The following is a 71,381-nucleotide window of genomic DNA, read 5'->3' as shown; positions in this document are numbered from 1 at the left end:
TTAGTTAGCCTTTTAGAGCACATTAACTTAGTGTAGTGTCATAGCTTTTGTGTGGATAGAAACTATACAAACTAGAATTGTGGTAGGTGGCTTGCTATTTTAGAAGGCTAGCGCAACACTTGCTTCGTCTCATAATTATCTAACCAATTTATTAAGTGTTATTGTAGAAATTTTTAATAGGCTATTCACCCCCTCTAGCCATTAGGACATTTCAAGGGGTATCAGAGCCGAGGTCACCGTGATTTGAGGCTTAACAACCTTCGGTGTAAAAATGGCTCAAATCAACAATACCAAGAAGCCACCCCAATTTGATGGCACAAATTATCCGTATTGGAAAACAAAGATGACCACACACATCAAGTCAATCAATAGAAAAGTGTGAAAGGTGGTAGAAACCAAAATTGAGATTGGTGATCCGGAGAATCCCACCGCGGGCGAAGAAGTGCTTCTCCAAAACAATGACATTGCTCTAATTGCCATTCATGATGCAATTGATGAGAGAACATTTGAGCAAATCAAGAATATTGAGATGGCACATGAGGCTTGGAAAAAGTTGGAAGAATCATTTGAGGGTACTCAAGCCATGAAGGGTGCAAAGGCATACATTCTCAAAGAGAAGTTTGTAAGCTTCAAGATGAAGGAGGATGAGAGTGTGCCGGAGATGTTCCATAGGTTTCAAGTGCTTGTCAATGATCTCAAAGCACTTAGAGAAGAGGTGAAGGACAAGGACTTCTCCCATAAGTTCTTGAGATGTTTGCCTTCAAGATTTGGCGCATTGGTCACTGTTTTAGTGAGGAGTGGTTTGGACACCATGACACCAAACCAAGTGTTGGGAGATATAATGGCCGATGATACATATAAAGATGATGATGAGAAGGAAGAAAAGAAGGAGAAGAAAGATGAGAAGGATGAGAAGAAGAAGAGTGTGGCATTCAAGGCCACATCATCCAAGGGCAAGGCAAAGCAAGAAACATCAAGTAAAGATGATGGCTCATGGGATGATGATGATGATGATGAGAAGATGGCTCTCTTCATTAAGAAATTTGGCAAGTCCATGATGAAGAAAGGGTACCATGCTAGAAGAAAGAAATCTTCATCCAAGAACAAGGAAGAGTCAAGAAGGTGCTTCAAATGTGGAAGCAAAGATCATCTTGTTGCTCAATATCCATATAATAGCGACAATGGTGATGACAATAAGATGAACAAGAAGAAGGACAAGAAGGGAAAAAAAGAGAAGAAGGACAAGATGACCTTTAAGAAGAAGAAGGGTGGTTCATATGTGGTCACTTGGGATAGTGATACCTCCTCAAGTGATGATGATGATAGTGATGATGACAAGACCACCAAGAAGAAGGCACTTGCAAGCATTGCTATCAATAAGAAGCCTTCTCTCTTCAACACTCTATCATGCTTCATGGCTAAGGCCACTAAAGTACAAACTTGTAATGATGATGGAAGTGATGATGAACATGATAGTGAAAATGGTAGTGATAGTGATGATGATGAACCTACTAAAGATGAATTATTTGACATGCTAGAAGATGCTAAAGAATACTTTGACATCAAGAGAAGGGAATGCAAGAGCTTGAATAAGGAGGTAAAAGCCCTTAAGCAAGCCCTTGATGAGCTCAAAGCAACTCATGAGAGGCTAGAAGAAGCCCATGAGAAGCTTGGCAAGGCTCACAAAAAGCTTGAAAAGGCTCATTCCTCTTTGCTTGATGAGCAAAATAAAAAGAAGCATGTTGAAACTTGCAATATAGGTTTAATTTGTGATATAATTGATGAATCATTATCTATGCCTATTATTGTTGCTCCCACTAACCCCTCTCATAGTACTTCTACTTCCACCTCATCTAGCAGTGATGATCTCACTTGTGATGCCTCACTAATGGTTGAGAATGAGAATCTCAAGAAGGAGGTCGATATGCTCACTCACACCTTGGCTAAGGCCTATGGTGGTGAGGACCGCTTGCTTATGTGTTTGGGTAGACAAAGAGTTTCTCTCTATAAAGAGGGATTAGGCTATACCTCCAAAAAAAGGCAAGGCGGCCTTTGCTCCTCACAAGACTAGTTTTATGAAGAACAATGTTCGGTTTTGCACTAGTGGCAAGCAAGTTGGTCATAAAGAGCATGAATGCAAAAACAAGAGCAAAAATGCTAATGTATCCTTAATTAAGATTAATTCTTTCTATGTGCTTACTAAGGGTACAAATGGTGTGAAGGCTAAGTTCATTGGTAAACCATGGATGGGCTCAAAGAAGAAAGCCATTTGGGTACCAAAGAGCTTAGTAACTAACCTTCAAGGACCCAAGCAAGTTTGGGTACCTAAAAAGAATTGATCTTCTTTTGTAGGTAAATTACAAAGCCAGAGGAAGATATTGATTTCTTGATAGTGGGTGCACTCAACACATGACCGGTGATGCAAGAATATTCAACTCAATCAACACCAATGGCAATGATGGTTATGATAGTATTACATTTGGTGATAATGACAAAGGGAAGGTCAAAGGACTTGGTAAGATTGCAATATCCAATGATATGAGCATATCTAATGTGTTGCTAGTAGAGAGCTTAAACTTCAATTTGCTATCCATGGCTCAATTGTGTGATCTTGGATTCAAATACATATTTGGAGTAGATGATGTAGAGATCATAAGTGTAGATGGCTCTAACTTGATCTTCAAAGGCTTTAGATATGAGAATCTATACTTGGTTGATTTCAATGCTAGTGAAGCTAAATTATCTACATGCTTGTTCACTAAGTCTAGCATGTGTTGGTTATGGCATATAAGGCTTGATCATGTTGAAATGAAACAATTGAATAGATTGATTAAGCATGACTTGGTTAGAGGATTGAAAAATGTTGTGTTTGAAAAAGATAAGCTTTGTAGCTCTTGTCAAGCCAGAAAACAAGTTGGAAACACCCATCCTAAGAAAAACATGATGATCACTAGTAAAGCATTTGAGTTATTGCACATGGATTTGTTTGGGCCAACACAATACACTAGCATCGGTGGTAACAAATATAGATTTGTGATAGTGGATGATTACACTAGATACACATGAGTATTCTTTCTAGTGGACAAAAGTGATGTGTTTGCAACATTCAAATCATTTGTCAAAGGAATTCACAATGAGTTTGAAACAACCATCAAGAGAGTTAGAAGTGATAATGGTAGTGAGTTTAAGAACACTAGAATTGATGAGTTGTGTGACGAATTTGGAATTAGACATCAATTCTCGGCCAAGTACACTCCACAATCAAATGGCCTTGTTGAGAGGAAGAATAGAACACTCATTGATATGGCAAGGTCTATGCTTAGTGAGTACAATGTTAGCCAATCTTTTTGGGCCGAAGCTATCAACACGGCTTGCTATTGTAGCAACCGCCTCTATTGTAACCTGAAAGGATCAAGATGCCCAAGAGGGGGGGTGAATTGGGCTAATTCTAAATTCTCTTGCAATAATCAAATCCTACGGATAGCCCAATTAACCCCTTGTGCCTAGAAAAGTGTTTATATTAAACTAATGCACAACAACCTCGCAACCTATGTTCCAAACTTACTCTAGCAAGCAATTCTATGGATGTAAATCAAGTATTGAATTGCTCAAAGTAAATACTCAAAGTAAGTACTCAAAGTAAATAGAGAGAGAAAGGAACGCGGTGATGTTTTGCCGAGGTATCGGAGAGTCGCCACTCCCCACTAGTCCTCGTTGGAGCACCCGCGCAAGGGTGTAGCTCCCCCTTGATCCGCGCAAGGATCAAGTGCTCTCTACGGGTTGATTCTTCGACACTCTGTCGCGGCGAATCACCCAAAGCCGCTCACAACTTGAGTTGGGTCACCCACAAGCTCCGCCGGGTGAACACCAAACTCCCAATCACCACCAAGCCGTCTAGGTGATGGCGATCACCAAGAGTAACAAGCATGAACTCTCACTTGACCACGCAAAGCCTAATGAGAAGATGGATGCACACTTTGCTACTCTTGATTTGCTAGTGAGGCTACTCTCTTGGATTCTCAAATCACAAACACCTCACTAGGACCTTGCTCTTCTTGGCACTCACAAACGTGTTTCTCAGCTGTTGGAATGAGCAAAAGTAACTCCACTCACGAGTGGAGCTTCTATTTATAAGCCAGCCTGAAAAACGAACCGTTATGAGCTTCTACGGGACGACCGGACGCTCTGATCGTGATGACCGGACGCTCCGGTCAGTTTAACCCGCGAACCAGTATGAAAGAGTCAACCGGACGCTAGCAGGGTCCGGTCAGCACTGACCGGACGTGTCCGGTCGCACAAAACCCTTACTGGAACCTTATTGGACTCGACCGGACGCTGAACCCTCAGAGTCTGGTCACTCTTTCCCAAGTCTAGACCCTTACTGGAGTCGACCAGACGCTGGCCCTCAGCGTCCGGTCACATGACCTTCCAGCGTCCGGTCACACCAGACTTGTTCACCTCAGTCAAATGAACTGACCGGACCCTGCAGCCAGCGTCCGGTTGCACCGGAGCCAGCGTCCGGTCAGTGTTTGACCCTCCATTCACTTCCAACTTTCGAACATATGTGAATGAAGTTTGCTCCAAAGGATCTTAGGCATTCATAGGAGCTACCTAGAGCTAGTTTTAACAAGTGTGCACCACACCTAACTCACTAGACTCAACTAGGTCAAGCTACCCGTTCATACCCTCCTTCATAGTACGGCCAAAGGAAAAACAAAGTCCTAAACTACTCTAAGTGTCTCTCCAACTCCAATTGACACTTAGAACTAGTTATCCTTAACCTTGTCGTCCGTCCTTTGAAAACTGAAACGATTTCCATCGTAGGGGCATGACAACCTCGATTGCCCAATCAATCTCCATTACCAAGACCTAACTTAATTGCCTCTACAAAACACACGTTAGTCATAGTAATCTTGTATTGACATTAATCACCGAAATCCAACTAGGGGCCTAGATGCTTTCAATCTCCCCCTTTTTGGTGATTGATGACAATACCACCTCGAGTATGTTATGGAGTGAGGTTTTTGACGGACTTGGTTCATATAAGCTTTTGTCAATAAGAACAAAAGAGTTAGTCAAGCTTATATGACCCAAGCCAACACAATGTACTCAAAGGATATGAATTAAGCATGAGTACAAATAACAAAGCTCATTTGCTTCGTAGTATAAACGCAGAAGCAAAAGCAAATGAGCATTACACAAGTGATATGACATATAGATAAAGCAAAGTAGAAGTCACACATGTCAAGTATCACAACCACGTAGATAGCACTATCACATATATATAATAGTATGCATGAAAGTAAACACACGAATGCATAAGTAATAGTGTATCACACAAATAAAACTCCAAATGTATATAATAAGCTAATACTAGATAACTAGCTCCCCCTAAAACTCGCTCCCCCTAAGTCTACATACTCAAACCCTCTCCCCCTTTGGCGTCAAACACCAAAACCTAAGGGCCGGTCGGCGGGGCTGCAGCGGATGAGTCGGGCGCTGAAGTACGTGGAGCAAGATGGAACTGGGCGCCATCATCATCTGACCCTGAGCTCTGAACAGACTGACCCTCTGAAGCAGGAAGTGTCGCTGAAGCGGTCTGGGTCTGAGCTGGGGCTGGTGCTGCCTGTGAAGCTGCAAGTATGTCTGTCGTAGGATCTGACGAGGTGACAGACGAGGGGAGCCTCTGAGTAGTCATGATAGCTGGAGCTGTTGTAGACGGACCGGTAGTATGCATGTGAGGCGGAGTAGGCATGCCGGTCAACTCGCTGAATGATGCTCCAAGACTCCTGGAGACTGACGTCTCAGGCACGAATAGCGAGGAAGTCTGCTCTGGTGAGAAACCCGTGTGATAAGGAGTGAACTGCGGGGCTACACTAGGTGAAGCTAACCACTGGGACACCTGTACAGGAGGTGAAGTAAACTGAGCTGGAGGCTGTCCCTGACTCTGAAGCCCGATGGGCTATACTGCTGGAGTCGTCGAAGTGGTAGGAGGCTGTGCAAGCTGGGGCAAAGGCTGTGGCAGTGGGACCCCAATAGCTGTCACTACATGCTGCATGAATCCCATGAGCTGCTACTGCATAAGTAATTGTTGGTGCTGAAGGAGCTGCTGCTGACGCTGAAACTCGTCCTGACGAGCCTGAAACTGTGCGAAGTTGGCAGCTGTCTCCTGTGCCTGTCGTGTCTGATCCTGCTGCATCCGCTCAAGAATAGCAATGAGAGCGGGGTCTGTCTGCGGAGCTGGTGGAGCAGAACTGGAGCTACCGGCCTCTGCATTGTGTCTGCGTGGAGGCATCTAAGGTATAGGCTGGTAGTCGTCGTCGGAGCTGTCACTGTACTCGCTCACCTCCTGCTGTGCCTCTAGCTCCTCCTCCTCAGTAGCTGCAATCCCTCTGATGATCTCATCCTGCTGAGCTGCGGACTCTGGCACGTCAGGACGACGGCTAGGCTGTCTGGGTGCCTGAGGAGTGGTGTGTCTAATCCTCTGTGACAGGTTGTAGGCTGGGAACTCTATAGTGGCACCTGTATACTCATCCATCATGCTAGGGGGCTTATCAAGCACTACTCTACGGATGAGGAACGTGATCCAGTGAGCATAGGGAAGCTGCCTGCGACCCTTGAATCCCTCAGCTATAGTATCCTCCATCTCTGAAAGAAGGAGGTCCCAGATGTCAAACACTGTCATCTGCATGATGGCATTGAGAAGCCAGAGCTGTAAGTGAGTCAGGCCCTCCCTGTATCCCAACCTAGGAAGCAGTGTCCTCCTGATGATGGCCTCTAGTATCCTCGCTGTAGGAGTCAAGTCACTGGGGTTCCTGCTCGACCCCTCTCCAAACGGCTCCTTGAAGCAATGGCGCACTAAATCTGTAGGGGGCACCAACCCTCCATGGGGACGCCTGGGAGGTCCCTGCTGTCCATAACAAACCTCATGCATCTTTATAGGCTGCTCCTGTAGCCTCAGTATCTCTCTGGCCCTGCCACTCGTCACTCTATAGTCTTTGCCTCTGAAAGCAAAGTGAATGAATCTGTGATGAGGATCGATGTAGAGCGAGGCATAAAACTGACGGACCCAAGAAGGTACATATATGCCTGTCCGTCCAATCAAATCTGTCAGTCCTGGCAAATATGACAAGTATTGCCGAATGCTCTCTCCGGCTGCTGCCACAATGGACTCTATCTGACAGACCCTCTGTGATCTGAACACTGCCCCACTGTGAAGATATGCATTGTAGAAATCCTCCTACAGTGGCGTGTAGAACCCCTCAGCTGCTCTCTCATCCCTCCTCGGAGGAAACCAGACCTCAAACTCAACAAACCGCAGCTGCTGAACCTGCCTGGCTGTAGCGGCCCTCAAGTCGAGGTGAACCACTGGAGGCGGACCCTGTGGTCTGGGCGGAGGGCGTGAACCCCTTTGCTGTGTAACTGGCCTCGGTGGAACTGCAGCACTGGTATGACTCGAGCGGCATAGCTGAGGTGCCGGCTCGGTCTCCTGACCCTCCTAAGTCTCCTGGGCTGGCTGAGGCTCTACTGGTGGGGGCTGCTGCTGTGCTGACGGAACCTCCTCAATGGCAACCCGTCGTCCTGCAAGCGTGGCAGTCCCAGCTGGACTACCGAGACGACGCTCAACATCCTCAATCACAGCTCTGGCTGCGGGAGAAACTGGCTGACCTACAATGACAACTCCGCTGCGGGTACCTCCTCTCTCGGCACGCTCTGTGGCCTCTGCAACAGCTGCTGCTCTCGCTGTCTCTGCGTCGGGGTACTTCCGCTTCTTGGATGTTACCTGCTTGGTTGACTTGCCCTTAGATTCGGCTGGCTGACGAGGCGGGGGCCTCCGATCATCATCACCTGGGCCACCACCAACATTCTTGGTGCGAGCCATCTGAACTGACAAGATGGTGAACTGCCGCTGATGAAGATCAACTGTCAAACTGCCGCTTTCGAGGCTTGGCCTCGATCCTTACTTGTGAGCTTGGCTCCGAGTTGACTGCCAACTGCCAGACGAAACACAACGGAACCGACTCACTGCACGATAGAATAGATGGATATACAAATAAATACCATATGTCTAATAGATGCAAAACCCTAATAGAGAAAGCAATGTAGATGCGAACTTGAATCGAGTGGCTTTCTACCTGACGATCAGCGATCCGAGAAGAGATAAGATATCACACGGGGGATCCTCAGAACCGGGCTAGGGTTAGGGTAAATGTCTTGAATGTAATGGTGAATCAGAGACTACAAATCGATCTAGGTCACCATTGTAGATTGAAAAGTAAAGCTTGCCTTACCAATCAAGGGGATGGTAGGGCTAGGGCACTTCGGCGTGAAGATCGGCCGCCTTGGCGACGGTGGAGCGGTGAGCTTGGGCGTGAGGTGGCCGGCGCGGTGCTGCAGAGGTGAGGCAGGGCTGGAGCTCGGTGGCGCTTGGCTGGCGAGGGGGCCGAGCGTGGTGGCGCGCGGGACGGCGGCGCGTGGCGGCTGTCGAGCGGAGGAGGCGCAGGAGGTGGCGGCTCGGCGAGGCTGCGGTGGCACGGCTAGGCAGGCGCACTGAGGCGCGGGCGCGAGGTGACTGGAGCAGGTGGCGCATGGCTAGGCTGCTGCGGCGGCTTGGGCTAGGTCACGGCGGCGCTGCTTGGCGGCTGCTCGGGCTAGGGCACGGTAGGATGCAGAGGACGCGGGTACAGTTAAGTAATCCCCCAGAATGTGATAGAAAAGGAAACGGGGAAAAGAGTCCTAAAAACGTGCGAGATCCACTGACCGGACGCTCCGGTGGTAGCGACCGGACGCTACCACCCAGTGTCCGGTCGATTCTAGAGAGGTCCAAAACCTCTGGAATCAGGACCGGACACGTCCGGTGGTCCATGACCGGACGCAGGCAGGGTCCGGTCAGTACTGCTTGTCCTTCCTTGATCGACCGGACGCTGAACCCTTCCTGACCGGACGCACAGACGCAGCGTCCGGTCACTCCATCAGCAGTTCACCTCCTATGAACTGACCGGATGCTGGACAGCAGCGTCCGGTGCAGCGTCCGGTGCACCTTTTTCAGTAAACCTTCAACCTTCCTTCGCGCTGCCTGTTCCCAATCAAGTCCCAACTTGAATAAGATCCAAATAAACACCAATTGGGACTGATGTGAGTGACCTCTCTCAAACCCTCATATTTTTCAAAATATTTTGCCTTAGGCTATAATTCTTTTTAAGAAAATAGGCAACAAGAGGGCAAATGGAACAAAACGACAAAACAACATTCATGCATATGTAATACTTGTAAGTAAATCTAGTTGCTTGTCAAGTTTGATCCAAGGTTAAGCTTCTTCACACGCTTTTCGGCGGTTATCTTAACCATGTTAGACAAGCCCCATATGTATTGCCATAAATTAAACATGTTGTATATTACAATGAATGCAAGGGACAACACAAGCTCAATTTTTAGTGAAGTTACTAAAATCAAGTACATTAAGCTCATTCCTCAATCTACAAAAAGTAGCCTCATCTAGCGGTTTAGTGAAGATATCCGCTAATTGATCTTCGGATCTTACACCTTCTAGTGATATATCATTTTTAGCTACATGATCTCTTAGAAAGTGATGGCGGATATCTATATGCTTGGTGCGAGAGTGTTGAACTGGATTATTTGCAAGTTTTACCGCACTTTCATTGTCGCACAAAAGAGGTACTTTCTCTAGAACTACTCCATAGTCTAGTAAAGTTTGTTTCATGTATAATATTTGTGCACAACAAGCACCCGTGGCAATGTATTCCGCTTCGGCGGTGGACAAAGCCACACTATTTTGTTTCTTGGAGGACCAAGACACAAGTGATCTACCAAGCAAATGGCACCCTTCGGATGTGCTCTTTCTATCAACTTTGCATCCGGCGTAGTCCGAATCGGAATAGCCAATTAATTCAAATAAAGCTCCTTTGGGATACCAAAGGCCAATGCTTGGTGTGTGCTTAAGATACCTAAGGATTCTTTTTATGGCAATTAAATGTGTTTCCTTAGGACTAGCTTGAAATCTAGCACACATACACACACTAAACATGATGTCGGGCCTAGATGCGGTTAAATATAATAAGCTACCAATCATAGAACGGTAGAGAGTTTGATCAACCGAGTTACCTCCCTCATCTAGGTCGAGATGTCCATTGGTAGGCATTGGGGTCTTGATTGGCTTACATTCATCCATCTTGAATCTCTTGAGAAGATCTTTTGTGAATTTCTCTTGAGAGATGAAGATGCCTTCTTCCATTTGCTTGACTTGAAAACCAAGAAAGAATGTAAGCTCACCAATCATTGACATCTCGAACTCCTTAGACATCAATTCACCAAATTCTTTGCATGAGTCTTCATTTGATGATCCAAAGATGATATCATCAACATATACTTGACAAATGAAGATATGCCCATCAAGCTTCTTGGTGAATAGTGTGGTGTCGACCTTCCCAATGGTAAAGCCCTTCTCAATAAGGAAATCCCGAAGGCGCTCATACCAAGCTCTTGGGGCTTGCTTAAGCCCATATAGTGCCTTGGACAACCTATAAACATGATTAGGATATCTAGGGTCTTCAAACCCAGGAGGTTGATCAACATAGACTAGTTCATTAATAAAGCCATTTAAGAATGCACTTTTCACATCCATTTGATATAGTTTCATTTCATGATGTGATGCATATGTAAGAAGGATACGGATGGCTTCTAATCTTGCAACCGGTGCAAAGGTTTCTCCAAAATCTAAACCTTCAACTTGAGAGAACCCTTTTGCAACTAGTCTTGCCTTGTTCCTCACAACAACACCTTGATCATCTTGCTTGTTGCGGAACACCCACTTCGTTCCAATGACTCTTGCACCTTTTGGTCGCTCTTCAAGATTCCAAACTTCATTGCGAGTGAAGTTGTTCAACTCTTCATGCATGGCATTGATCCAATCCGGATCTTTAAGAGCTTCTTCTACCTTGGTAGGCTCATAGCAAGAGACAAAAGAGTGATGAGCAATAAATGAGGTAAGTTTTTGAGATCGAGTCATCACCCCCTTTGTTGGACTCCCTATGATGAGATCTTGTGGATAATCTTGTAGGAGAGGTGTATTTCTTCTATTGACCACTTAAGGAGGAGGTTGTGGAGCATCAACATCTTGTGCTTGTACCACCATTTGCTCATGGGAGATATGAGTATCTTCATTTTCTACTCTCCCAACTTTTTCACCATCTTGTGGTACATTTGATGAAGAAGGTTGGTTAATGACTTGTACATCATCTTCATCATCTTTTGACTTGATGTCTCCCACCGGAATATTCTTCATAGCCTCCCTCAATGGTTCATCACCTACATCATCAAGATTCTCATGTGCTCCTTGGGAGCCATTAGATTCATCAAATTCCACAACATATGTTTCTTCAACCAAGCCGGTGGCATGGTTAAATACTCTATATGCTTTGGACTTCAATGAGTAACCAACAAGAAAACCTATATCACAACGCCTTTGAAACTTCCCTAGGTGTTGCCGCTTCTTGTAGATGTAGCACTTGCAACCAAACACCCTAAAGAAGGAGACGTCCGGCTTCTTCCCATTGAGCAACTCATACGGTGTCTTGACAAGGAACTTTTGAAGAAATAGGCGGTTGGATGCATAACATGCGGTGTTGATTGCTTCCGCCCATAGAGCTTCGGGGGTGTTGTACTCATCTAGCATTGTCCTTGCAAGAGTGATCAAAGTCCGGTTCTTCCTCTCAACTACACCATTTTATTGAGGAGTATAGGCTGCGGAGACTTCATGTTTGATTCCAACTTCATCACAATAAGCTTCTATGTTTGTGTTGTCAAACTCTTTGCCATTGTCACTTCTTATCTTCTTGAGCTTTACTTCAAATTCATTTTGAGCTCTCTTGGCAAACTTCTTGAAACAAGATGCAACTTCGGATTTGTCATGAAGGAAGAACACCCATGTATATCTTGAATAGTCATCCACAATCACAAGACAATAGAGATTTCCTCCCAAACTCTTGTATATTGTTGGTCCAAATAAATCCATGTGTAGGAGTTCTAGCACTCTTGTGGTTGACATGAAAGCTTTGGTTGGATGAGTGTTTGCAACTTGCTTGCCGGCTTGACATGCACTACAAAGCTTGTCCTTCTCAAACTTCACATCCTTCAATCCTCTCACCAAATCATTCTTCATAAGCTTCTTGAGTGAGCTCATCCCAACATGAGCAAGCCTTCTATGCCATAGCCACCCAAGTGTTGTTTTGGTGAATAGGTAAGTCTTCAAGTTTGCATCTTCGGAGGTAAAGTCAACTAGATATAAATTGTTGTATCTAAATCCATTGAATATCACTTGATTGTCATCTACCTTAGATACAACCACCTCCTTCTCGGTGAACAAGCATTGGAAGCCAAGATCACACAATTGTCCAACGGATAGCAAGTTGAAACTCAATGAAGCAACATAGAGCACATTGGAGATGGAATGATCATTTGATATTGCCACTTTGCCCAATCCTTTGACCTTGCCCTTTGAATTATCTCCAAATGTTATTTTCTCTTGTCCATCTACCTCTTCATCTAGTGAGGTGAACATACGAGGATCACTGGTCATATGTTGAGTGCAACCACTATCAATAACCCAATGACTTCCACCGGTCTTGTAGTTCACCTACACACAAGAGATTCAAGCTTTAGGGATCCAAGCTTGTTGAGGGCCCTTCACCTTCTCAACAAGTGACTCAGCCACCCAAATTTTCTTAGGCCTACTCTTGTTGGGGGGACCTAAGAACATGACTTTCATCTTTCCACTCAAATCTTTTCTAAGCATGTAGTGAGCATTGAAAGCAAAGGGTCTAGCATGCTTGGGCAAGGGTTGTGGTGGTGGAGTTTGACACTCATGAGCAAAGTGGCCTTCTTGTCCACACTCAAAACATCTCTTTGGCTTTGGCTTTGGCTTTGATTGTTGGTGTTGAGCTTGAGCCTTCTTCTTCTCTACACTTGCCATATATCCAATGCCACTTCTATCCATCTTCATGACGGTATTCATGAGTAGCTCACTTTAGAGATGCTTGCCTCTAGCAAACTTGCTCAATCCCACCTTGAGATGCTCTTTCTCCATCTTGAGCTTCTTGTTCTCTTCCTTGAGAATATCATTGTTCTTCTCCTCCTTGAGTTTCTTGATTTCTTCTTTTAGCTTCTCATTCTCAAGGATCACCTTTTTGTCATGATCAAGAGTTTCTAGCACAATGGTGTTGTGACTTTTCATCTCTTCAAGATCTTTCATGAGCTTCTCATTGTCACTCTTGAGCTTGACATACTCATCATAGTCATTGCACTCAACCACTTGCTTGCCCTTGCTACTAGATCCATGCTCAATGCTTTCATCAATTAAATCATCACATGAGGTAGCTATATCAATCTTAACAACATGGTTAGTAGCATCATGTGGCTCATTTGGTAAGAATTCTTGTGCAATAATAAGAGTATCATAATTAATCTTTAGAGTTGTATATTCATCTTTTAGCTTATTGTGACTAGTGATAAGCTCATTGTGCACCCACTCAAGTTTATCATTTTTATCTTTAAGCTCTTTCTTAGAAGATTTGAGCTCCTTGAGTTTGGATGATATAGAATCATTTGTTTCTTTAAGCTCATCATTAACCTTTTCTAATGTATCACACTTAGCTAAGAGTGAATCATTTTTAGCATCAAGTTTTTCATTTGTAGCTCTACTCTTTCTAATGATCTTAGTATATTTTTTTAGTATTTTGACAAGATCATCATATGTAGGTGAGTCATCATCATCGCTATCACTATCATCATCACTAGCATGTTCATCATCACTACTATCATCACTCTTAGTTACCTTGCGGTCACTTTTGGCCATAAGGCATAGGTGTGTAGAGGATGATGGCGATGGTGGTGGTGAAGATGCAAGATCAATAGCAATGGCGGCCACCTTTTCATCGTCACTATCATCATCGGATGATCCACTTGATGAATCAATGTCCGTGAGCCAATCACCGACAATATAGGCCTTGCCACTCTTCTTCTTCTTGTAGAACTCCCTCTTTTTGCCATCTCTCTTCTTGTATGGCTTGTTCTTCTTCTTTTCATCTTCATCACTTGAATCATCTTTCTTGCCCTTGTTCTTGAACTTGTCTTTCTTGGGCTTTGTGCATTGATGAGCTAGATGACCAAGTTCGCCACAATTGTAGCAATCCATCTCGGAGATTGGCTTTCTTCTTGAGCTAGTGAAAAACTTCTTCTTCTTGCCATCAAACTTGATGCCACTCTTGTTTAGCCTTTTTAGCATCTTGGTGGTCTTCTTCACCATGAGGGCAAGGCTTTCTTCATCATCTTCATCACTTGAGCTCTCATACTCAAGTCTTGCTTTGCCCTTGTCTTGGCTAGCTTTGAATGCTAAGTCCTTCTCTTTCTTCTTTGTAGAGGATGAGCCATCTTGTGGTGTGATGTGCATGTACATCTCATGAGCATTGATCTTTCCCAAGATTTGTGTCGGTGTAGTGGCGGAAAGATCACCTTGATGTAGCACGGTCACAATGTGCCCATATTTGTCAATGGGGAGGACACTCAAGATTTTTCTCACAACGTCGGATGGTGACATTTGAGTGAGTCCAAGCCCATTGACTTCCTCTACAAGAACATTTAATCGAGAATACATCTCATTAGCACTTTCTTTGGGAAACATCTCAAAAGAATTTAGCTTTTTAATCACAAGATGATAGCGTTCCTCACGCTCACTCTTGGTTCCCTCATGGAGTGCACAAACGTCCGACCATAGTGCATGGGCGTCTTTGTGGTTCCTTACACGATTAAACACATCTTTGCAAAGGCCTCTAAAGATGGTGTTGCGAGCCTTTGCATTCCATTTTTCATAATTCACTTCATCGCCTTGAAGTTGTGCGGCATTCCTAGGTGCTGAGAACCCTTGAGAGGCGGCTCTAAGAATTCCAACATCTAGAGCTTCTAAGTAAGCCTCCATGCGGATTTTCCAATATGGAAAATCATCTCCCTCAAAGATAGGAGGAGGTCCATCCCCGTGAGACATCTCGCTCTAAGTGATTAAGCTTAAAAACGTGAGCACGAGGCTCTGATACCAATTGAAAGGATCAAGATACCCAAAAGGGGGTGTGAATTGGGCTAATTCTAAATTCTCTTGCAATAATCAAATCCTACGGATAGCCCAATTAACCCCTTGTGCCTAGAAAAGTGTTTATATTAAACTAATGCACAACAACCTCGCAAGCCTAATGAGAAGATGGATGCACACTTTGCTACTCTTGAATTGCTAGAGAGGCTACTCTCTTGGATTCTCAAATCACAAACACCTCACTAGGACCTTGCTCTTCTTGGCACTCACAAACGTGTTTCTCAGCTGTTGGAATGAGCAAAAGTAACTCCACTCACGAGTGGAGCTTCTATTTATAAGCCAGCCTGAAAAACGAACCGTTATGAGCTTCTACGGGACGACCGGACGCTCCGATCGTGATGACCGGACGCTCCGGTCAGTTCAACCCGCGAACCAGTATGAAAGAGTCGACCGGACGCTGGCAGGGTCCGGTCAGCACTGACCGGACGCGTCCGGTCGCACAAAACCCTTACTGGAACCTTATTGGACTCGACCGGACGCTAAACCCTCAGGGTCCGGTCAGCACTGACCGGACGCGTCTGGTCAGCACTGACCGGACGCGTCCGGTCACTCTTTCCCAAGTCTAGACCCTTACTGGAGTCGACCAGACGCTGGCCCTCAGCGTCCGGTCACATGACCTTCCAGCGTCCGGTCACACCAGACTTGTTCACCTCAGTCAAATGAACTGACCGGACCCTGCAGCCAGCGTCCGGTTGCACCGGAGGCAGCGTCCGGTCAGTGTTTGACCCTCCATTCACTTCCAACTTTCGAACATATGTGAATGAAGTTTGCTCCAAAGGATCTTAGGCATTCATAGGAGCTACCTAGAGCTAGTTTTAACAAGTGTGCACCACACCTAACTCACTAGACTCAACTAGGTCAAGCTACCCGTTCATACCCCCCTTCATAGTACGGCCAAAGGAAAAACAAAGTCCTAAACTACTCTAAGTGTCTCTCCAACTCCAATTGACACTTAGAACTAGTTATCCTTAACCTTGTCGTCCGTCCTTTGAAAACCGAAACGATTTCCATCGTAGGGGCATGACAACCTCGATTGCCCAATCGATCTCCATTATCATGACCTAACTTAATTGCCTCTGCAAAACACATGTTAGTCATAGTAATCTTGTATTGACATTAATCACCGAAATCCAACTAGGGGCCTAGATGCTTTCATAACCCATTGAAAGAGAAGACACCATATGAGCTCTTGAATGGTAGAAAGCCTAACATTGCATATTTTCGGGTCTTTAGTTGTAAATGCTATATTTTGAAGAAAGGCACTTTATTAGGCAAGTTTGACAAGAAATGTGATGAAAGATTCCTACTTGGTTATTCCACTACAAGCAAAGCATATAGAGTTTGGAATTTGGATAGTGGTACTCATGAGAAAGTTCATGGTGTTAAATTTGATGAAACCAAGGGTTCATAAGTAGAGAATGGGAACTTGAAAGATGTTAGAGGCATTCAACTTTCAAATGCCATGAAGAACATGGATGTTGGTGAATTGAGGCCTAGGCAAGTGAATGATGATGAAGATGATCAAGTGCAAGTGCTCTCTAACTCAAATGTGCAAGATGATACAACTCAAGCAAGCTCTCATGATAATGAACAAGATCAAGTGGCTAGTGCATCATCTCAACCCAATGATCAAGCAAGTGCAAGCAATCAAGTTCTAATCCTCCAATCGACCAATATTGCAAGGGGTCATCCATTGGATACTATCATTGGTGATATTTCAAGAGGTGTGCAAACTAGATCAAGATTGGCTTCATTTTGTGAGCATTTCTCATTTGTGTCATCCATTGAACCAAAGAAGATAGATGAAGCATTGAAGGATGTTGATTGGGTGAATGCTATGCATGAAGAGTTAAATAACTTCACAAAAAATCAAGTATGGGAATTAGTAGAGAGACCAAAGGGACATAATGTGATTGGAACCAAATGGGTCTTTAGAAACAAGCAAGATCAAGATGGGATAGTAGTAAGGAACAAAGCAAGATTGGTAGCACAAGGCTATACACAAGTTTAAGGTCTTGACTTTGGAGAAACATATGCCCCGGTTGCTAGATTTGGAAGCTATTAGAATCTTGCTAGCCTATGCTTGTGCCCACAACATCAAGCTCTATCAAATAAATGTCAAGAGTGCATTTCTCAATGGTTACATCAATGAAGAAGTATATGTTGAGCAACCTCCCAGTTTTGAAGATGACAAGAAGCCCGACCATATGTACAAGTTGAAGAAGGCATTGTATGGCTTGAAGCAAGCACCTAGAGCATGGTATGAAAGATTGAGGGACTTCCTACTCTCTAAAGGGTTCATGATGAGCAAGTTTGACACCACTCTTTTTATCAAGAAGATTGGAAAAGATTTGTTTGTGTTGCAAGTCTATATTGATGACATTATATTTGGATCAACCAATCAAGATTTTTGTGGTGAGTTTGGAAAGATGATGGCTAATGAGTTTGAGATGTCCATGATTGGAGAGTTGAGTTACTTCCTTGGTCATCAAATCAAGCAATTGAAGAATAGTACATTTATGAGTCAAGGCAAGTATATCAAGGACATGATCAAGAAGTTTGACATGAGTCATAGTTAAGCCATTAGCACACCAATGGACGCAAATGGCAACTTGGATAGTGATGCAAGTGGCAATATGGTGGATCAAAAATTATATCGGTCTATGATTGGAAGCCTACTCTATGTGACCGCATTAAGGCCAGATATCATATTTAGTGTATGCATGTGTGCAAGATTTCAAGCCTCACTAAGAGAAAGTCATTTGAAGGCTACAAAGAGAATATTGAGGTACTTGAAGCATACACCAAATGTTGGTTTGTGGTATCCCAAAGGAGCAAAGTTTGAGCTAGTTGATTACTCTGACTCGGATTATGCGGGATGCAAGGTTGAAAGAAAGAGCACATCGGGCACATGTCAATTGTTGGGAAGATCACTTGTCTCATGGTCATCAAAGAAGCAAAATAGTGTTACATTATCAACCGCCAAAGCCGAATACATATCTACCGGTAGTTGTTGTGCACAAATACTTTGGGTGAAGGCCACTTTGAGTGACTTTAGAATCAAGTTCAAGAAAGTGCCATTGCTATGTGACAATGAGAGTGCAATCAAGTTGACAAACAATCCAGTTCAACATGCAAGAACAAAGCACATTAATATCTGTCACCATTTCATAAGAGATCACCAACAAAAAGGAGACATTTGCATTGAGGGTGTAGGCACCGAAGATCAACTTACCGATATATTCACTAAGCCATTGGATGAGAAAAGGTTTTGCAAGCTAAGGAATGAGTTGAACATATTAGATTTCTCAAATATGTGTTGATGCACCCCCACTTATATGACATGCCTCTCCTTCGAGCAATCCAAGGTAAAAGTTGATTGGCATGGCATACATCCTTGCTAAGGACATATTTAGTGTATCTAGACATCTTTCACATTTAATAGGCTCATTCATGAAAATCAAATGAATTTGATAATTGTATGGTACCACTATTGCTTCTATGCTTATTTTGATCTAGTGGTAGCATATGACATGTTTGTGGGCTTGTAAACCTAGTGTTTGATCTAGAAAATGTGCTCTAAGTGCTTAACTCAACCTGGTACAAGATAACCCTTATTTGGAGGTATGAAGAAGCTTGTTCTTGGATCAAACCGAGTTAAATGTCTTTGGCAAGTATTCTAAATTGCACCAAATTTGGGAAAATGATCCTCACCCTATTGATTGGCATTAATAATCTCAACCTATCTACTTTTTGAACCTTTGTGGTCATTGATGACAAAAGGGGAGAAAAACAAAGATATTAGTACATGGGGAGAAAAACAAAGATATTCATGTACTAAGATAGTGAAAAGACAACAAAAGAGCAAAATTTGACATAGGGAGAGGAATATGACAAAGGAAAGGGATCAATTAAAATTTTGAGCACACGAGTAGGGGGAGCAAGCTCATGAACTTGTATGGTGCATTTGAATGTGCATTTCATATGTTTGCTTGCATGGCACAAGTTTTAAATTTCAATATTCATGCTTGCGTGGTGTATGCTAGTTATAGGTTTAAATGATGAAATAAAAATCTAGCATGCATAAGTTTATCTAGTGATTTCATTTCCAAGTGTTTTCAAGTGGTATCGAGCTAACCATGGTGCTAAGGATGGTATAATGGTGCACTCCGATTGGTATCACGCTTCAAAGGTCCATCTTTTACACCTAGCATCATTTGGTAGACATTGTCTCCTATATTTCCTATCTAAGCATATATGCAAGCTATAATCCAAACTCTTAGCACATATGTAGGGGGCAATTGCTACCATATGGGGTTCAGGAAACTTGTTCATATCCTTTTACACATGATAAATATGCTTGGGCATGCAACATTGATTCAATTGAATTTTAATTCATATCTTTGTGAAAGGCTTGTCATCAATTACCAAAAAGGGGGAGATTGAAAGCTCTAGTTTGGTTTTGGTGAATTGATGAAACCCTAAGTGCTAACCTAGTTTATCAAGTGATCATAACATAGGTAGCACATTCCAAGTGGTGAAGCAAATAAAGACCATGACATGATGATGGTGATGCCATGGTGATGATCAAGTGCTTGGACTTGAAAAGAAGAAAGAAAAAAACAAAAGGCTCAAGGCAAAGGTATAAATGGTAGGAGCTATTTTGTTTTGGTGATCAAGACACTTAGAGAGTATGATCACATTTAGGTTTGATAGCCATACTATTAAGAGGGGTGAAACTCGTATCGAAATACGGTTATCAAAGTGCCACTAGATGCTCTAACTCATTGCATATGTATTTAGGATCTAGTGGAGTGCTAACACCCATGAAAATGTTTGTAAAAATATGCTAACACATGTGCACAAGGTGATACACTTGTGGTTGGCACATTTGAGCAAGGGATAGGAACCTCACCGGTGGAGTGTCTGCCCGTAGAGTGCGGATAGTCCGACGGTGCCACCAGCACCCTAGATAGAAAAGACAAAGGTCACTATAAGTGACCGGACGCTGGTCTCTGAAGGACCGACGCGTCCGATCAGTAGCAGCGGAAAAAGCACAGCATCGGTCATCGATCGGATGCTGGCGCTAAAATGATCGGATGCTAGTTGGCTATGTCCGGTCACACTGACATGGTCATGCACAGAGGAGTCGTCGAGTGACCGGACGTTGGGTGTGTCCGGTCGAGCATGACCGGATGCGTCCGGTCGTGAAAAGTCATCTCTGGATGCTTACTGGAAACGACCAGATGCTGGGGTTCAGCGTCCGGTCACTTTGAGCTGCAGCGTCCGGTCATCACTTGACCGTTGAGATCGGGTGATCAACATCTAAAGAGAGGGGACACGTGGCACGTATCACGTGACCGGACGCTGCGGTCCAGCGTCCGGTCGATATGACCGGAGCATCCGGTCACCCCGTATTGTGCCTAGTGAAGGGGTACAACGGCTCTATTTCATGGGAGCTTCTATTTAAGCCCCATGGCCGGCTCAAGCTCACTCTCTTGGCCATTTGTATTGACATAGCAACCTTATGAGCTTAGCCAAAGCCCTCTCACTCATCTCCATCATTGATTCATCATCTTTGTAAGATTGAGAGAGAATCCAAGTGCATTGCTTGAGTGTTTGCATCTAGAGGCACTTGGTGTTCGTGTTTTGCTGCGGGATTCGCTTGTTACTCTTGGTAGTTGTCATCACCTAGATGGCTTGGAGCAGCGAGGATCGTCGAGCGAAGGTTGGTGATTGTCTCCGGCTCCGATCGTGGTGATTGTGAGGGGTTCTTGACCTTTCCCCGATGGATAGCCAAAAGGCACTCTAGTAGATTGCTCGTGGCTTGTGTGATCCTTATCTTGTGTTGGTTGTGCGGCACCCTATCGAGGGTTTGGCATGTGATGCCAATTAGCGCGTGAACCTCCAAGTGAGTGAATCGCCACAATGAGGAGTAGCTTGCCGGCAAGCAAGTGAACTTCGATAAAAAATCATTGTGTTCATCATTTGATTCCGAGGTGATTGGTCTTCATTGGTATCTATTCTTGTGATTGATTGGCTCCTTCCTCGACACAGCAGTATAAACTAATTGCTCACTCTCTTTACTTTACCGCAAACTAGTTGTCAAGCTCCTTAGTGTAGCTAGTTATGAGAGCTCGTTATTTTGGTTAGTGTGGCTCTTTAGTTAGCCTTTTAGAGTACATTAACTTAGTGTAGTGTCATAGCTTTTGTGTGGATAGAAACTATACAAACTAGAATTGTGGTAGGTGGCTTGCTATTTTAGTAGGCTAGCGCAACACTTGTTTCGTCTTATAATTATCTAAACAGTTTGTTAAGTGTTGTTGTAGAATTTTTTAATAGGCTATTCACCCTCCTCTAGCCATTAAGACATTTCACACGGCCAACAGGACATAGCTTGGTTACACTATTTTCCCTATTCGTGTCGGTTAAGGACCGACTGTTGCATTAGATTCTAGTTAGACCACATACTTATTATCCTAAGCACATACTTGTTTATGGGAGCAAAAAAGGGTCGTTGCTCTCTTGTTGTGGGTTCCAGCTCTTTCCGGACTGACTGGTTAGAGGTGGGGACGGTGGAGGTTTAAGCACCACACTGAGTCCAGGACTCAGAAGTGGGGGCTTAGAGTCCAAGTTTGGATGGGGACCTAGACCCCTTGATAGGAGAGTCGTGGGTTGGTCTTGCTTGTGCCTGGGGTATAAACGGAGCCTGTGTTTCGGGGTACCCAGCTGGGATACATTGATTTACGAATCGCCATGTAATACAGTACGATTTGTCTATGATCTAGCACCGTAGTAAAACTAGAAGATGAAAAGTGGTGAAATAGATCTGATTGCTCAACTCTTGCTTAAAATTAGAACAGGTGCTTACATAGAATGGTTAGCTAATAAACTAATCATGATTGCTAATAAAACACATACATAAGGATTCACTACTTGTGTTGCTTTTTTGCAAAAAGGAAACCCAACAAACCATAAAGCTTATCATATCCTTTAGAGTTGGGAAATTATTCCCACTAGTCGGGTAAGTCTAGAGAGTACATTGTGTGCTCAGGGTTTTTTTACCCTTGTTGTAGGTGCAGCTTGAGGAGTAGCTATTGAGTGGAGGATTCTTCTGGTTGGCACAGACAGATCCTTGTATCTTATTGTTAGAAGTTTATTTCAATTTCGCTGTTTAAATTCTGCACTCTGAACTTGGTATTGTAATAATATATTTATGAGAACTCTTAATGTATGAAATGGACTAAGTATTGTAAACTCATTCTTATTATTGGATCCTGGAGGAAAAATGTGGATTATTCGAGTTCTCCCTTGGGGTGTGCTCGACGAAACCGTCCGATGTAGCTTACTTTCGGGGTGCTTAGTGTCTGGTGGGAGACGAGCACCTCCAGAAGCATGTTGTTTTGGGCGGTTCTGCCACACCCAAGCACTTCACAAGCATGGACACTCAGTCCCAAGGGTGCTCAACCAGCCAAATGTCCGAGCTCCACCTCTATTTATAGCCCCTAAGCCAAATAGAGCAGTTGGAGCAAAGCTGTTGGTTTCTTAGAGGGCACCGGACATGGTGGTGCCTGGCACCGGACACGACGGTGCCTCTCCCAACGGTCAAATTCCAACGGCTAGAAACGGTCACTAGATAGGGGTGGCGGTGACCACCCAGGCCAACCTCTCGGTTAACCACCTCTCTGAAAAATAGGGCGGTGCACCGCCATCAACATGGCGATGACCGTGGCGGTGACCCCCATAGCTCAGGACCGAACTCGTCACCCTCAGGAAAAAAGTGGAGGTGCCATCGGACAGCACCCGGTGGTGCACCGTCGCGCATAGGGCGGTGCACACCGCCATTGACGGTGCCAGCGCCCAACACCCTTTCTTGGCCGAGGCCAGGTGGGCACCGTCCTACGGGTGGCAGTGCCACCGGACAAGGCGTGGCGGTGCCACCTAGGCCGCACCCGAGCCCAGTTTCTCCTCCTTTCAACTTCACATTTGCAAATGTGCTAACACCATCAAGTGTTCACCAACTTATGCATGTGTGTTAGTTTTTAACAAACATTTTCCAAAGGATTAGCACTCTTTTTACCACGCCACTCGATCCTAGCAACGATATAAAGTTAGATCACTCGAGTGGCACTAGATGATCGATATGTAAATAAGTTAGCCCCTCTTGATAGTACAGCCATCTATCCTAAACCTGGTCATCAACTTCTCTACACACCTATGACCGGTGAAATGAAATACCATAAGTTATACCTTTGCCATGCGCATTCCATTTCATCTCTTCTAATGTTGATGCAACACATGCACCAACCAATCACAAATAATATAATCCACTTCATATCATCACGTGACCATATTGGTTCATCGATCTTGACTTCACTTTCTCTTCGCCGTTGCTTCGGTCCATCGGCGCTAAGTCATTACTCAACTTGCCCTTCACATTTGCAACCGGTCCGTCAAGCTAAGTCTTGTCCTGATCTTCTGCACCTTAGTCACATGACTCAATGTCATGTCTCATATGCAATTGGCTCATTCATCACATGTGTTAGGCTTGCAACAAATCCAAGCCATCTTTGTTGTCGTAGCATGAGTTGCTCACATAAATATATATGTGGACTAATCACCTGTGTATTTCACATTAAACACAATTAATCCACCTAGATTGTCACTCAATTACCCAAATCAAAGAAGAACCTTTCACTTAGCCAGGCTTGAGGAAGACCACGAGGGAGTCCTAGCCAGGCTAACCGGGAACGAGTGGTACGGGTGTTTTCCCGTGGCCAGGCTTAGGCCCTCGCTCGTGTCACCTCCTGGTGTTCCCCTTTCTCTCCAAGTCGGATTCTTGGCGTCGTCGTCGCCCGGTCCGGGTCGCCCCGGGGTCCTCACGGTGGTGGGTGGAGGCTCGACGAGCAGATCGCCGGAGGTCCATGCTCCCCAAGGATGGCTATTGAGCACGCATCTTCCTCCCAATCTCTCCTTGTCCACCTCCGCCTTTGGATGCCTCTGGTGCACTAGCCGTGCGGGCTCGCGCCGCTCCCTGCCATTGCCGATGCGGGCTCGGGCTGCAGCGAGAGGGAGCGAGGTGGGCGCGGAGGAGCGAAGCAGATGCGGTGGAAGCGAAGCGACCGGAAGGAGGTGACCGCGATGGAGCCCACGCGGCGAACTGGAGGAGGATCCGGTTGAGCGGACGCGGACGCGGACGCAGCGAGGTGGACGCGGAGGGGAGGCCGGCGCGACGGCGCTCCGCTGGCACCGGCACAGGCACTAGCCCCGGCTCCACCGATCTGCTTCCTCGTCGAGGTCCTCAGCGTCCTCGGCTGATCCCCTTCTTCCTACAGTTGCACGGCAGCGGCGGAGCTTAGGCCGGCGCGGCAGCTCGCCAGCACCAACACGGGCACCAGCAGCCCCGGCCACCACCATCATGGCGGGGGCGGAAGTGGAGCACAGCAGGGGCGCGGCCGGTAACATGCCTACCAAGTGTTTGACAAAATGCACCATAGGGGGTAATCATACCAGATGAAAGATATGGTGATTGTATATAAAGAAAAGCAGCCAAATAAACATGTGATTTCTAACCTAGGTTTATGCTGGGAGTGCAATCAAACAAGTACATCTTGTACTGCACGAGACATGCTAAAGTTGCCCAGGCTTAGTTTTGCTAGCCAGGCTCGGCGAGGAAAGGAACCAAACGCGGCTTAGTTTTGCTAGCCAGGCTCGGCGAGGAAAGGAACCAAACGCGGCTTAGTTTTGCTAGCCAGGCTCGGCGAGGAAAGGAACCAAACGCACCCATAACATGTCAAACGTGTGCTGTTTTAAAATTTTATTTACAAGTTTGAAGTGCTATTTTTTTCTTCACCGCTTCAAAATAAAAAGGCAAGCACCTAGGCCAGTGAAATTCGATGGACACACACCACGATCAAGTCGTTGGCCACGACGGCTCACACGGCCACGATGAAAGCGGCAAACGACGGCGCGACTAGCCGTAAAAAAGGAACTAGGCCACAGATAGCCTGATACGATGATGACTCCTCCGTGGTGTCCACGTTGTCAGAGTATGGCTGGGCCCCGCGGCGTTTGTGACGGCGGCTGCCTGCGCCTACCCTGCGCGAGGAGTGCTCGACTGCCCCACCACGCGACAAGACCGCCGCTATAGTAGACGGGAGGAGGGAGCGGGACGTGTGATGGGACAGGGCGAGACTGCGAGCGCCCCGCGCGGCAGCGACGTGGGTGCGGTCGTCGCGGTCGCGGGAATCTCCGGCGTCGTGCCGCGCCGTGCGTCAGCCGGGGCGCGCGGAGGAGATTCACAGGGGCCATGTTTAGTTTCATCAAAATCCAAATTTTGGCACCATATAAAAAAAAGATTCATCGTCACATCAAACTTATGATATATGCATAGAATACTAAAGGTTAACGAAATCAAAAACTAATTATACAATTTGATTGTACTTTAGAAGACGAACGTTTCGAACCTAATTAGTCAACGATTAGACAATTATTACCTAATAAAAACAAAACGCTAAAATTCCGACGGCGCCGATTCCGGAGGCAAACGCGGCCAGGATTTCGGAGACTCCCCCGGTTTGCCATGCCCCGAGGGAATGGCAGGTGGGACCGACGCCTGCGGGCGACAGACAGCCGACAGGTGGGGTCCAGCAGGTCGAGCCCGCTCCCGCCCTTATCCAATGGCAGAGAGAACTCGGATTCCAGTACGGTACCCCCGCATGCGTGACCGCAGCAATGATAGCCCTACTACTACTACTGTACCACTACTCCAAAAGTCCAGAGGAACTGTTTTGTCATGTCAGCACGTGACCTCGTAGCTTGGGGTCTGTATAGTTCTGCTCCAAAATGTCAAAATTTTTAAAATTCTTCGTTACATGGAAGCATGTATGAAGTATTAAATATAAATAAAAAATAAAACTAATTACATAGTTTAGACATGAATCTTTTAAGCGACTATAATGGGACACTATTTACCAAATAACAACGAAAATGCTACCGTAACATTTCGCTAAAAAATTCGACATCCAAACGGTGCCTTGGATTTATAGAAAACAGAATCGAAATTCGGACGTGTACAGTACAGTACCGTGAAGGAGTTGTACGTACAACGCTGAAACTTTGAATTCAAATTTGTGCGCGGTGAGGCCTATTGAACGCTGGACGAAAAAAATCAAAATACCGAGCCGCGCCGTCGCGCTGTTGCAGATGGCAGGCACGCTTGAGACCAGAAAAATTTAAAATCCGGCCTACATGAACGCCTGCACGCCTCACCAAGCGGTGCGCTGCTCCTCGTCCTCGGGGCGGTGAGCGACATCGCTTCGTCGGCGCAGCAGTCGAGCAGTCGGGCTTCACTAGCCAGCCAGCCTGTGGGTTCCGTTCTCGACGCCTCACCCGCCTGCAGTCGAAACGGGCTAGGCGGGCGGCCGCGCTGTCTCCAGTATCGGGTACGGGCAGGGGCGGTGGGTTTGCTACGTGAGCTATACCGTACCCGGTAGCAAGCAGCTCAATCACCCCTGCCTTTAAAGCGCTCACGTCTTTAATGCGGTGTCAAATTAAACGCCACCCAGCCCACGAAAACCTCGCGTACGGACACGGTTGGACGCAAACTCCCGTGACCGTGTGACGCCCAACGTTAGCTCTCGACACACACAGTGATACTGCTGCTCCGCAGCATCAAGTGACATCGTTTGGTACGATCGTAGATTATAAGCTAGAATAATAATTTTCTCTTCTACTAAACTAGTCAGTAATAAATATTCCACGATAGTTTACGACGAAACGAACAGACTGTTTATCTATAGGAACACAGAGTTGCATGACAAAAAAAAGAGAGTTTGTTTCCCCTCCTAAAATTAGTTCAACCACCATTTGACATCACAAACAAAAGATATTGAAAATTCATCAAACCATTTGACGTTGTGGGTAGAGTGACATTGACATAACAGTAACATTTACAGATAGTAAAGAAATCCAAACACGCATGGATGTAATCGTACATACATACCAATCCCACGAGCCACAATAACTGCTCCAACTTTTACACGGTACTCTTCCACCCGCCGTCCGACTTGCCGAAAAAACTACGTGCAGTAAAGTACTAGCGCAGCGAGCACAGCGGAGGGAGGCATTTGGGGGCGATACGATACGGGAGCTACGGGCCTACGGCGCGTATCGGTGGCCCCACCACACCTACGAATTGCACCGGCGAAAAATGGCTCGAAAAGAAAATGATTTCCGGGCTGAATTTATTTAATTTAATTCATTGCCTGTTGTTTTCTCTCTCCTCGGCGTCCTCTTTTATAAGAGTAGAGCCCAGCAGGCGACGGCCTCCGCCGTTTTTAATACCCCTCGTCGTCGTCCGTCGACATTCCATTCGCCTCCCTCCTCCCCCATCTCTATCTCGCCGTTCCACCTCTTTCCGCTGATAAGCACGCGGCTTCCTCCATCCATCCACCCGCCGCTTTTCTGCTTTGGAGAGGGAGCTGCAACCCACGCTGCTGGTCTGGTCCGCGAGGTCCCGGTCGCTGTGCCTGTGCTCCTCCACCGGTCGGTCGGCGGTGGACTTGAGGTTTCGTCGACGACGGTTTCGAGAGTGGAGGAAATGTCGACGACGGAGTGTTCGGACCTCGGGGAGGAGTTCTGGCTGCCGGAGGAGTTCCTGGACGACGACTTCTTCTCCGAGGAGGAGAAGGCGGCCGTGGCTGCTAGGAGTGAGAGCGACGAGGAGGACAGCCTGGCGGGGCTCTCGCGCCGCCTCGCGGGCCTCCTCGGCGACGACGGCGAGCGGAAGCTGCCTACCGCTGCCAAGGTTGGTTTTCTTTCTTTGCATGCATGGGATTGTTGGTTCTCTTTCTGATGGTTGTTGTACGTGTCCGTGCCGGAATTTCTGATTGCGCGTTCTTGTGCCGCAGGCGGAGGTGACGGTTGGGTCGCCGCAGTCCACGCTCTGCGGACTGCCCAAGTCGGGGCAGGAGAGCCCCAACGGCGGGGCGTCCAAGGGCACGTCGCCGCCGTCGTCGCCGCTGGAGCAGAAGCCGGCCGACCCCTGGGACCTCCTGTACGAGGCGGCCGGCCAGGTTGCTCGCATGCGCGCCGCCAACAGCATCCCGGTTCCGGCCAACAACGCTTACGCCTTCAACGGCGACCAAAGCGGTTTCGCGCCGCCGGCGCGCAAGCCTTCGCTACCGCCGATTGCTCCGCCCTCCGCAAAGGTCCCTGCCGGCGGCGCGCACTACCCCCCGTTCGCGCACTTGGTCTCGCAGCGCCAGATGCAGGCTGCTCAGGTGCGCGTGTCTTCTCGTCAAGATTCTTCGGTTGTATCGTTCCGCTTTGTTCTGTTCCTGTTGTTGCCCTGACGCATCCTTCTATGTTCGCTTCCCCCCGTTGGTTTTTGCAGTTCCATCTGCTGAAGCAACAGCAACTGCTCAAGCTGCAGAGGGAGCGCCAGCAGCTTGCCGCCGCCGCGGCGTGGAGCGCTCGCCAGGGCGCCTCTGCCAAGCCCGTCGGCTGCGGCGGTGGCGGAGGCGACGCGCCGCTTGGTCTGCACCCGGCGGCGTGGCCCCCGCTTCAGAAGCCGCAGCAGCACGCGCCGGCGCCGCCTGCCTTGGGCATGCGTGCCGTGTTCCTCACCCCGCCTGGCGCCAAGCGCGAGCGTAACGGCACTGGGGTGTTCCTCCCCAGGCCGGCCGGCGCCCCTGCGGAGCCGAAGAGGAAGACAGGTGCGTCGGTCGTAACAACACCTTGCCTGGTCGTTCCGTGCTCAAAACTGGGGATCCCTCAGCTGGTGGTGTTCTTGGTTTAGACATTCAAGTCACTTGGTGCTGTCTGTCCCCGTCGTGCAGGGTGTTCGACGGTTCTTGTCCCCGCTCGCGTCGTCCAGGCTCTCAACCTCAACCTTGAAGACCTCGGCGCCCAGCCTCGCTACCCTGGCGGCTTCGTTCTCGATCACGGTGAGCCATCTCGTCACTCGATTTGATTCTGTTCTGTGTTCAAACGGCAAGTAATCGCTAATGTTGAGCTCTGCCGTTTCAGATGCCTTGATTACTCGGAGCAACGCCATGCTCGCGAGCCAGAAGCGCTGCGCTGCCGCACCCCTCGCCGCCGCGCCGGCACTGTGCCACAGTTCTTGAGTTGAGTCGCCGGCTGGAGGAGAAGACGAAGGGGGGGCACCAAGATTCCGACGACACCCTTCGTGTGGTCGTCACTCCAGTTATTCCTAATAATAATTAAAGAAGCTAGTTCGAGTACCTTTTGTTAGGTAGTGTGTTAGCAGCAGAGTTAGGAAGGCAATAGTAGTGTTAGCATCAGTGTTAGGTCTGTTCATTTTGGATCCGGTGATATATTGGTTTTTTTGGTGTGGGCGGAGAGCGGTGGAGATGGACGGACGAGCAGCGAAGAAGAAACCCATGTCGTCGTCCCAGTTTGGTGGTTGTGGTTCGGGGGGAAGAATAATAATAAAAGTGGTTTGAGAGAGGTGTTAGCTGCTGCAAGAACAAGAAGCCTGCTTTGCAAGAACGATGAGAATTGAGAAATGAAAGCTTTGGATGCGGTGTTTTATCTTGGAGATGAAAAGAAAATAAGAGGTCATTTCCCCATCCATCAATGGCTTGCTTGCTTTGGGTGTTACCAGCAGTCCAGCACAGACCCAGCTAAGGCCTCTCTTACCTCTTTTTTGCAACTTTTTTACTTGCAAAAGAAGCTTGCCGTGGGCTCCATGAATAAGGGCGTTTGCTTTGTTAGCAAAGGATTTTTATTTGTGTTTCGCTTGTACCAGTGCTATCAAGTAGTAGTAGTAGTAAAAGTGTCCCATGACTTTCGTTACAAGGGTCATTAGGAGTGAAGTGGTTAGTTGCTTAGCAGCTGCTGGTTGCAGTGTAAACAGCAGCAAAGTTGGGCTGATTATTATCTATATATATTTCTTGTGTACTTACTACCTGCCCCATGGCATTGTGGGACATTAATATATGGAATTTCATTTCTTAACCTGGTGGCGCATCATGCCTTAATCAAGTCCGTTTCTCGCCTTCTATTCTCCGTTGGTTGATGATTACGCATGTGAGGTGAGCAGAGCAGCGGTCGTTTGCTTGTCCGGGTGCCTAACCGCCGCAGAATCTGGCCGGTGTGGGTCATGGGATCTGCATCTCCCACACTGCTGCCAATTTCTCGCTTCGCTGGATCCCGGAGAAGGACGCCTTTGGTTGGGCGCGCCGCGCCCGCCCAAACCTGGCTCCAGCGCCGGGTTAGCTGGAGCCAGGGAACGGGTGGCTCCGGCCGTTGGCCCCATCCGATGGCGGAGAGCAGCGCGGAGCCGAGCTCTCCGCAGCCGCGCTTGTACGCATCCGGGTATCTGCCGACTCGGCGCCTGCGCCTGTTGTCGGTGTCGCTGTGGTGTGAGGTAAAACTTCAGTGTGGATGGTTTTACCCCTTGTTCTGTTGTGCATGCTGGCGATTGCTTGCATGCACCTTGGTCGCATTGGTGGCCCGGTCAAACCGTCAAAGCGGTCGCTTATTTTTTTTTTATGTTCTCGCTTGGTGCGCCGTCTTTTGTTTGGAGTTTTTACCGTGCGTTGCACATCCATCGGTCGCCGGGAAAGGCGTGTTTCCAAGAGAAAGCGGCTTGCCTCGGGTTCCCACCGATGGAGATGGAGAGCCCTCTCTTTCCCTTGCCTCGGGCCTTGTTACATGATCCTGTCCCTTTTTCCGCTAGGGTAAACCGCACGGTACCCGTCAGCGATCAATAGTAGGGTACCCTAATACTAGAAACTAATAACCATCGACACTAACCATAGACACTGATTTATTCGAACAGTTAATAGCGTGACTATAGCTCCCATCGAACCTTAGGTGCGCAAGGTCCGTTCGCCTAGCCTCTGGGGGCGGGCTCCGCCTCGCCTGACCTCTGAGGGCTGACTCCGTCTCGTCCGGCCTCTGAGGGCGGGCTACGCCTCGCGCCGACCTCTGGGGATGGGCTCCGCCTCGTCCGATCCTTGGGTTTGCGCTCTGCCTCGCCCGACCTCTGAGGGCTAGCTCCGCCTCGCCCGGCCTTTGGGGGCGGGCTCCGCCTTGACCGACCTCTGGGGGCGGCTCCGCCTCGTCGGACCCTTGGGTTTGCGCTCCGCCTTACCCGACCTCTGAGGGCGGGCTCCGCCTCGTTCGACCCTTGGCTTTGCACTCCGCCTTGGCCGCCCTCTGGGGAATCCGTCTCGTCCGACGGAGACCCGAGGCTGGGGTATCCGTCTCGCCCGACGAAGACCCATACCACCACCAACCACTCTAGATCCAAGCGAATGGGCCTGGGTCAAAGCTCTGACACGAGAGAGGTGATCGGGACGCCCCGATATAACCCGTGGTCGTGACGGGCCATATCTGAGGATTCACATCAGGAACAACGTCTGGTGTACCGGTGCTGTTCTGCCTAACCCTCGTACGAGCACTGACAGGCGTGTCAGTTCACCACGACGTCCGCCAGGATGGAGTGGAGCGCCATGACCGGGAGACGACGCCTGCGCATGGCGCCAGTGATAGACAGGGCCGCGACGTGGACCTGTCCCTGTTGACGTCTACAGGGTCGGCGGTACCCGCGTGAAGGAAAAGAAGGGCCTGACGATCCTGGAGGACTTTTTCTCCTTCTCATTCTCATCTTTTCCCTCCACTGTAACCCGTACTTTTCCTTGGCCTGGAACCGTAAAGGGGAAAGCAGGGCGTCCCATAAACGGGACTGGAACCCATCGAACCCTGAACCAATCAAAACACACAAGCACACAGCCGGAAAGCGACCGAGCTCTCGGCACCCGTTCACTCCTCTCACCAGAGATTTGGAGCACGTCCCTCTCTCGACTGTTTGTAACCCCTACTACGAACTTTCAGTGTCAGTAACACGAGCAACAACAACGAACTGAACGTAAAAACATTCTATTTGAACCAGTATAAATCTCATGTCCTTTAAGTACGCTATCCGAGTCAGACACGTAATATCAGAAATTTACTATTCGGTCGCAGCTCCAAACACCGTATCCCACCGGCAATTTTAAACTCTAAGGAGTACCACGGATAGCTGCTTTTGAGAGGGCTCACTGCACTGCTGGGTGCTCGGGAAACTCTACTACTAGTAGTCTGGATCGATTTTCACGTGCCATGCCACACCGCTTCGTTTCTTTCTTCTGTCCGGCGAGTGGCGGTTTGGGTGGCACGCACGACGGTGGTGTGGTGTGCTACTGCTAAGGGTCCTGGGGTTGTGGCGTCGTGATCGCTGGAAAGGTAGGTTGGCTGCACGCACGCACCTGACCGGCTGCGTTGGGTGCGCGCTGGGCAGGCAAACCCGCGTCGCGCCGAAGTCACCATGTGGCCCGCACGTTGGGTCGTTCGTTCGTGCGTGCCGCTGGAGGGAAGGCTGGGGTGGTGGTGTGTTGGGTGAGCTGGGACGGAGGGCCACCACCGCCGCGGCGGGTCTCGGCTCGCTGTCATGCCCGGTGCATGGCGAGCAGCAGCGACGGTGGGTTGGCTGCGGCTCAACGTGCCCCAACTCCCGCCATTTCCCAGCACTGATGTCCCTCGTCCTGGGCGTGGTCCATCCCCTGCGACTCTTTTTGTACGCCTTCCCGCCATGGCGCCATCGAGTGCCGACCGGGGGTACTAGATATTTTTTGTGACGCCTACGGCAAGCGAGCAATCAAGATTATCCGTCCGGACTGCGTCGTGCCATCTTCGCCGCACACGTATAACCTGTGTATTCGCGCGTCACATAGGGCCCGGCAGGGGTTCCGACGGGAATCGATACCACGAGCCTTTGGTCCGGCCCGGTTCATTGTACTGCCTTTGCAGTATAGCTTGTTCGGCTGATTCAGTTTCTGTTTCGACTTATTCTCTCTCATAAAATACTATTGAATCAGATAAAATCAGCTGAAATCAGTCACAACTCGATATTGTTGGGTATTTTAGTAATGGATGACTATGTAGTAGTTTGATGACCTAACTGATGCGCATTATTTGCACCCGGCTAACGTCCCAGCCGGGACACGTATCCATTTCATGGGCCGTGGTGAGATGACGCTCATATCATATCGTGTTTCAACGCCTTAAAAAAATGCTGGCCACAATTAGCATCGCTGATCATGGTAAGTCAGTAAGTGGCAACATGTCAAATAGTTTAGCTTGCTTTTTGGTCCGTAATAGCTCCTTAAGAAAATTCGAAGACGGTCTTGCCTAGCGCCCTAGCCCCTCCTCTCTCCCCCTCTTTCTGCAGCATCCTTTTGGCACCAATTGCGTCCAGCTGAAGGGTCTCGCTCGTCACTTGTGATGATTCTGTGAATCGTGACCGGCGGCCGACGTTTTTCGCTGCCAATGTGCCTACCGACTGTGACATGCCGAATTTGTTGTTCGACTCTAGGCTCGTATGCTTGCTCGGTGTAGTTTACCAACCATGGCAACCAACAAGTGCCACGTCACTCTCACAGATCCGAGTATCTAACAGTTAGGCTGGTGCACCAACAACTGAGCTGCTGCAGCTGCCGTTTGGCGGTCGCGTACGTACGCAACGCAACAAAACCGGACCAACCTAGCAAATGTTGCCGCCTAGGCTCGCGCGCGCGCCCTCACGTAGTCCATTTGTCGGTAAACCAAATGTGTCCAGTGGGCTTATTAGTTACGGAGTCACAGTCACTCACGAGCCCGCGATGGAGCTGGCTGAGTGAGCCGCCGGCCCTATCTCTCGTCCCTGACCCAAACATGTAATTCGTCGTCTCATGATAATTCTGTTCTTATTTTTTAGAAAAAAAAGTTTTATTCTAATCTCGGTATTACTTATGCACTCAATCAAAATTGATACAAATCAAGTTTATAAGCTCTTAGAAAGCTCGCAAGAACAAGTAAAAAAAAAACAATATATGCAGTAAGCTTATTACGAAGACGGGCATCATTATTTGGTGAATATCTCCATTAGTGTTGTCTCTAGGATATGCCTTGAAATTTTTTACGTCGGTCGTATTTCTTTTTTAAGATGGACCAGACATATGTCCAATGAACTACTTGTGATGTTGCAAAATACTGTCTATTTCTCTTGCTACAAAGTAGAGAGTATGAACTACAGTCGTAGTAGGGCCTATTTGGTAGCCTTATGCGCGTACCCCCTAACTTTGGCTCCCGCTCCTAGTAGTTCCAACTCCACTCTCTTCAATCAACAGTGAGTGTCTGGTAGGTTTCTCACTGGCTCGAACTCTAGGTCGACGACGAAGCGACTTGGCGGAGACAACCACAAGTGACAGAGAAAGCGAAATAACGCGACGTGAAGGAAATGTTTTTGTACAATGATGAAGCCTGCGATGAAAGAAGCGTCAAAGAGGAACACGTCAGAGGGTGCGTTTTTTCTTCCCACCCGCTCCGCAAGTCGTAGAGAAGAGGGAGAGCACTTCTAATGTAGAGTAGGTTGGGCTGTTGGGGCAACATTTTTTGCTGATGCTTTTGTCTGAATCTCATGGAGTGAAGCCGAGCGGCCTCTTAGCAGAATTTGCATCAAACGGCCTATCTGCTAAATGTTTCTCCTGATTCTACGTTTTTTGGTGGGACGAATGAAACAACTCTAGACCGGTTTTCTCTAGATTCTATTTCTGGTCTTTCCCATACACTAGCGACAATATTTTTTCTTGCTATTCTTTTTTAGTGAAACAAATTAAAATGGGTTGTAATCAAGTTATTCTTGGTCTACAAAAAAGTTCTAGTTTTTTATATATTTTTTTATAAAACATTTTCTTTTGAATCAGAATCGAGCCTACTTACCAAATGGTTCCGTAAAGTGATTTCAACTCATCACTTGAAACGTTTTTTAAGAAAATATGAAGATGAAATATTTCTAGAGAATTTAGGTTCTACCAAACGAGTCTAAGAGCAACTCCAGCAGGGGCACCCAAATCAGGGCCCCCAAATCTCCAAATCTGATGTGGGTGCCCCCTCTCATTTTTGTTGGCTCAGTTTTATGTGTCTACTCCAACAGCAACACTCAAATTTAGGCCCCCAAATCTATTTCACTAGACAATGACAAATGGGACCCAATCGCCATTCTCTTTTCCTCCTTTCTCTTTCTTCTTCCTCTATACTATACAGGGACAGTCCAGAGTGCCTGCTTGCCTGAACGGATGGAGATGTCGATGGAGGGGACCATCTCCCAGCGACGGCGCCAAGTGCAGCAGAGTGCAGAGGTGTGGATGCCGCAGTGGAGGTTGAGGCGGGTGAGGACCTCGTTGAGGACCTCCTGGGGCAGGGAGAGCAGAGCGTCGGCGTCCATCGCACCCACCCGCATGCCCGAGGAGTCAAGAATCCGGAGGAGAGAGAGGGAGCCGCGGGATCCATGCCGGAGGGAGCCGGAGGTGCGCTACCGGGAGCTGCGGCCGTCGCGAGGTGTGCCGCTGGGAGCCGCGTGGGTCAAGGCCCGCCTCGGACCTCCTTCTTCGTGCCTGCAGGGGAGCGTGCTCGCGCGGCTGGGCAGCGCACTCTCGCGGCATAGCAGCGCTCGCATGGCGGGGCATGGGAGCCGTCGGGGAAGGAGCAAGGAAGGCCACCGGGTAGAAGAATAGAGCGAGCGCAGGCGGATCCGTACGAGCGGGGGAGTGGAAACCGACGTAAAAGCTGGATGGGGGTTAGGGGTGACCCAACATGAATGTGGTCTCAGTTGAGGATTTGGGTGCCCACTCATATTTCGGGACCCTGCTAGGGAGCCTCGCTGGAGCTCGTATTTTGGCATGAGTCGGCATGAGTCCCATATTTAGATATGGAGGTTTAAGCAGAGGTCTTGCTGGAGTTGCTCTAAACTACAAGTAGGTGCACATGAAGCGAGAGTGGGTAGGAGAAATTGTGATGAGAGCAGTCGCTAGCACACAGACAAAGTGAAGGAGAAGGTGGTTCGTTCCTAGGTATCCGACCATGCCCTGGATCTCCGATCTCAGCAGCATGACAGTTCATCTCCCGCCAACGGTTCACCTTTGCCGGGCTGTTGCTAGCTGTTGGACCAGCCAAGGGCACAATTCAGCCTGTTCGTTTTGACTGGATTGGCTTATAAGCCATGACTAAAAATACTGCTGACTAATTTAGTGTGAGAGAAAAATATTATTTATTAACTAATAAGTCAAGACTTATAAATCAGATTCAGACTGCCGAACAGGCCGATTGTTTTTTTCCTCCGAGAACCACCCGAACACCACTGTCCACTGCACCAGTCGTCCACTTCGCTATCTAGCCGCGCCGAGGGGACCGAAGAACAGCTCGAGGCTAGCAAGGCAAACAATTAATTAACTCTGACCCTGCTGGACCCACGCTTCTCCTTGCGGTAACAAGAATGGCTTAGTTTTTTTTTTAAATATCTCCACCTGATGTCTAGTGGGCACCGGTCAGTACAGGCATGTTCTTAAGAGGACAGAGGATTGCCTTTTGCATTAGTACTAGGCCATTGCTTGCTACTCTTGGATTCTGAGTAGGGTAAGGAAAATAAAATATAGAAGTGTGGCCTGGCTATAGTCTACTCCGTATACGGTAGAGGACGATCACTTTTTCTCAGAAAAAAAGGAATTTTATTCATGCATGTGCATTAGTTTTGCACTCAACCACTAAATATTGGTTTCATCGGTCTTATTAAAAAATAAAACAAAACTGATCAATAATCTCCTTCGTACTATAAAAAGGAAAATTCCTTGACTATGAGGACTAACAATGTATATGTGTTAGGTCTAGTGGTGTAGTAAGGAAGCAAGAGAACCTTTTGAAAAATGCTAACTCAGTGATACCATGAGTGGCTATTATTTTAACCAGTGGCAATGCATGTGCGGCATGCACATGTTTATAGCTATGATAAGTGACATCCTATTATATTAGTTTCACTATGAGTTATCAATTTTACCCCCACCAAATTCATGGCCAGACTTTGACAAATCCAAATTCCAAGACGATATAGATATACATATATATGTTATCATATATATAAGTCCAACTTCCCTTAATAACAAACAATACATTGATTAAAATTAAAGCATGATTCAATAATTTATTACATTATTATATTAAACAATATATTTGTAGACGTAAACAAAACTATAGGATTAAGGAAGAACACAACGAACCGTGGAAGTTTGCTGTCATACAAGCTCAACGATTATATTGACATTTACGACTTGTAGCCCGAGATATCTCTTTCTTATCATTAAGAAATGTAGCATACTTCTCCTTAGCATGTTGGTGTCTAAGTCCCCCGTGTCCAAGTTCTTTATATCTGAAAATCATCTTATTATTACTTATTATCCCTTGTACATTATTCACCTCACTGGATGGAAAACGACACAGCTCACCTCTAAAAATATTGATAATTATTAAACAGTATATATTAATTCTAATAATTGAATGTTGACGCATAGAAATTATCCTATTATAACTTAAATTAATAAGCTTCTTACACAGGAGTTGCTGACATTTCTCTTGAATATATAGAGACTGAACCACCACATACTGTTATCTTAGGAGTCGATGGGGTGAACTGTAGTTCCTTATGATGGCCATCATCGAGCTTGGAGAAACACTGCCACCCGCTAGGGAACTTGTGAAGTGAGGCATGTACAACAAGACCACGCGTGTTCCCTGTGTGCATGCCACACTGGCATGGGATTAGCTCCTCCGCTTTCCTATTGTGACGCGGTCGTTTCGCAGTGGCTATGTAATCTGTTTTTCTCTCTCCTCCATTCCTCTCTCACTGACACCACTAAGCCGGAGAAGCTCGTTTTTCTAACTCCCATGGCTCCGGCTACAGTATCGCTACAGCGTAGGAGCCGGAGCACGTGGGAGCCCGGCCAAACGGGCCCACATAGATATAGCCATCTCGTGCGGCAGAGGGGAGGGGAGACAGACGCGGGTGATACAAGGCCTCGTTCGCTTCGCTGAAAAAAGAAGCTGAAACACTGTTCCGACTGATTTGTTGTGAGAGAAAAACATTGCTCCGGCTGAAAAAACAAGTTGAAAAGTACGGATTATAAGACAAGCGAACATGGCCCAAGTTTCCTGCGTAGACGGTGGGGCAGGGTGGGCGGGTAGGGCGGGTAGGAAATTTGACGGTGAAAAAAGAGAGAGGAGAGTGCAGTTCTAAGAGAGAAACATGCGTAAACGTTTACAAGTTTACAGTCTGAGTCCACTTGTCAGATCACAGTGGTTGACTTAGATGCGTTGGATCTATTTTTAAAGTAGATCTAAGGGACAAGAATTAAGGTAAGTACAAAACACTAATGTGAGAGGCTATTTTCAATTCCTTCGCTTTTTTATAGTATAGATAGATTATTAACAAAAATCCTAAAAATAAAAGGTCCCAAACAAAATAGGTATTTGGCTGTTTTCAAATTATTACAATATAAAAATTGTTAGTATTGTATTTTCCAATGTGGTGTTAGAAGATCGGTTTTTAGTTAATATCACATAAGACGATCAGAATCAATAGAACATCTTATTTTTTAAGGATACCCCATAAACTTTTCCATGTGGGTTTGTTTGAAGCCATGTAAGGTGATGAACAGCCCGGGCCTTGCGTTGATGGGAGTAAGGGTATGTGCCCACCTGCCAGTGGGCATAGGTGAGTGAGATGACAAGAACCTCAGGAAAAAAAACTGCACTCCTTGTACTTGTACATGTGGCTTCTCTTTCTTGGCTGGACTGCTGTCGCAGAACATGGCAAGGCACACCGGCAAACCGATAGCTGGGGCGTTGTTGTTCAGCAACATGTTTGTCACTTGTCAGCAAATGGCTGTTGCCTCTGCAAGCTGGCTATTAGCTCTAATCATTGCAACCGCTATTATTATCCACATCAGCATGGAGGGTCAGTGATGGATCGGTTGTTCATGTGGGCTGCAGGGATCGTGCAGTATCGCGCAGCGACCAGCGTGGCGTGCCGACGGAGCCAACCTCACCTCCGGTGCTCCAGAGCTCCTGTGGCCATCTGAAACGAATGTGTACATAATTCTATCGCCGCACTCCACTGAATTCAATCCGGTCCGTGCCGGGGCCCAACCAAGCCTGCTGCTCGATTTAGGCAGGCAGGCAGCTGGAGTGCAAGCCACGAGCGTCCGTACGATGCCGGTTTTCCGTGGCGACGGCGTGCCGTCCGGCATCAAGAAACCGCGGGCGCGCACGGGACGGAACGTGTGTGTGGGGTGGGGGAATGGAACGCGAAAGCGAACGCGCACCGCACCGCATGTTTTGCTTCGGGCGCACGTACGTTCGTAGACGCGCGACCGGCGCGGTGGCGAATGCGTATGCTTCACGCCTCGGCTATCTCAATTCCAGTTACGCCCACGGGCCACGGGCCAGGGCCCCGGCGGCCGGACAACGGCACTGCCGTCTGCCATGCGTCGGCGCCGGTTTCTGGATTCGTACGTGCGAGTGCGACGGATGCGGCGGGGAAGAAGTTGACGTCGCGCGGTGCACGCTTTTGGAGTGGCGCCTGCGATTGTGAGTGGCAATGGCCGATGGGCAAACGGAGGCATGCCATGGCCCATGAGTGAGCAAGCTCGGTGATGCTGACTCTCGTCTCAGTTCGCTGGACTTATAAGCCGTATTTTTTTTAGTCAACAAATAATATTTTTATCTCATAACAAATCAGTCAATAATATTTTCAGCCACGGCTTATCAGCCAAGCGAACAGAGCATCTGTCGAAGTGCCGAGTCGTCGATGCGTGGCAACCGGCAACGGGGCGCAGAGGGCCAGAGAGAGCTGTTCCCTTTGAAATCTGGATCGCTCCAGTAAAGGAACCTATTAGTTTTGGGAAAAAGTCCACATTACCTCTCTCAAATTTTACGAAGGTCCATTTTTTTCTCACTAAACTCTAAAACCAGGCAAAACACCTCCCTCAACTTTTAAAACTGTTCATCTTACCTCCCTAGCCCTATTATAAGCAGTTTCGAAGTCGGTTTTGTCTTTTTCTTTTTTATTTATTTTGGCTGAATCTTTGAAAAAGTATAGTAAATCATAAAAAAAAATTTGCTAGGCTCCACGTGAGTAGATCTACACAGTGAATATATAATATGGTATGCTTTAATAGTAAGTTTTTACTGCGGCTTTATATCTATGCTTTTCTGTAATTAATTGGAATAATTCATAGCTGCAGTTTCTATGGTCCAATTATGATGAATTTTTTATGGTGGAATAATTATTGTACGATTGAACTATAGTAAAAATTTCATACTCATTGGATCATGTATAGCTTAGTTATAGATTTATTTATATTTAACAAACATAAACCTAAATAAAAATCTATAACTAAGTTATACATGATCCAATGAGTATGAAATTTTTACTACAATTTAAGCGTACAATAATTAGCCCACCATAAAAATTTCACCACAATTGGACCATAGAAACTGCAGCTATGAATTATTCCATTTAATTACAGAAAAACATAGATCTAAAGCTATAACAAAAACTTTGTACTAAAACATACCATATTATATGTTCACTGTGTAGATCTACTCACGTAGAATCCAATAAAATTGGATTTTCCTTTTTATGATTTTTTTTATTTACTATGATATTTTAAAGATTCAGCCAAAATAAATAAAAAAGAAAAAAAAACAAAACCGCCTTCAAAACCGCTTATAACCGGGCTAGGGAGGTAAGTTGAACGGTTTTAAAAGTTGAGGGAGGTATTTTGTCTGGTTTTGGAGTTCAGGAAAGAAAAACGGACTTTCGCGAAAGTTGACGAGGTAACGTGGACTTTTTGCTAGTTTGGGTCCGTATTGGGCTATAGCGGTATTTTGGGCCTTTACGAATTTATTTGGGAGGACTCGTGCACGATTTCTTGAGAGCTTGCAGCCGGGCTCTGAGGCCTAGCCTATCTTCATCAGGGCCGCGTTCTTGCTGTTACCTAAGGCCTCTTTTTAGATGGCCCGTTTTAGAAGTTGTAGGCCTGGAGTGCTGTTAGGAATTGCTGCTAGGCCTATAAAGAAGAAGGAATAAGAATGTTCTTTCACGGCCTAGCTGGGCCAAAAGAGTTTGCTGTATACATGGCCTTTCCGGCAACTGCAACTATGCAAGTTTCATGCCAAATGTTTTTCTGCCATGGAATTTGAATTGCTCGTTACTTATGCTACGATCTTGTTATCATCTTATGATAACAAAGCTTGATCCACCTGAATGGATGAAATGCGGCTTTTGATCTCCTTCCTGGACAGTGGGCACGGTAAGCACACAGAAACCCTTTTACCGTCATAATACTCGGCAGCCGCCTAAAATAACCGCAGGAATACATATGGACTTGTGGAGTCAGTGGGATCATCACGTCGAAGGCTACCTGCTCCACTTTTTCATTGGCGTGATAGGAGTACGAGGCAGGAGAAGAGCAATATGCTCAGGTGAGAAGAGCATGTCAGTTGATGGAACATCGCAGTGGACCTGTGGGTGGTGATCTCCTCGAGTCACTACCTATCATCATTATTCTCTCTGATTCGTGATTTGGAATGCTTTTTTTAGGGATGTGATTTGGAATGTTGGATAAGGATTGCTGATGCAAGCAGGCTGCATCATCCGTTGACACTGATTGTTGGATAAGGCAACCTGAAGCAGTGTAACGAGAGAAGAAAAAAAAAACAGGAGGAAGTTCTGAAACAGAGAGACAGAGGATGGTTCATCCGCGGCTCGGTGTTTCGTCGAGGGGGTACCGTACCATTCTTGCTGAAGCCTGAAGAAGCATGTGCATTTTCTGAAGCATATTACTAGTCAAAGCCAAACATTTCATTGACTTCAAAGGGAAGGGAAACTATTGGGAGTCTTTCACTTACACGCTGCAAAAAGTTGGTTAATTTGGAACGGACCTCGCGCAATAAGAGCCATTTACGCGGACCAATATGTACACTTCTGGTTCTCGAATCAAAGTTGACCTTCTGTACTTCGCAGGAAGAATTCCAACATTGAATCTTAAAAAAGGAAAAAAAACGAAAGGGAATTCCAATATCACGCGGAGGACCTCTTGACAGTTATAGTTGACCCAACTACCTCCAGGAACTCCGAAGGCCAACAAGTAGTATCATCGCAGCACACGCTGACACCTCTCTTTTGTTTTTATTTTGGGAGATGGTACTAGGCGCCAGGCGGACACATCGGTTATTCTCGTGCAAGATCAAATCACAAACTCCATGCGATTGAATTGACAGCTAGTAGTACGTACTCAACGACATCAACTTGCCGATGATTCTGAATCGTGAGCGTCTCGCAGCGTGGTGTGCACACCAAGCGCGCACTCCACTCCAGCAAACACATCAACATGGCCACCCAGCACTAGCAGACGTGCTGCCCTATATAGATCTCTGCTGCAGCTCCAAGACCTTCCGATCTGGCAAATTTTTCGCAGGCACGGTGCTGTAGCCGACCCTCGGATCGGAACACCGTAGGCCCATGGAAAAAATTTTCCGTTTCTGGCGGAGATGTCCATGTGCCGCATCGCTGTGCAGTGTCGCCACACGATCCAGTTCCACTGCATGTGCCAGGCAGGTAGGCGGCTGTATTTCATTCTTTTTATTATTGGATCTGCCACCAAAAGGAAAGGAAAAATGCGGTTGCATTGCATGGATCGCGGTCGGCAGAGGAAGGGCAGACGCCGAGACGGCGAGACGCAGGACGCATCGGTTTCCTTTCCTTGGAGCAGGTGGTGGACAGGTGGTGCCGGCCACGTCTTGTAGCGTGATCGCGTCACTTGGCACTCATGGGCGGCGTTCGATCTGGGCCTCTAGCCCTCTCTCCCTACCCAGGCGGCGGGGCCCAGCCAACCGCCTGCTCCACTCCTCCTCGAGTGCGTTCAGCTCTTTGCACTTGTTGGTTTTTTATCCGAGCAACAACGCTGGGTTTAAAAGATGTGACGAAATAGCTTTGTATGGCTGAGTGGACACAAACAGATGCAGGTCTTAGAATATATTGTTGATCTGGAACTTTGGATGCTTTGCTTTCGCTTGCCTACCAACACCCAGCGCTCTGATGATCTGATCCCGCTGTGCGCGTTCTCAGAGCAATTTGCTTGATATGTTGGCTTAGCTACATGGCATACAACTTGGAAGACTGCTACTGACTACCAAATGCCACTACACTAATTTAGAAGGACAAAAAAAGAAAACCACTCCATCCTTCATGCCAACATCCTGGCGCATGACATTGATGGATCGCAAACAAAATTACATTGCAGAAACCGAAGATCAAGCATTCAAGCGTCAAACTTCCTCTCTCCTTTTTTTTTTAACAAAATTTCCTTCCAGAGACCAAAGCATGAAACTTGAGCACATGGCTAGCTGCCTCGCAACTGACCAGAGTTCCTAGGACACAAGAATATTCCTCGTAACTCATTTGTAACGGAGGAGGAGCTTTGGGGCCTCGGCCACATGGCTGCCTAGCTAGAAAAACTCAAGCACACACACATATGCCAAAAGGGAGCAGTTTGGACTTCCCACGATCTTCATCACAATCCTCGCGTTTTTGCATAAACCCCCTCGCCTCACTCACCGCTTCCCCAACCCGCCCTCCCCTCCTCGTTTCTCTCGATCTCTCCAGCACCCCCCCCTCCCCACCTTCAACTTGTCTACAAACCGCCAGCCGCAGCCGCCGGCCCGCTTGCTCCCAAGGAGGCACTCGCCGCCGCTCGTGACGCCCTCGAGACGCCTCCTTCCTGAGGAGCCAACTGCCTTGGCAGCTTCCTTCCCCTTGCCCCGCCGCGCCGAGGAGCGGGGCCAAAATTGGCGTGCCTTCTTCCGCACCGCCTCGTCGATTCGAGCCGTTCCCCGCTTCGGGCAGGCAGGGTACCGATCCGGCGCCGGCCGGTGCGGCGGCGCGAGGCTGAGGCGTGATGTGCGGGTCGGAGCATGGACGTGATCGCGTCTCCGCCCAGTAGAAGCTGTTGCGCCCTGCGGGTGCCGGCGTGGGAGGAGGGGTGGTGGTTGTTGCTCGTGCTGCTGCCGCGGACTTGACGATGTACATAGCGCGGGAGACTTCCAAGGTCGTCTTCGCCCTCGATTCGATTCCGGAGGCGGCTTTGCTAGTACCGCTTGTTGGTGCATGGTTTTCGTTGATCGAGCGAGCTGTGGGGATTTATGGGGGTCTTTTTTTGGGCTGTGTATGTAGGTATGGAGGAAGGTGACCACAGAGGTATCGGTGGAGCTGCAGCTCCTGCGCGACAAGTGGGGGCTCCTACTCACCGGTCTGGTTTTTCAGGTGAGCTGCTGCGCAAGTTTATTTTGCCCTAGATTCTGGTCCCTGGTGGAATTATTAATTTCGTGCGTGCTCTGTTGTTATTATTCGTTTGTACTGTCTGGAGTTCTGAATTATTAGGCCTTATTAATATACTACTTAACATAACAGGTTCCCCCATCTAGTAACTTCTCATGCATTATAGTATATATAATTGTTGCTATTTTTTGCTTCTTAATTTGAGGGTATTTTTTTCCATATCGGGAGTGTTCATTTTTTTTGTTGGCATGATCGTGTCTGCTTGAACCAATGTGCTATATTGTTAAGGATTGTTCGTGTGATTTCTATTCTTAGATTGGGCTGCATTCTGTAAGGTTGTTTTCATATAGGGACTACAAGAGAGGAAATTTGATGTCAATATTGCTCCGTATCAGTATACACATTTTCCCCTGAAGGAAAGATATCTTGAAACATTTTGCCTTTCTAGTTGGTCTATTTGATTGCTAAAAATCTTATGGGCTTCCAAGGTATTAGTAGCATATATATATGCATGTTAATATACCAGAAAATGGTATGGCTAAAAATTGAGTGGTTAAGCACTTTATTCAAGTCTTTGTCGGGCACTATATTGTGTTGTGGAGCCAAATTGTCACAATGGAATCACACCTATACTTTCCCTGCATTGGTGTATCTGCACTTGTCTTCCTTTTGTGGACATGTTAAATCTGTCCGTTTTGTAATTATTTGCCAATATTAACTTTTGTGCTCTTTTTGCCGACATGTGTTTGTTTTATTGTAGCACACCAGCACTAATTTAGATTTTCCTTTTGCCTCAGAAGCCATCAAGTTTCGAATGAAAAAAAAATAGTCTTGCTCTATGTATTGCGAATATATCCTTGGCCTTAATCTATTATTGGAATGCATTAGTCAAACTCGCCTTCAGTCTAGTGATGTTGTACTTCTGTATCAACAAACTGCATAAGTAATTAAGTATATGATAATCTATCACTACCTTCTATGACCCTGATTAAGCATTGCGTATCTCTTAGCACCCCAATTTTTGTTTCCAGCTTAACATTGGTTATCGATGATCCAAGGATTTGATAGCTGCTGTTTTACACATTACTGAAAATAACGTTTGCCAAATCTCACCAAGCGATGTTGTTCTTGACTTCTGCTGTTTCACAACCGACAATCAAAGCCCAAATGACTAGCATGGTTATAAACACAGGGTGATTATTACTTTACTTCGTGAGCAAATAATGCATTTTTATTGTTAATTATTTTAACCTAAAACTCTGCAGTTTGTCTTTTCCTGATATGATGATGAAAGTTTTCTATTCTTCACTTTTTGTTTGTGTGTATTTAGCTATCTAGGATTACTTATTCAGCTATGTTTCTCAGTTGATTAATGGATTACTGTGGAGATTCATGTACAATGATTTTGCCTATAAATAGTATATTCATGGATTGGCTGCTCGAGGAGTGCATTATTTGCATCGACCTGGACCACTGCTCCAGGACTTGGGATTTATGGCCCTTCCAGTAAGTGAATTGCTTCATTTCTTTTTCTATCGGTTAGAGTGTAGTTAGTAGAAACTCACTAACCAGTTTGGCACTATTGAATCTTTTTATTAGGAGCTCGGGCAAGACAAAGGTTATCTTAGTGAGAGTATATTTTCTTCCATCTTCATCTCCTTTGTGTTGGTAGGTAACTCTTGCTGTTTTTCTACTTGATTGCTCCTGTTAGTCTTTTACTCTTGCTGTTCTCTTGTGTTTGTTCTTTCTCACCTGTTAAGATAATGGTTCAAACTAAATATGAACTGAAAAGCCAAACACTGGTGGCATGTTGTATGGGCTAAAAGTTAGCACTGAGATTAATCTTGTTTTACATAAGGATTACACAGTTGATTGTTGTCATGATTGCTTTAAATGAAACCTGATTGTATTCCATTAGTGTGGTCCTCCAGTGTATATCTGGTAATTCGGTCTTTTGGGTAATGGATCAAAGTCAACTTATCACATTGAAATTTCTTTTTTATTTGGTTGCCATTTCTTGAGTTTAACATCTTTAATAATACCAGTAAAACTCAAGAATATATCATAAAAATGTTTGCTGAAAACATTAACTAACTGTTGTTCATAGTATCATTCTGTTTGACATTCTTTTGATCACGACATCTATAATTCTTCCTTTCTTTTCGGCATTCTCTGTGACTTGAACCATCTATACCTTATCAAGCTTGATCTTACAACGTGATTATCTTTATGTGCAGTGGACTTTCCATCCTTTTATTTATCACAGCAAACGTTTCTATACTGTGCTAATCTGGCGCAGGGTGCTTGCTTTTTTAGTTGTAAGTATAAGTATAGTGTTCCTAGTTTTCATCTATATGTTTCATATGTTTGCCCTGAAGTACTTACTGTATTTCATATTCTTTTTATCCAGGCTTCACAATTTTTAAGGATTATTACATTCTATTCGACCCAGCTCCCAGGTCCAAATTATCATTGTCGTGAGGTAACCTTTTCGTTTGATATTATGCTCTGTTCTGGATTGCAGCTTGTGAACACATACCACACTGTCATATATGAAGTTATATAACATTGTCTCTGTAGGGCTCAAAACTGGCAACTCTTCCACCACCCAATAGTGTACTTGAAGTACTCCTGATTAACTGTAAGTCTCTTTTGTTGGTCGGCAGATTCTGTATCGAATTCTATCTGATCAACCAGCAATTTGAATTGCCCTTTGCAGTTCCTCGTGGAGTACTTTTTGGTTGTGGTGATTTGATATTTTCATCTCACATGATTTTCACCCTGGTTTTCGTTCGAACTTACCATAAATATGGTTTGAAAAGGTAATTATGTTTTACACCTATCTTTTTGTTTGAACCCTATCAAGTTCTTACTGTCTCCTGTGGTTATTCCTGAAATGAAGCTGAACTGTGTATATTGTATTCAGGTTTATTAAGTTCCTTGCTTGGTTCATGGCTATAATTCAGAGTCTCCTTATAATTGCTTCTCGCAAGCACTACTCCGTTGATGTTGTTGTTGCGTGGTATGCTAACTTCTGTCTCACTTCTCTGTTCTTTGAGTACTGCTATGCTGTTAAACTGTTTTTTCATAATGCAGGTATACCGTAAACTTAGTAGTATTCTTTGTTGACAACAAGCTGCCAGGTTCTGGTTTATGTCATATTAGGACTTATGATTTATGCGCACCTTGGTAGGTATACTTTTTTAACAGGGCTTGCTGACATTTCTGCAGAAATGCCGGATCGGACGAGCGGGCTACCTTTGCTTCCATTAAGCTCCAAAGAAAAAATGGGCAGGCAGGAGGAGAAAGACAGTAAACTGAAGGATGAGTTCCACAAGTTACTGAACGGGAACCACGTGGATCCTACTGATCGGGTAATGTATACTAACAACTCTTTACCAGGCAACCCTACTCATCCTATCTGGATCTTCATAGCCATCTCTGTCACAACTGCATTAGACTGCTAATTGTTGAACTTTGTTTGATCACTAATAACCCTTTTTCAAGGATCTATCTATTAGTCTAATTAGTTCCAAACCTCTCGTGAATCTCTTCCATCTAGGCATTGCTGCCGGTATGTGTTGTGCTACGTCCTACCGTGGCCCACAATGCTGTACTTAACCTAACATGCCTGTTCCTGGCTTTCAGCGACAGCGGGCACAGATGAACGGGAGGCACGACGAAGACATCAATCACGCGCTCTCCGAGGCCACTGCCAACGGCACGTAAGGGGCCGGCGGCATCTGCTTTTCGCCGGGAGCTTTGTCCTTGGCGCTCGGAGGAGAATCCTCGCGGGGGCCGAGAAAAAGTGCCCGGTGTGTTGTCCCGAAGCCGTCCGAGATTCCAGCAATCCAGCCGCAGCATTCACATGCATCTTCATGAACCTGCCGTTGCGTTGCGTTGCGCAAGAATCAGAAGAATCTCGTGGCGTTTCTCGGTACAGTTTTGCATCATACTTCATTGCAATGACATTTCTCAGGATGGCACAGGGGGAAAAAATGATCTTGTTGTACATATGTGTGCATTCGCCGCGGCCTTGCACCTCTGTCCTCCGATGAGTGATGATGCTTAGTCGATGGCTGGAGCCTGAAGTGTGCAGGTTGGTGTTCCTTCGTGCCAACGCACTCATACTTTGTTTCATGCGGCGCTGAATAAGGTCTGAGCAGTCCACGAGACGGCACGTTAGGCGAAGCGACAGCGCGGGAAGCCCTGCGCGTGCGTTCTGTTGCGTCGCGTATACGGCGGAGCTGGGACCGCGAGCAGGCGTCGAGCGGCGCATGTGGTGAGTTTGTGGGAGTCGCTTGTGCCGTTGTGCGTGGTCTGTGGGAGCTGCGAAAGACGTGCCTCGAGCGCCATCGAGTGCGGCAGCGCGACTACCTGTTTCCTCGAATGAACTAATGGGAGCATCAAGATTCAGATGATTTTGGCTGTGACGCGTCCTGGGCAGCATTGAATCTGTGTCCGGTACGGCTGTTCTGCAACCCAACTGTTCAGGCGACGATTAACCTCGTTGGCAGATATTACCGTGAGTGAAGTAGTGCTGCATTCAAGTCGTTGCATGGGACCAGCATAGGACCATGAGTCCACAGACCAAAAAAAAAAAAGAGACTAAAGCTCGGTTGAGCCTTTCATATTTTGTTTATAACTGTTGAGCATTTCATTTGAGTCACAACGCAAGGACTGCATGGACTTCTCCAGTGAGGCTAGGACTCCGGATTGGGCTTAGGTTCGGGATTTGCATTGGATTGAGTTGCTCTTAGGTACTTTTTGAAATAGGATTGAATGCTCCTATCCTAATTTTGGTGATGGGATTATTCTATTTCTTTTTTAGTTGAAAAGTGACGAAACCGTTTATGGCCCTGTTCGTTTAGCTGAAATTTGGCTGATGCTGATTTTTTGTGAGAGAAAAACATTGTTTATCTGCTGAAAAATACTTCTGAAAAAGACACATATGGTGACATGGTGACCCCACCTGTTAACCTATATCATATCTTTCTCTTCGTCCCCATGGCCAGACGTCGTTGCTGCTCAACTCCTCCTTATGCCTAGTCTCCTCCCCAGGCTCGTCCCAAACTTAAGTTTAACCTGAAGCGCTAGCTTTGTCACCAAGGCTCAAGATCCATTAAGAGTACCAATTCTCCACTTTGAACCGGCAGTCTCAAACCAAGCACACAATTAGGAGCCTCCCAACAAAAACTACACCTAGGTCACGTAGTCCTCCACCGAGACGTTTAGGAGCTAACAAACTCCACGAGTACCAAGTCTCCAACCTTCACTCGATCAAACTCTAATCCAAGAGCAAAAAGATGCACTCCTCTTGACTTGAATTGTCCTCAAACCCTTCCATTATGTGTGTATGTGTTTGGGGTCGGAGAGAGCTCAAAATAAGCAGCGGAACACACATGTATACAGGTCATGGGTGAGCATCCAACTATTAGAAAAGGGCTACAAGAAAGCGCCACCAGATGTTCCACCAGGCTCTACTAAAGAGTACAGATAAATGATGCAAAGTTTCATCGTTCAAAATTTGAGGATGAAAAAAGAAAAGAAAATCAGGACACAATTGTGCGGGTTATGGATCGAGGTGCAACTGACCCAATTATATTATGACTATAATTCAAAGAAAAATCATATCATGGTAAATTTTTACATGAACAACTTGCATCATCTATTCCATTCATATGTATTATGCAAGCACTTTTTTTTGTGTGTTTTTTCTTTAAATGGGACCAGAAAAGCGCCTCAGCATATGTTCTCTGTGCCAAGACAGAAAAATAGCACCCTCAAACTCGATATGGCCATATGGGTGCGCTCATGTGGATGTCTTCATCATCCTTCCAAAAGCGACAGGACCACCTTTTCGTTGGGAAAATCATCAAACAGAAAACCACGGAAACTATAGAAAGCTAATCCTCTGATGAAGCGCAGTTAAGTGAAGGAGTAGTAGAGTTCGCAGGTACTTCAAGCGCACCCGCAAGTGTTACGATGTTGTTGTGATTTGTGAACTTTTCCAGTAACCACACGGAGTAGGAACTTGGAAGGCATGATCCTCGCGAGCTGTACGCACGTACCGCTGTACTACTAGATAGGATCCGAATCCCTGCAGCTCTGAAGAAAAACACATTGCGCTACAGTGCACACGGTAGCCCCTCTCAATGGTACTACGCTTGAAATTCAAAGACGTCCATGCGCACGTAATTGCACTTCTTTTTTGAAACATGCACGTAATTGCACTTGCAAGCCGCGTTTACCCGATCGTGCATTTATAATCGGGCCCGCAAGCGGGAACATATCCCGTGAATCAGATAGATCAACGTCTCGCTTGAACTTATCAGCCGGCTTATCAGCTAGAATCTACCGTATTTTTCTCTCACAACAAAATAGCTTCAGCCCGCTTATGTCTCAGCCGAACAGAGCCCAGGTCTTTTAGGACCGTGCAATTTATTGTGTTCCTCTGCCTCTCTGCGACGCTGATAACTGCAGGCTCCCAGAATTCTGAGGCAGATCGAGCTCACTGCTCACTCAAGGAAGGGAAGGATCATGTCACTGCTCACCCTCTGCCTGCACTTCCCACCATGAAAGAAACCAAACCAAGAAGACAACATGAGAGAGGAGACATCCTAATCCGCTGTGCACAGAAAAGCTCAGGAGGAGCACATCCGGCAAGCATCAACGGAAAACGCAATACTGCACACAGAAGCGACTGACCCGTTCGGCTTGCTGAAACTTGACTGAAAACACTGTTCTGGCTGAATTGGTGTGAGAAAAAAACACTGTTCCGGCTGAAAAAACAAGCCGGTTTCTGGGTAAGCCGAATGACAGTAACCAGCTCACCATTCACAAGGATTAGAAGCATTGGAACAAAGCGCGATCAGAGAGGAATCCTCACATGATCACACCAAATCAACACGCAGAACACCAAAACCGTTTGAAAGCTAGAAAATGACTAGTAGATTAACAACCCTCATCTCCACACACGATGATAACTAACACCAACCACGAAGCAACAGATCTAGTAGATTGGCAGAGAAACCCTCAATCATGCTCCCTTTCTTGCGGGATCATCGTCTCTGATCTTTATCTCTTTACCAACACAAAGGCATTCATCATAAATAAATGCACTATCATCATCATCGCCACCATGTACTCTTTCTTGTACCATCTTCAAACTTTTGCTTCAACCCAGCCTGTTGTTTCAGATTTGCTAGATCTTACCGACATGTTTGGGGTAATGGCTTTAGAGCTTTTTATTCAGGGCCATGTGCGGGATGAACTTAGCCAGGGACATTGAAGTGGAAGAGCCAAGAAATGACAAAGGCGAACACCATGCAAGCAAGAAGAAAGTTGAGGAACCGATGCCCTTGCCAGAACCTCCGGGTTTCAGCCTGTGGCGCTTGCACAGGCGCTACGTTGTTTGTTTCACTCCACTGATCACTGAACTCTGGATCCCCCAAAACTACTACATTGGATGCAGTTGAGCTACATATCTCACAGATCCTATAGCAAAGAACAAGAGAAAAATTTAGTTCATATACACTATTGAATTGCATACAAATCATTAGTGCAGATAGCTTGTTCTCGAAGAAAAATATAAGAACTATAGCAGTACTTCAATTTTATTTTTCCTTTTCACAACAGAAGGCTAACAAATCGATGTCCCTAAGCAAGTAAAAGAGAACAAAGTAGCAAACCTTGGCTTCATATCATGCAAGGGATTAAAAAGAAAAGACAATCAGATGTGGCAACAAGTATAAGATCTGTACTCCTCTGAAAGGAAGGCTTAAGCCGCATTGCTTTGAAACAGATCTATGCTCCAAATGGATGCACCGACGAAAGTGTTTTATGTTCTACAAAACAGGCATAGCCATCTGTGCATGTATTATTTGGATGTTTGACTAATTTGCATGTGGTCAAATCAGAGCACAATTTTTTTGACAAAGTGGACTCAATATAGATTCAATATAGAAGTTGATTATAGACCAACTGTTGCATTTCTTTGCCTGTATATTGGATTAGTATAGTAATCATTCCAGTGAAGTCTACGTATTTGACATCGTGTGATAAAAACAAATGTAGACAATGAAAAAGTGCTAGCTACCATAAGGTCCATTTACTTCTTTTTGTTGACACTGTTCCTGTCCTTAACTGCGATTGCTGATTCAAACTAAAACTACCAGTATATGTTACAAGTTTGAACTAATAACAAAAAAAAGAACATCCTACCTGTCTTCAGATATCTAATGTAGAGAGAAATTTAGCAGACAAACTGAATTTCTAGGGAAAACCCTTGTTGTGATCAATTCGTGACTCCTAAGCCCCAATATTGATTTAAGGTGGCAGTTCTTGTTTCCAATACCTAGCGCCCTGTTCGTTTGGGCTGGTTTGGCTTATAAGCCATGGTTGAAAGTACTGTTGGCTGGTTTGGTGTGAGAGAAAAATATTGGTCGTTGGCTGATAAGCCATGGCTTATAAGCCAAATACGACCAAACGAACAGGCAGTAGAGACAACAAAGTATTCTTCTGCAGTACAAAGTTCAATAAAGCACCATCAATCTACTGAACAATAGAGAATTCCAATGTGCGCTAAATACATTATGAAAACCGCTCTTCTCTAGAAATATCTGCACCTACTTCCTTTAAGGGAAACACTTATCAATGAGATTTAAGTGCAACACTTTATGATTGCTGACTGCTGCCCACAACAATTTCATGAAAGCATATACCTTATGTAGTGGAAAGTGACACAACTACACTACCCCTATGCCACCGAACAAAAACCCATGTCACAAGTACAAGTACTCAAATCAGACCACGTCAATCTATCAAGAACAGACTTGGTCAACACAACACTCCATAAGCTCTACAAATTCTTAAAGGAAAAACAGAACACTCCAAGAGCAAACAGATTATGCACAGAACCTGCGAGAAAGCAGACTGAAAGAACAAATCCTAACTTTATCCTCTTCAACAACATTCGGGAATCCTACAAGCCTAATTAATCATTTTCTTTGCCTTTTCCTCCCCATTCGCTGCCTTTACCTTTGGCCACCTAAAGCGAACGATGTCACCTGCTAAGATTCCTTAACCATGTGTTCATGCACCACCAAATGCATTACCTTTCAGATAAAACCTATATCTGCAGTCAGTAAACCCTGAAAATCTGTGTTGCGTTCGTAGGGTCTAGGCCGGCAGGGCAGGCGGGCGTTGGTTAGCGTGCATTTAGTGTCTTACGTCTGCATTGTGTATCTTCTACTTAAAAAGTAGGAGGGCAATTTCAGAAGAAGAAAGATGAACTAATTGAATTGGACTGAATGTCTGAATCGCCAAGAGTTCCATGGAGTGGGACTTACTTGTTGCCTCTGATCTTGAACCAGGTGTCGGCGCACTGCTTGTGGGCGTAGGATAAGTCCCCCTTGCAGGAGCAGCCGAGCGTGATGCCGCCGCCGGACTCAGCCGCCGTGCTCTCCAGGCCAAGGTGGCAAATGCGGCAGTTCTGTTCGGCCTTCTCAGGACTGGCCTTGATGATCTCGCTCAGTCCGGCCTCCAGGTCAACGTCGTCCAGCGAGCCCTCTGACACGCATGACGACTTCCTGCAGTGTTCTCTGGCGGCCTCGCCATCGGCGTCGACGTCGACGGAGCTCGCGTGGGCGGAGGCGCACGGCGAGATGCAGTCCTCGTAGGCGGTGGAGTCCTGGCGCGAGTGCGACGCCCACGACCGGTCCTCCGCGTCCGAGAAGTACTGGGTTTCTACCTCGTCCCCGTCGTCGCCGTCCGCAAACTCAGGCGCGTCACGGCGCAGCTCGCCGCGCTCGAGGTCTTCGGCGTCAGGGTGGTCCATCGACGAATGGCCTCCGCCGCCCACCATCTCGACGGAAACAATCTACTCCGACCTGAACATCAACAAATGAAACCAGACGAAAGGAATTAGTCACGCAAACCAGAACAAATTAATCTAGCGGTTCCCAAGATCAGAACCCAACTCATCAAGAACAGAGCTTTACCGAGAAAACATCCGCCGCCGCCGCCGCCGCCGCCGCCGCACCGCTCTCGGCTCTCCAAATCCCGCCTCGTCCAAGAATCAAGAATGAACCAAGACGGCCAAAAGAAAGGCGGGCAATGCGATCGCGAATGGAATGGAACCCACTACTAATGCGGTTGTGGACGGGTCCTCGAGGGGTGGGGTTCCCGTGAGGTTTCTTGGTCCATCGCAGCAAGAAGACAAGAGAAACCGGGGGAGAGAGAACGGATTATATGTGCTGCGCACACACACCGTGAGGGGAAAAGGAGAGCGAGAAAGAGAAAGAAAAGCCTGTGCTTGCCGGTAGGAGAGGGTGAGAGCAGGAGGTTGAGCTCTGAGGTCTCAACATCTTATGGCCATGACCACGGCCCACCCATGGGTCAAGGATGGACAAAGAGTGTAGCTCAAGACTGCTTCCTGTGATCTGTCATCTGTGGATAATAATGGGCGGATAGCCGGATACAGTGGAGTTGGCAACGCAGTGGATAATAATGGGCGGATAGCCGGATACAGTGGAGTTGGCAACGCAGCGGCATTGGTTTTTGCCACTTCTTTCTTTCAATAAAGCATCATATTCTTCGTATATCATTTTTCATGTATAAAAGGTACAAAATAGAAAATACCAATTCCTCATCGAAATAGAAATATCTTGCGTTTACACACACACATATATATAGTAGGAAAAAAGACACCTTTCCGTTAGACAGAAAAACAATACTTACATTGCGTTTACGCATCTATATAGTAGGAAACGACATCTTTCATTAGACAGAAAAACAATACTCATAATACGCATAGCTAATAGTTCGGTGAGAGATAAGGAATGCAAGTTCTAATTACTTTGAGACATTGGGGCTGAACCAAAAACTTACTCAAATGAACTGAATGATATTTTACTTAAGATGTAAGTTGAGTTAGGGAAAAAATAAACTAGAATAGTATTTATCTCTAATTAGTTAGCTAACCCAAAAAACAACACCCACCGGCATCCTTATAAGACGTATATATTCATTTATATTTCTCATCATCTAGGACAACCGCACATAAAACATATTGTAGTAGCAATCGCCCTGTTCGCTTGACTTATAAGCCGTACTTTTTCAGCCAACGAACAATATTTTTCTCTTACAACAAATTAACTAACAGTACTTTCAGCCATGGCTTATCAGCCAAGCGAACATGGCAAATATTCGTTGCCTGCAGATATGTTTTATTTCTTTACGCTTAACATGTATTGAAGATTTGTCCATCTTTCTCATTTTTTATGACAAGCGCACATAAAAACATGTGATATGGTTTATTTCTTTACACCTAACATGGTTTAGCAAAAGAGAAATGTTTTTTATGTGTTAGGTATCATGAAAAAAAATCTTTTTCACATTTAGGTAATGCGAAAAGAGAGTATCATATATAATTATCAATCCACAATGACGTATAAAGTCCTCGATCGATTTATTTATATGTCTATATATCTATTTATGAAAGCATAGCGCCAATGAGGTACCAATACTATGACAAAACTAGAAGAACACTAGGGCAGAGATTTTCATATTTGCATGTCTTGACAAAGATATTGTATGAGCTGTTAAATCTCTTTTTGAGACACAGAAAACATAGGAAACAATAATGTTGTGTATACCTATAAGTATACGACAAGCACACATAGAAACATGTTACTACCTCGACAATCGACGTGGTTTATTTTCTTTACAATGTAATATGGTTTAACACAAAAAGAAATGATTTCACTGTTTAGATATCGTGAAAATTCTCTTTCGTAGATGTGCGAAAAGATGATATATCACATATAATTATGAATTCAAAATTCAGAGTGACGTGTAAGTCCATTGTAGGCCGGAACCTAAAATACGTGGGTCCAGAACAAAAAATATATGAGCTAGAAATTATTTTAAAAATAAATTTAAAGGGTAGAATAGTACTTTGTGCCCATTGTCCCCCTGTGTGAGCTTTATCTCCTTCGCGATGCAGAGGAACTCATCGAGTTTCTGGACATGACGCTGGCTGGAAACACCATGGCGGACTAGGTATAGGCTACTTCGGCAGTCCAAGCATTGATCAATTTTGAATATTCAATCAATGAAATGTGTAGCTTTATTTGTGTCTCGTTTGGAAAGGAGCCGGATAAACCAACCAGGCTGAAGCAAACTTGTAATTTGAGATCTGATAAATGATCACTTTAGTACAAGTATCTCTATATACTTATGTCACAGTTTATGGTGGAATTTTAGTAAAAGTATCTATTTTTAGATTTTTGAGTGGATGCATTTGCACTCCTTAAATATAATATATCCTGGCCTGGTGCTTGTCCATCTAAAAACCAAATGACAGCGTCAATGAGATGTAAAACTAAAAAAAAACTATGACAGAGGTCTTAACATTGGATGTTTTGTTATTGAAGATATCTGAGGTAAGTACTGAATTTGTTGACTTGGGGTGCCAATTGCAAATCGAGAGCATGGGCTTGCTGCTATCGTTAGGTTAGATTAGACAGGGACGAGATGCGTGCAGTGAAGTTGTATCATAGTACGTAATGGAAATGAAATTGATTCCCCGTTGTGCATGAGTGGGTGGCAAGCCTACAATGATTTCACCTCGCCCGGATATGAATCATTTCCATGGTTTCAGTGAGGCGCCCTTTTATTTAACCTCTGACTGACGCCACGGTATGATAGCTTTGGCAAATACTGCAGCTTTTATTTTGACTGCCTATCGCCATCACAGCACTACTGCTGGCAAAAATTACGCCTTCTCCTTTGCACAGTGTCACTCTCACTCACTGCTCTGCTGGCTGCAGCGTTTCACCATTGGGAGCACGCGCCAGCTCCGTGAAGGCTGTGGCCGGGTACATCTCCTTCCCATCCCGGCTTCTGAAGCGCGACATGATGCGACATGAGGTATTCTCGGCACGCCCTGCAGAAAAATCAAGTGAAATGCTCCTCCATGCGCTACCCTTGTGAAGAAACGATGATGGCCCAGCACACAGACGCAGACGCAGACGCAGACGCAGGCATGGAGACGCAATCGAAACTGTAGCCGATCCGACAGTCACGTACGATAAGACGTGACGATTCCAGATACAGCGTAGCTATTGCATTGCCGTAGGCTCCCAGAGCTTGATCCATAAATTATTCATTTCGAGAACATGTGAAACTCTTCACCAGTTAAGCTAGTTCCTGTCAAGCCAATAGCTATTAATTAAGATTAATCTTCCTGTACTTTTGTGCAAGAATTTTTTTTCTTTCGAAAATTGCTGGCAGGATTATGCCATGCAAATATATTGACAGAGAAAAAGAAACAGTCAAAGTATAAGTGAAAAGTCCAAAAAAAAAAAAACAATAGGCCCAAACGAGGGATTTAGGCCCTCAAGGCAAAAGAGGCAAATGGCCTAATCCATAGGCGAAATTTCTCGTAATCGCTTGGCTCCCGCACTACACCATAGTCTCTTCCTTGATCTTTGCAATCAACGCTGTCGGCGATTTGTAATGATGCTCGAAAATCCTTGCATTTCGCTCACTCCAAAGCTCCCATGTGTTGTGCAAGAAAAATGACCATGCAGTAACCCTCTAGGTCTAGAAAAGCCAGTCTATTATAGATGACCAAACGACTAATAAGAGTTTTATAGGCTGGCTCAGTTGTGTGGTTATTAGGGCAACTTTACGCTGCAGCACAGAAGAGAATTGGCGGTCATGATCTTACTCGGCGCATCATTGTGTCCCCTGGGTCTGGACTCTGGAGTCGCATTGCTCGCCAGCGTTTGCTCTGGAGGCGGTCTGCGCTCGGCCACATCGATCATGCCGAACTACCGATGGGTGCACAAAAGGTAGGCAGCCATGATTCATCTCCCCGCAGGCTTCGTTCCAGCAAACCGGCTCTCCGATCCGACCCCATCGGTCAAGATCCAATGGCGAAAAGGATGGTGCCTGAACGATCGCTAACAGTAACACACGTGTTAACCTGCATTTGCCTGCTAACTGTCGTCTCGTTCGAGAACAAGACGTTGCTGGTGGTAAGCGGCTTCTGTCGTTTTGATAGGCTCATTGCCAACCAAGCTAGCACAGAGAGTGCTCCTACTTTTTTCTGTGTGAGTTGATAATGCTTGCAAACTCTTATACAACAGTAATGTTCCCAACAATTCAGAGATAGGATCAAAGGAAAGGATCCGAAATACTAGCATATCAGTATGAGTTGGTTGTTCTGCTTCATTCCCATTACCTTCCCGGCCGTGCTTCCAAAGAGGAGCAGCTAGCGAGCAGAGCATCAAGATGCTCGGGAGGAAAAAAAACCAGGACGTTTGCTCCATGATGACACGAAGCTGGTGAGCACAAGTACACGCCAAACTTGGTACTAGGAAGAATCTAGGACCATAATTGAGGCTCAACCGCCGAAATGCAACGTCAACTCCTACCACAGATCCAGATATCCTAATCACAAACAAAGCGCACAGTATCTATCTCTCAGGGTTGTGTTGTCTCCGTGGGGTCAATGGATGGACGTTTGGGCCCACCAGCCATTGACCCACCACCCTATGGAGTGACTGAGGCTGGAGCTTGCTTGTAGAGGACACTCCTATCCTTATCCTAGTAGACTACTAGACAAGAAAGATACCTGGATGGAAGGTGTATGACTTTTGTTGAACCAAAGCAACACACACGGTATCACCGGTCTCTGGAGGCCAAGGTTTAGGTGTCAACCTCCTCCCACTCTGGCATTAACAAAGGATCAGCACATACTGTACTGGCCTGATAGCATCAACCACTCCCAACTTGCCTTTAAACAACTGCTTAAACCCACCCTTTTATGATCCAGCTACTTTTGGAGGCTTCGGAGGCACTCTTCTTTACATCTTCAGTCAGGGTTAGCGAACTGGATACGCAAGTAGTAATCAATCTGGAGACGGTTTTGGTTTCAAAGACTATGTATGATACGGTTCCACTTAGGGAAAATTTGCTGTATGGGTGGCGATTGTTTTTTGGTTTGGTCGCCATACCCGTTCCAAGTCACAAAAGTTACTCTAATAATGTAGTGCAGCACTGCTACAGTACGGCGGCCATAGTAAGGATTGATGTACGACTGTGGTGATCCATATAGACTCCGTTTGCTTTGCTGAAAAGTTCCGTTCACTAATTGGTTACGAGAAAAAATACTGTTCATTCGCTAAAATAATATGGCTCATAAAATAAGTGAACAAAGCCATAGCAGGCACCAGGCAGCCAGACGGATCGTCCCAGAACTGAAAAGAAGCACAGGTGACGCGGTTCGTAAATATGGTACGGTGCCAGGGCGACATAATAGAGATCCACAACAGCTCGTCGAATCTGAGATCTGACAATGTATTACTCATGGCCGTGCGATCTGCACCGTCAGATCTCGGGCCACGACAGGCTCGGATAAAAACCAATGCATCTCCATAAATGTCAACTTCAACCACTACTACATCACTGATGGTGGTGGTCGTACTTGCAACTATTTAGTGGTTGCAATATTGCTGCTCGTTACTCTTCCTCCGTACGTTTAGAAATTAGACTACGGTCATGTTTAGTTCCACCAAACTCCTAACTTTGACACTATGAAAAAATAAGATTCCCCATCACATCAAACTTGCGGTACATGTATGAAGTACTAAATGTAGATGAAATCAAAAACTAATTGCACAGTTTGGTTGAACTTTGCGAGACGAATCTTTTAAGCCTAATTAGTTAATGTTTGGACAATAATTCACAAATACAAACGAAATTGCTACAGTTCGCCTTCCATAGACTCATGTTGTGGTATGACCACGACTCGTGTTTGCGTGTAGTTCGCCTTCCACATTTTCTTAAACTAACAACAGGTACATATAATAGTCACATATTTAAGATGAATCAATCTTCTATCATTTTTCATACTGAATTAATCTTTTATTGCACTAGTTTTTATTATGTGCCTTGCAATTTATTTGATTTATTCAAGGTTAGGTCAAGCTCAGTTAAATCCAACAAAAATAGCCTGCTTATTATCAATAAATTGTATGTCTTGTTATAACACACGACCATGTTTGTAAGTTTATATAAAAAGATTCTAATATTTATCGTACTAAATAAGTATCATTAGATTCATCATAAATAATATTTTTATGGTTTGGCTATTTGAGTAATACATGTTGAAAATATTTTCTGTAGACTTAGTTAAATTTAAGATAGTTCGACTTTGACGAGACCTAGAATTGCATACTTTTATTATGATCAGAAAGCTGTCAAGCTGTCTAGGCACCTAAATTCATTTATGTTTTCAAAAAATGGCTACTATTCCAACGGTCCTGAAATACAAAGTGTTGAAGGTTTAAACTCTATCATAAATTATAAGGTATTCTGGATTGATTGACCTCATACATATACAGGTATGTCTGCTGTTTAAACACATCCATAAACACATCTATACATGCCCTTTAGATAAATGTAATTAGTAACTGAAATTAACAACATGTATGCATTTCTTTTTAAACTGTGTTACTAGAAAATTAAGAAAGTTGACAATCTAACAAACTAATCAGTTAGACGCAAGTTACTCCTACTCTTTATTTGGTCTATAAAAACTGATCGTTTCTTTACGTTGTTATTCTAGACGCTAAACGGTCAGCCAGGGGTGTTTGGCACGGCTCCTGCTGAGGGGCTCCTGTGGCTTCTTCAAAACGGCTCTGGCTCCTCTGCTTTTTACCGAAAATGGCTCCTACAAAAAAAACGTTTGGCCGGGCTCCTCTGGAAGAGCCAAAGCCGGAGCTGGGGAGGAGCCCTGCCAAACAGGCCCTTAGACAACCGACTAAACGATTTAAACGGTTTGCACTATAGCCGTAAATACACATATAAAGTTATAAATTTTATACAAAATTTTTAAGTGCAATTTGATGTCATGAACATAGTTGCACAACTTGACATAGATAATAAGCAATTATACATATAATAAAAAAAACTCGACCGGGGGGTTAAGACTGCCCCGCAACATTACAAATAAGAAGGACCTTCTCACCCGGCCGAGAAAACCCCCGAACCCCCGCCCCCACCCTTACACGGTGGCTTTCCGTCGTCCAAGTGAGAATTGGGCCGGTGCCCCCCTAGTGCTTTGGTTATGAGGACAGACGAGGGAATTTTTTTAACCTCATCCTGAAATTCGCTCCCATGGGGAGTCGAACCCAGGACCTGAGGAGTGCCGCTGGGTCACCTAATCGTTTGAGCTAGGCGTCTGTCGGTGTTTCAAGTAAGCACCAACTAGTAAATTTGTATTTGTTGCGCGTTGGGCCCAGATGATGGGCTAAAAGACACAAGGTTTATACTGGTTCAGGCAGAATGTCCCTACGTCCAGTTTGCTGTTGCTGCTCGTGTTATTAGCACTGAAAGGTTCGTAGTAGGGGATACAAACGGTCGAGAGAGGGATATGTCCTAAGTCTTGGATGGAAAGGTCGAAAGGATGCTAAGAGCTTGGTTGCTGCTTAACTGTGTGTTATGTGGTGCGTGGTGTGATAAATCGATCTGTCCCCTTAGTGGGGTGACCTGCCCTCCCTTTTATAGATCAAGGGGGAGCAGGGACTACAGATGGGAGAAAGAGAAAAAATCAGAGGTAGAGAAGGGCCTTCGAAGGTGCCGGGTCTTCCTTTTCCTTTGAGCCTGCCCTGCTGACATAGCAGACGGTGCCAGGGATAGCACGTTCGCTGATCCTGATAGGGCCGTGCTCTGGCTTCGTTTAGCAAGTGGTCACATCCCATCCTACTCCGGCGGACGGTGCGGCACGCCAGGGTGCCGAGCCGTGACCCTACGGGGAGCAGATGACGTAAAGGCCCCACGTTCATTACTGTAGATGACATGAGTTTCCTCCTGGACCGTAGTATTTGTCGTATGTTTCCGTCAGGATTCGTGTCCGAGGGCAAATGCCGACGCCCATAACATTGTAGGACAAATGTCGGCACCCACAACACTGTTTGGGCTCTGACATGCCTGGAAGGGCTTAAAGCGCCCGTCTGGTCATATCCTGATGGTACCTTCCTGTAGGCATGCAGGGTATGGTCTTCGGTATTATGGTTGACTTGAGTGCCCTGCCTTATCTGCACGCGTAGTTATGAAGGAGCAGCGCACAGGCGTCGAGCGAGGCGGAGCCTGCCCCCAGACATCGGGCGAGGTGGAGTCTAGCCCTCGGGGGTCAGGCGAGGCGGAGTACAGCCCTCGAGGGTCGGATGAAGCAGAGTCTGTCCCCAGACGTCGGGTGAGGCGGAACCAGCCCTCAGGGGTCGAACGAGGCGGAGTCTACCGCCAGACGTCGGACGAGGCGGAGTCCAGCCCTTGGGGGTTGGGCGAGGCAGAGCCAACCTTCGGTCGTTGGGCAAGAGGTGTAGTTGCGTTCTTGTCTGTTCAGAAGCATTAACGTTTGATGGTTATTACCTCCTCCTCTTTGGGTACCCTAGTATTCGGTCCCCAACAGTAGCCCCCGAGCCCCCGGGTGATTAAGGTAGAATCGCCTAGGGGGTGATTTGACTTGCCAGAGGGTGCGCGCAAGCGCACCCGACGGGTGTAGCCCCCGAGCCCTCGGGTGATTCGGATTGAATCACCCGAGGGGTATTTCAATTCATTAGAGGGTGCGCGCGAGCTCACCCATCGGGTGATTCGGACAGAATCGCCTGGGGGTGATTTGACTTGCTAGAGGGTGCGCGCGAGCGCACCCGACAGGTGTAGCCCCTGAGCCCCTGGGTGATTCGGATAGAATCGCCTAGGGGGTATTTCGATTCGTTAGAGGGTGCGCGTGAGCGCACCCGTTGGGTGTAGCCCCCGAGCCCCCGGATGATTCAGACAGAATCATCCGGGGGGTAATTCAGACCCTTCACAGGTATGGCTGTGAGATTTGGTGTTTTGATAACTGGATAGTTCGATTGGAGTCCCAATATCTCGTTCGTGGGGATCTGGCAGGAGTCAGCCTTGCTGACACTCAATCGTGGGTCGAGATACTTATGGCACTCGTGTGCCTGGGGTTTGGCCGTTCGTGGGCCCATCCTTCATCCTAAGGCTGCCTTGGGATGGTTGTCGAAACCATTGATTGGGCTAGCCCTCGAACTCCTGGGCCCAGGCGGGCTGGAGGAACGCTTTTTGACCCATATCTTTTCTGCTGGTAAAGAGTCCTGGTCTGCCCGGGAAGGCGAAACGTCCGGCGTGACTTTAGTGGGAAAGGATAAGGATTGGAGGCGCATACCCCACATGGTGACGTGGTGGCGAATCATGGTAGGCGCGGAGATCTAGGTGGATGATTGCCTTCCTCGCATCCATCGCCCCTATAAAACCAAAGGGTTCGCCCCCAGGGTTTCGTACATTACCTTCTTGCCTTTTCATCTACAACCTTCGCCGCCAACCGCCTAAGCCTTCCACATCCGCATCTCAGCCACCGTCAAGTTTGCATCCACCCTCCCCAATCGTTCAATGGAGCGGTGGTGTAGATCCGATGTCACCCTCTAGCGCTTGGAGGGCCTCGTTCGCTGTGGCCTTCTTTGCACACGGACCACCACCGAGGACTGGCGGCTGCCCGGCAATGAGGACGTACCGTCACCGCCCGAAGGCTATATTGTGTCCTTCATTCACTTCCATGAGCGGGGATTTGCTACCCCCGCCCACAAGTTCCTTCGGGGGCTGCTGAATTACTACAATGTGGAGCTGCAACACCTTACTCCCAATGGGATCCAACACATTGCGGTGTTTGTCGCCCTGTGTGAGGGGTTCCTGGGGATTAGTCCCCACTTTGACCTATGGTGTCACTTCTTCGCCGTCACCCTCCTCATGAAGCAGGAGAAAAGGCAGGAGCTGAGCGTGCCGATGGGATGCGCCGGCATTCAGCTCTGCAACAATCGGGTAAACAAATACCCGCCGATGCGTCTGTCGACCTCCAACAAGGGGTGGCATTCACATTGGTTCTATGTCAAGGACGACGCAACCGCCCCCTTGCTAGTGTTCTCCGGGCGCCTCATCGAAGAGGTCCTAGAATCATGGAGGAAGTGGGGGGTCCTAGATAAAGATAAGAAGAAGATCCAGAACCACCTTGCCGCCATCCGCATCCTGAAGGAGAGGGGTGTGAAGGGGTTGGGGATCATCAGTGCCTACCACATGCGGAGAGTGGCGCCGCTGATGAGGCACGCACTTCCCCTGCACATGATGACGCCCAAGGTGGCGCTTGACAGGACGACGCTCGCCGAGGGAGCGCTCTCTCCCTCTGAAGTGGCGCAGCGCATCAAGGAGGCGATGGAGCCCCCATGGGACGATGCTGGCGCCGCTCTTGATTTTGTGTATCTGGTGCCGGGCATCCCCAATGTGGCCGGTACCAGGGTACATTGACTTCGTAAGTTCTCTTTTCTCGTGTGTCCTTTTTAATTGAACTCCCGACCCCTTGATGCTGACATTGGGATAGCGGGACCAGCCAAAGAGACTCGTCTTTATGGATCGCTCGACTCCACTGCCGAAGGACCCGCTTGTGGTGGTGGTGAATTGCACCACAGCCGAGTGGCAGAAGAAGACGAAGGAGGTCGAGAGGAAGAAGAAGCAATAGAAGTTGTGGGCATAGGAGCGAAGAAAGGAGACAGACAGTGATGACGATGATGACGACGACGATGAGGAGGACAATGAGGTAGTTGCCAACATTGAGTGGGATGACTCGGCGTGCGAGGATACGCTGACAGGTATCCACTCGTCCACGCAGGGGCCTTTCCCGTTCCACGAGGGGGAAAGTGCGTCCGTGGGGCCGGCAGAGACGGGCCAAATAGTCGGCCTGCCCCAAGAGATAGCAGGAGCAGGCAGGTCTACCGCCGCACCTAAGGTGCCAGCATAGGGGGTGGCCCTGTCGCCGCACCTCAAGAGCCATCAGGGGCGGGAGGATTTGCCGCCGCGCCTGAGGTGTCGGTGGAGGGAGGCGGCTCCGCTGCCGCGCCCCCAAATGCTAGGGATGCGGGCCCCTCTGCCCAGGAGTAGGGGGCAGGCTCAAAACGGTCCCGCCCCGATGAGGCGGAGCAGAGACCTAGGGGTTCATCCCCAAAATGGCCCCACCCAACAGCACCGATGTAAGCCACCAGTTCCTCTACTTTTTCTCTGTTTTCGTTGTGACTCATGCTTTTTGTGTTCTTGCAACGTCTTGAGGTGGCGTGTCTTTTTGGTGGTGGCGCCCAAGAACAGCGTCGCCATTCAGGCGAGATAGGGGCCATCGCCCGACGTCGCTCCCGTTTCGAGTAGGAGCGGAGCCGATGTTGTGGCCTCATTGGCCGGTTAGGCGCCGCCCGTGGTGGCACCCGTGCCCTCGATGGGTCAAGCGGACGCTAGGGCTGAAGGAGCGCCCTCGGAGGTCGCCGAGCAAACGGTAGTGGAGGTGATTCCACTGTCTACGTCGGAGCAGACGGAGCTGCCGCTCGCGTTTGTGGCGCTGTCCATGGTGGGCGCGGCGCCGCAAGCCGAGGCCCCGACATCGCAAGTGGAGGTGGCCGCGACCGTGACAAGCCAGGTGTAGCCGGACGCAGCCATGGTGGTGCCCAAGGAAGCAGCGCGATCTGTGCCACCGACGGCCCAGGCGACGGCACCCGAGGCGGGCCGGACGGAGGGGGACACGGCCGAAGGGTCCCCGGGCGTCGTGGTGGTGGCGGAGAGGACCAGCGGGGGGTCGCCCTTGGCCCTAACGTTGGGGGGCAGTCGCTCGCCCGCGCGGGGTGAGTCGCTGCTCCAGTGGATGGATCCTCAAGACCCTGCATCGATTCTCTTCTCGCTCGATGATGCTACCGAGAGCTTAGTGCGGGAGAGTCTCAACGAAGGGATCTCGGCTATGATGGATGTCCTGAACCAGGCCAGGGGCGTCCTGCGTGACGTCATCGTTCCTACTGGACGGGTATCTGCTTAATCTCCCCTCTCTCTTTCTTCTTTCTTCATGTATTTTTGTGTTTTTGATATTGGTGTTCTTTTTAGTCCCTCATCGCTCGTAGCCAGGAGAAATCCTGGTTCCTCCACGAGCAGAAGGTGGAATGGGACCGCCTCACCAAGGAGGTCTGGCTGCATGGAGATGTGAGCGCCCAGCTTGTTGCCGCCCAACGGCGGGTGGCCGAGCTAACTCCCCTGGCCGAAGAGGTGGCCGGTCTCTGGTAGTGGGAGGTCGAGGCGCATCGGGAGACGAAGGAGTCCCATAGGATGTTCTAGGATCTGTCGGTGATGGCGCGGCAGGACGAGGAGGAGACCGCCAGATTTCAGAAGGAGCGGGACGAGCTGCTCCAGAGGGACGCCGAGGCCCGACAGCGGGCCCTCGACCTCCTGGTCGAGGTGGAGAAGGAGTAGGAGCTCAAGCTAGGAGCGGAGGAGAGGTCCACGGCCTTGTAGTAGAGGGCGAGCCTGGACGCTGAGGCGATAGCCTGGCTGTGCAAGGAGCGGGACGAGCTGCGCTAGACTACGGAGAGACTCCGCTCGGAGCGCGATGCGGCCCGCGAGGAGCGCGACCAAACCGTCCGAGAGCGCAACGAGGCGCGTTTGGAGGTCAGCTCCCTCTGGGTCGATCTTGGAACCGCGGTAGCCCGAAGGCTGGAGGCCGAGAGCGTTTTCGCCGGGCTGGTCACGGAGCTGACCGAGATGCGGGGGATTCTTCAGGTGGAGAGCGATGAGCACGATCTCCTACGCGCTGCCGTCGGGGTGGTCTTCGATGACCTAGGGGTGGCGCGGCCGAAGGGAACCAGCTCGCTTGCGGCCTCTGCCGTAGACATCACGGCGCGGGTGCGCCAGCTTGAGGAGGACGCTTTTCACGTCGGGATCACCCAAGCCTTTACTATTGCCCGCTCTCATTATGCGGAGAGCATTGACTTAGAGACAATGAGCCTCGGCTTCGCACCTGGCTACGAAACCTCCGAGCTGGATGAGATCGAGACGGCTGTGACTCCTATTGCGTGGAACCTGGCGAACAGAATCAAAGACATAGCGCTCCCCCGGAGGGGATAGTTAGTCGAATGGGTCTGATAGACATTATCTGTAATCTGTGGACAAGTGTCGGCACTTTTGTGTTGGAACTGTTTGCGTGCAGTTCGCCTTCCACATTTTCTTGAACTAACAACAGGTACATATAATAGTCACATATTTAAGATGAATCAATCTCCTGTCATTTTTCATACTAAATTAATCTTTTATTGCACTAGCTTTTATTATGTGCCTTGCAATTTATTTGATTTATTCAAGGTTAGGTCAAACTCAGTTAAATCCAACAAAAATAGCCTGCTTATTATCAATAAATTGTATGTCTTGTTATAACACACGACCATGTTTGTAAGTTTATATAAAAAGATTCTAATATTTATCATACTAAATAAGTATCATTAGATTCATCATAAATAATATTTTTATGGTTTAGCTATTTGAGTAATACATGTTGAAAATATTTTCTGTAGACTTAGTTAAATTTAAGATAGTTTGACTTTGACGAAACCTAGAATTGCATACTTTTAGTATGATCAGAAAGCTGTCTAGGCACCTAAATTCATTTATGTTTTCAAAAAATGGCTACTATTCCAACGGTCCTGAAATACAAAGTGTTGAAGGTTTAAACTCTATCATAAATTATAAGGTATTCTGGATTGATTGACCTCATACATATACAGGTATGTCTGCTGTTTAAACACATCCATAAAACATCTATACATGCCCTTTAGATAAATGTAATTAGTAACTGAAATTAACAACATGTATGCATTTTTTTAAACTATGTGTTACTAAAAAATTAAGAAAGTTGACAATCTAACAAACTAATCAGTTAGATGCAAGTTACTCCTCTTTATTTGGTCTATAAAAATTGATCGTCTCTTTACGTTGTTATTCTAGACGCTAAACGGTCAGCCATCATTCGTTTAGCGTTAAGATGGTTTAGGGGTGTTTGGCACGGCTCCTACTAAGGGGCTCCTGTGGCTTCTTCGAAACAGCTCCGGCTCCTCTGTTTTTTTTACCAAAAAACGGCTCCTACAGAAAAACGTTTGGCAAGGCTCCTCCGAAAGAGCCAGAGCCGGAGCTAGGGAGAAACCCTACCAAACATGCCCTTAGACAATCGACTAAACGATTTAAACGGTTTGCACTATAGCTGTAAATACACATATAAAGTTATAAATTTTATACAAAAAATTTAAGTGCAATTTGATGTCATGAACATAGTTGCACAACTTGATATAGATAATAAGCAATTATACGTATAATAAAAAAAACTCGACCGGGGTTGGTAAGACTGCCTCCGCAACATTATAAATAAGAAGAAGGACCTTCTCATCCGGTCGAGAAAACCCTCGAACCCCGCCCCTATCCTTACACGTTGGCTTTGCGTCGTCCAAGTGAGAATTGAGCCGGTGCCCCCTAGTGCTTTGGTTATGGGGATGGACAAGGCGATTTTTTTAACCTTAGCCTAAAAATCACTTTCACGAGGAGTCGAATCTAGAACCTGAGAAGTGCCGCTGAGTCACCTAACCGTTTGAGCTAGACGTTCTTTGACAATTATACATATAATCATACACGTAGTCATATAGATATGGTTTAAATGACACCAAAATACTTTCTCCACTCGCAAAACCAATCTTGTCTGCACAAAAAGTTCGTCTAGCACCCACCTTGTATGTTTCGGGATCCTGACATGTTTTGACGGAGATACGATCCTGCCACGTATTTATGCCATGCAGTGATTTGATAAAAAGTACGCAGGTCTATGAAACGGACCTGGCACAATAGTCGTGCTAGTAATAATGCCCTCCGAATGGCCTGTGGCTGATAAGTCGTAGTAAAAAATACTATTTACTGATTTGGTAGGAGAGGATTTTTTTTTGACATTACGGCGAGCGAACGGGGCAAGTAGGTAAGCGCTGCGGTTCAATGGCACCACAGAGACAGAGGCAGCAGCAATTACGAGCGTCATGGAAGTAGCAGTGCAAAGTGTGCCTCGCATTTACGAACCCAATGCCACGGAAGATCAAACAGTGTTAATTATGGAGGGGGACACGAGAATCGGGGCCAAGATCACGCAAGTTCGTACCATGATCATTAACGGCCACATCCGGACCGGGACCAACTTGGCACTCGAACAATTCCCAGAGAACGGATTTAATAAGCTGAAATACTATTTCGGTTAATTTATTGGGAGAGAAAAGTACCGTTTCGAGCTCGTTCGCCGGTCTAGACGGTTCAGCCAGCCGACTGGTTCTCCTCACGCGTTACTGTTCATCAAAGTAACTCAACAGTGTTTTTCTCTCCCAACAAACCAGCCGGAACAGTGTTTTTCAGCCAAGTTTTAGACCAGCGAATGAGACCATAAATTATAAGACAAACGAACGTGACAACGAAACCCGGATGGGGCTTAGAGATCATAAGAGAGCTCAGATCAGATGCCCTTCTGCAGCATCGCCCCGGACCCGGGTGGGGCTTAGAGATCATAGAGCCGGATGAACCCCTCGGCGTCAGCCTGGTTCTAGATCTCCCCGTTCTCAAACGATGAAATGTCCTCACTGTAACGCTCACCGAGCCCCTGTACAGCTTCAGGGTCACCGAGCCGTGGTGGTCGCGGCGATCTTCTTCACGAAGGCGTCCAAGCACTGCCGGAGCGGGTCCAACCAGCGGCCGACGTACACCAGCTCGGAGTACTTGAGCGCCACCATCAGCTTGTTTATTTGGCTGTGGCTTATCGTAAATGATAGTAAATTTTTAATCGAAATAGTATTTTTCTCTCACACAAATTAACCAGCAGCACTTCTTCATGAACCAGCAACGATACGAATCAGCCAACCAAACATGCTGATGTCCTTCCGCTGCGTGGTCTCCCTGTCCAGCGTCAGGGCCTCCAGCTCGCGCACCGCCGCGGCCATGATGGTGCCACCGGGGGTCTCGTAGACGCCGCGGGACTTCATGCCGACGAGACGGTTCTCCACCATGTCCATGCGCCCGATGCCGTGCTTCCCGCCAGTTTCGTTGAGCTCCGCGAGGAGGGAGGCTGGCAAGAGGGATTGTCCGTTGATGGAAACGGGAACACCTGCGACGATGCCAATCTCCAGATACCTGAACGGATTAAGCTCAATGTTAGTCCACTACAGGCGTGATACATACGTGAGACTGTTTATATCAAGAAAGTTTCTCCAGGAAGATGAAAATTAGCAAAACCAGTTAATAGTGTAACAGGAATGTATATTTTCTTAGCAAGAATTTGTATTACGCTAACGTGTATGTTATAGTATGACATGACATTTCAAATAAAGCTTACTTCATCTAAAAAACAGTCTCACATGACCACTTAAAACCTATACTGCCCTTATGTTACCTCCACTAACCCCTATTTTGTAAACTAATCTACTGCTCTCCCTCTGTACGTGCGGCAGGGGCAGTCGTTGAAAGAGCTCCCTTACTGCTGCGTTGTAGCCACGACAGGGACAGGTGCCGAAAGGCTCCCCTGCCGCATTGTAGCCACAACATGGGCAGGCGCCAAAGTCAGTCCTACTATCACATCTAGCCACTGTAGCAGCATGACAGCATGTGCATGTCTGTGTACTAGGATTAGATGGGTAGAGTTGTATATAAAGCTTCCCACTGTAACTCAATGAAGTGACAGAGTTCAGTTTTGACATCTCCTCTGTAGAGCTCCGGCCAACGCTGATGCTTGTGCTGTGTGTGCGCGCGCTCTGTTCTTCCTTCCTTCTTCTACCTCTAGCCATAGTGAGCGAGAACGCCGGTGAGCGGTTGGCTCACCCGTGCGGGAGATCTCCGGACCAACAAGCGGTATCAGAGCCGTACAAGCGTCGTCGCCGGACTAACCGCTGGCGATGACGGGCGGTTTGGAGATGGACGACAGCAGCGGCGCTGCTGTAGCTGCCCAGCCACGATAGGAGGTCATCGTACGCATGGTGCGGAAGGTCAGCGGCACCAGTTGGCCGACGTTGACTCACACCAACTATGCCGAGTGGGCGGTGACCATGAAGGTCAAGCTCAGAGCCC

At 46.9% G+C, this 71,381-nt stretch overlaps 3 protein-coding genes and 1 pseudogene across 3 annotated transcripts; 2 read left to right on the top strand and 2 right to left on the bottom strand.

Moving 5' to 3' along the window:
- The first annotated feature begins 27,493 nt into the window (after positions 1–27,493).
- Positions 27,494–30,082, top strand: LOC136516637 (uncharacterized). Its single transcript, XM_066510089.1, has 5 exons — positions 27,494–27,965; positions 28,069–28,440; positions 28,554–28,875; positions 28,999–29,106; positions 29,189–30,082. Exons 1-5 carry the CDS (start codon positions 27,759–27,761, stop codon positions 29,284–29,286), a joined length of 1,107 nt encoding a protein of 368 aa, XP_066366186.1. The 5' UTR covers positions 27,494–27,758; the 3' UTR covers positions 29,287–30,082.
- A 13,596-nt stretch (positions 30,083–43,678) lies between these two features.
- On the top strand, positions 43,679–48,391 carry LOC136516680 (phosphatidylinositol:ceramide inositolphosphotransferase-like). The gene is made up of 12 exons (XM_066510149.1): positions 43,679–44,145; positions 44,271–44,360; positions 45,795–45,881; positions 45,975–46,043; positions 46,613–46,693; positions 46,786–46,857; positions 46,956–47,016; positions 47,095–47,197; positions 47,302–47,397; positions 47,472–47,518; positions 47,607–47,749; positions 48,024–48,391. The coding sequence occupies exons 1-12, from the start codon at positions 44,119–44,121 to the stop codon at positions 48,102–48,104; spliced, it is 957 nt and encodes a 318-aa protein (XP_066366246.1). The 5' UTR covers positions 43,679–44,118; the 3' UTR covers positions 48,105–48,391.
- Positions 48,392–51,110: 2,719 nt separating this feature from the next.
- LOC136517828 (uncharacterized) lies at positions 51,111–54,798 on the bottom strand. The gene is made up of 3 exons (XM_066511474.1): positions 54,377–54,798; positions 53,726–54,265; positions 51,111–51,872 (listed from the first exon to the last, which is right to left on the bottom strand). Exons 2-3 carry the CDS (start codon positions 54,238–54,240, stop codon positions 51,650–51,652), a joined length of 738 nt encoding a protein of 245 aa, XP_066367571.1. The 5' UTR covers positions 54,241–54,265; positions 54,377–54,798; the 3' UTR covers positions 51,111–51,649.
- A 14,982-nt stretch (positions 54,799–69,780) lies between these two features.
- The window catches only part of LOC136515846 (argininosuccinate synthase, chloroplastic-like), an 8,045-nt pseudogene continuing 6,444 nt past the window's right edge, over positions 69,781–71,381 (bottom strand).

This window comes from Miscanthus floridulus, chromosome 17 (assembly GCF_019320115.1).
Source record: "Miscanthus floridulus cultivar M001 chromosome 17, ASM1932011v1, whole genome shotgun sequence".
Lineage (NCBI taxonomy): Eukaryota > Viridiplantae > Streptophyta > Magnoliopsida > Poales > Poaceae > Miscanthus > Miscanthus floridulus.
Note: the sequence above shows the minus strand (reverse complement) of the source record. Positions and strands in the feature narration are given on the sequence as shown.

Excerpts from the sequence above, each read along its gene's own strand:
- LOC136516637 (XM_066510089.1), top strand. The coding sequence starts at position 27,759 with ATGTCGACGACGGAGTGTTCGGACCTCGGGGAGGAGTTCTGGCTGCCG. Across the intron at positions 27,966-28,068 it reads AGCTGCCTACCGCTGCCAAG|GCGGAGGTGACGGTTGGGTC; the intron begins GTTGGTTTTCTT and ends CTTGTGCCGCAG. Across the intron at positions 28,876-28,998 it reads GGAGCCGAAGAGGAAGACAG|GGTGTTCGACGGTTCTTGTC; the intron begins GTGCGTCGGTCG and ends CCCGTCGTGCAG.
- LOC136516680 (XM_066510149.1), top strand. The coding sequence starts at position 44,119 with ATGTACATAGCGCGGGAGACTTCCAAG. Across the intron at positions 44,361-45,794 it reads TCACCGGTCTGGTTTTTCAG|TATATTCATGGATTGGCTGC; the intron begins GTGAGCTGCTGC and ends GCCTATAAATAG. Across the intron at positions 46,044-46,612 it reads TCTTCATCTCCTTTGTGTTG|TGGACTTTCCATCCTTTTAT; the intron begins GTAGGTAACTCT and ends CTTTATGTGCAG.
- LOC136517828 (XM_066511474.1), bottom strand. The coding sequence starts at position 54,240 with ATGGTGGGCGGCGGAGGCCATTCGTCGATGGACCACCCTGACGCCGAA. Across the intron at positions 51,873-53,725 it reads TTCAAGATCAGAGGCAACAA|GATCTGTGAGATATGTAGCT; the intron begins GTAAGTCCCACT and ends TCTTTGCTATAG.